The 72,089-nt window shown below is 44.9% G+C and overlaps 4 protein-coding genes and 3 pseudogenes across 5 annotated transcripts; 4 read left to right on the forward strand and 3 right to left on the reverse strand.

Annotated features, from left to right (window-relative positions):
- The first annotated feature begins 16,263 nt into the window (after positions 1-16,263).
- On the forward strand, positions 16,264-17,113 carry LOC125525288 (uncharacterized). Its single transcript, XM_048690286.2, has 2 exons — positions 16,264-16,517; positions 16,640-17,113. Exons 1-2 carry the CDS (start codon positions 16,376-16,378, stop codon positions 16,846-16,848), a joined length of 351 nt encoding a protein of 116 aa, XP_048546243.1. The 5' UTR covers positions 16,264-16,375; the 3' UTR covers positions 16,849-17,113.
- Positions 17,114-18,891: 1,778 nt separating this feature from the next.
- On the reverse strand, positions 18,892-21,397 carry LOC125525260 (nuclear pore complex protein NUP35). Its single transcript, XM_048690264.2, has 3 exons — positions 20,794-21,397; positions 20,285-20,396; positions 18,892-19,559 (listed from the first exon to the last, which is right to left on the reverse strand). The coding sequence occupies exons 1-3, from the start codon at positions 21,354-21,356 to the stop codon at positions 19,218-19,220; spliced, it is 1,017 nt and encodes a 338-aa protein (XP_048546221.2). The 5' UTR covers positions 21,357-21,397; the 3' UTR covers positions 18,892-19,217.
- Positions 21,398-21,781: 384 nt separating this feature from the next.
- On the reverse strand, positions 21,782-25,985 carry LOC125525270 (Peptidyl-tRNA hydrolase II (PTH2) family protein). Of its 2 annotated transcripts, XM_048690274.2 has the most exons (9): positions 25,849-25,985; positions 25,530-25,736; positions 24,850-24,910; positions 24,293-24,329; positions 23,525-23,602; positions 23,359-23,431; positions 22,730-22,769; positions 22,418-22,484; positions 21,782-22,192 (listed from the first exon to the last, which is right to left on the reverse strand). In XM_048690274.2, the coding sequence occupies exons 1-8, from the start codon at positions 25,894-25,896 to the stop codon at positions 22,435-22,437; spliced, it is 594 nt and encodes a 197-aa protein (XP_048546231.1). In that variant the 5' UTR covers positions 25,897-25,985; the 3' UTR covers positions 21,782-22,192; positions 22,418-22,434. The 2 variants fall into 2 exon arrangements, with proteins under 2 accessions (XP_048546231.1, XP_048546236.1); XM_048690279.2 differs by lacking the exon at positions 23,525-23,602.
- Positions 25,986-26,124: 139 nt separating this feature from the next.
- On the forward strand, positions 26,125-27,503 carry LOC147992196 (uncharacterized; annotated as a pseudogene).
- A 22,122-nt stretch (positions 27,504-49,625) lies between these two features.
- LOC147992197 (uncharacterized) lies at positions 49,626-50,993 on the forward strand. Its single transcript, XM_087538961.1, has one exon. It carries the CDS (start codon positions 49,626-49,628, stop codon positions 50,982-50,984), a length of 1,359 nt encoding a protein of 452 aa, XP_087395087.1. The 3' UTR covers positions 50,985-50,993.
- Positions 50,994-55,804: 4,811 nt separating this feature from the next.
- Positions 55,805-57,475, forward strand: LOC147992198 (uncharacterized; annotated as a pseudogene).
- Positions 57,476-69,611: 12,136 nt separating this feature from the next.
- Positions 69,612-70,161, reverse strand: LOC147992199 (uncharacterized; annotated as a pseudogene).
- Positions 70,162-72,089: the final 1,928 nt, after the last annotated feature.

Here is a 72,089-nt window from a genome sequence, read left to right on the forward strand (position 1 = left end):
GGAGGTGATGCAACACCTTTGGGCTTGTAGTTTGACTCGGATTCTGCTGCAACGTCAGATTGTTTCGTCCGTAACTCAACGCTCCGGATGAATTTGAAGGTGAATCCAATTGGGGTGGAAAAAGCACGAAATCTAGTTTCCAACAAAAAAAGAATCACCCAATTCGGAGTCCGTATGAAAAAGTTGTTGGCGTTTTGAGTCAGGTATGTTTGTGCAGTCCGAATCTGAATCCAGAACGTGAGAGACTTGGACTCTATCTTCTCTTGGCCCAAAAGTGACGTGAGAGGACTTTTTGAACACAACCTAAACTTCTCCTTTTCCCTTGTCTTCATATGTGGATTGTACAAATGTCCCATACACCTGCAATTAGACAAAACACAAAAGTGTGTGAAGTATTTTTGTTCTGGATAACATAAATAGATTATTGAATAGTTTGCATTAGAAATCACCTGACAAATATGCATGTATGCAATATTTTTGGTCGTATCCAAGGTAGTCATGTCCTCATCAGAGTGTTACTTGTTCTCCCGCAGCTATGCAACATCCGTGGATGAAAGGATCTTTAGCCATCATGGGCAAGCTCCGTAAGGAAATAATGGACCTAAAGCAGCGAGTTAATAAGCTTGAGGAAGAGAATCATATCCCGAGGGGCATCATCGCCAAGAATATCACGTCATCACCTCCAAAGAAAGATACATAAATACACGGGTATGGGCACTCCCCTTGGCAACTGCCAAGCTTGGGGGAGTGCCCCGGTGTCGTATCACCATCACACCTTTATCTTTACCGTTTTTCTAGTTCGATCCTTTTGGTAATATCTTGATCTAGTAGAATAAAGTTTCAGCACGATTTAGTTTTGAGTTTTGCTTTATGATCCATCTATGTAATTGAGTCCGTGAGCCATATATAATAAACATTAGTTTTAAGTCAAGGGCTTGATTATCTTGCTATGATCTTGAGGGAATAAAAATAAAAGAGAAGAGAAAGAATAAAAAGAAATAAAGAGATCGTATTGATCTTATGGAGAGAAACGACTTCACATATAATGAGTATGATGAATAAAAGTTGTTGAGAGTTGACAAACATAGTTTTGGTCATCGTTGCAATTAATAGGAAGTAATAAAGAAAGAGAGGGTTTCACATATAAATATACTATCTTGGACATCTTTTATGATTGCGAGCACTCATTAAAATATGACATGCTAAAGAGTTGATGTTGGACAAGGAAGACAATGTAATGGGTTATGTTTTCTTACATCTGAGATAAATTATATTGTCATGGATCATCCAACATGTTGAGCTTGCCTTTCCCTCTCATGCTAGCCAATGTCTTACATCTGCGAAGGGCCTATCTTTTATTTTTTTTCTTATACTTTATACAAGAGTCATGGTGATCTTCACCTTTCCTTTTTACATTTTATCCTTTGGCAAGCACTGCGTGTTGGAAAGATCCTGATATATATATATATCCAATTGGATGTAAGTTATCATGAACTATTACTGTTGACATTGCCCTTGAGGTAAAAGGTTGGGAGGCAAAACTATAAGCCCATATCTTTCTCTGTGTCCGATTCAAACTTCATACCCATAAGTATTGCACGAGTGTCAACAATTGTGAAAGATTAAATGATAGTTGAGTATGTGGACTTGCTGAAAAGCTCTTATATTAACTATTTCCGATGTTATGATAAATTGCAATTGCTTCAATGACTGAGATTATAGTTTGTTAGTTTTCAATGAAGTTTCCGATTCATACTTGAAATTGTGAATGAATTGTTACTTTAGCATAAGAAATCATATGGCAATATTTATATATTTTGGTGTTATAAGAATGATCATGATGCCCTCATGTCCGTATTCTATTTTATCGACACCTCTATCTCTAAACATGTGGACATATTTTACGATATCGGCTTTCGCTTGAGGACAAGCGAGGTCTATGCTTGGGAGAGTTGATACATCCATTTTGCATCATGCTTTTATATCGATATTTATTGCATTATAGAATTTTATTACACATTATGTCACAATAATTATGCCTATTCTCTCTTATTTTACAAGGTTTACATGAAGAGGGAGAATGCCGGCAGCTGGAATTCTAGGCTGGAAAATGAGCAAATATTAGAGACCTATTCTGCACAACTCCAAAAGTCCTGAAACTCCACGGGAGTCATTTTTAGAATATATAAAAAATATTAGGCGAAGGAAGCACGAGAGGGGGGCCACCCACCATCCACAAGGGTGGGGGTGTGCCCTACCCCTAGGCGCGCCCCCTGTCTCGTGGGCCCCCTGGCAGGCCTCCTGTGCCCATCTTTGGCTATATGAAGTCTTTCGCCCGAAAAAAAATCATAAGCAAGATCTCGGGACGAAACTCCAGCGCCACAAGGCGGAACCTTGGCGGAAGCAATCTAGGCCTCTGGCGGAGCTGTTCTGCTGGGGAAACATCATCCCTCCGGGAGGGAGAAATCATCACCATCATCATCACCATTGATCCTCTCATTGGGAGGGGGTCAATCTCCATCAACATCTTCTCCAGCACCATCTCATCTCAAACCCTAGTTCATCTCTTGTATCCAATCTTTGTCCCAAAACCTCAGATTGGTACCTGTGGGTTGCTAGTAGTGTCGATTACTCCTTGTAGTTGATGCTAGTTGGTTTATTTGGTGGAAGATCATATGTTCAAATCATTTATGCATATTAATACTCCTCTGATTATGAACATGAATATGATTTGTGCGTAGTTACGTTTATTCCTAAGGACATGGGAGAAGTCTTGCTATAAGTAGTCATGTGAATTTGGTATTCGTTTGATATTTTGATGAGATGTATGTTGTCTTTCCTCTAGTGGTGTCATGTGAACGTTGACTACATGATACTTCACCATTTTTTGGGCCTAGGGGAAGGCATTGGGAAGTAATAAGTAGATGATGGGTTGCTAGAGTGACAGAAGCTTAAACCCTAGTTTATGCGTTGCTTTGTAAGGGGCTATTTTGGATCCATATGTTTCATGCTATGGTTAGGTTTACCTTAATACTTCTTTTGTAGTTGCGGATGCTTGCAAGAGGGGTTAATCATAAGTGGGATGCTTGTCCAAGGAAGGGCAGTACCCAAGCACCGGTCCACCCACATATCAAATTGTTGGGGAACGTAGTAATTTCAAAAAATTTCCTACGCACACGCAAGATCATGGTGATGCATAGCAATGAGAGGAGAGAGTGTTGTCTACGTACCTTCGTAGACCGACAGCGGAATCGATATGACAACGCGGTTGATGTAGTCGTACGTCTTCACGGCCCGACCGATCAAGCACCGAAACTACGGCACCTCCGAGTTCTAGCACACGTTCAGCTCGATGACGATCCCCGGACTCCGATCCAGCAAAGTATCGGGGAAGAGTTTTGTCAGCACGACGGCGTGGTGACGATCTTGATGTTCTACTGACGCAGGGCTTCGCCTAAGCACCGCTACAATATTATCGAGGATTATGGTGGAGGGGGGCACCGCACACGGCTAAGAGAACGATCATGAAGATCAACTTGTGTGTCTAGAGGTGCCCACTTGCCCCCGTATATAAAGGAGCAAGGGGGGAGGAGGCCGGCCCTAGGAGGGGCGCGCCAGGGGAGTAGGATTCCTACTCCTAGTTGAAGTAGGTTTCCTCCTTTCCTAGTCCAACTAGGAGAAGGGGGGAAAGGGGGAAGAGGGGAAGGAAGGGAGAGAGGGGCCGCGCCCCAAACCCCTTGTCCAATTCGGACTGGGCTTGGGAGGGGCACGCGCCACCTCCTGGTCCTTCCCACTAAGGCCCATTAAGGCCCATTGCTTCTTCCTCGTATTCCCGTAACTCCCCGGTACCTCCGAAAATACCCGAATCACTCGGAACCTTTCCAATGTCCAAATATAGTCGTCCAATATATCGATCTTTACGTCTCGACCATTTCGAGACTCCTCGTCATGTCCCCGATCTCATCCGAGACTCCGAACTCCTCGGTACATCAAAACTTATAAACTCATAATATAACTATCATCGAAACCTTAAGCGTGCGGACCCTACGGGTTCGAGAACAATGTAGACATGACCGATACATGTTTCCGGTCAATAACCAATAGCAGAACCTGGATGCTCATATTGGCTCCCACATATTCTACGAAGATCTTTATCGGTCAGACCGCATAACAACATACGGTGTTCCCTTTGTCATCGGTATGTTACTTGCCCGAGATTCGATCGTCGGTATCTTAATACCTAGTTCAATCTCGTTACCGGCAAGTCTCTTTACTCGTTCCGTAATACATCATCTCACAACTAACTCATTAGTTGCAATGCTTGCAAGGCTTATGTGATGTGCATTACCGAGAGGGCCCAGAGATACCTCTCCGACAATCGGAGTGACAAATCCTAATCTCGAAATACGCCAACCCAACATGTACCTTTGGAGACACCTGTAGAGCTCCTTTATAATCACCCAGTTACGTTGTGACGTTTGGTAGCACACAAGGTGTTCCTCCGGCAAACGGGAGTTGCATAATCTCATAGTCATAGGAACATGTATAAGTCATGAAGAAAGCAATAGCAACATACTAAACGATCGGGTGCTAAGCTAATGGAATGGGTCATGTCAATCACATCATTCTTCTAATGATGTGATCCCGTTAATCAAATTACAACTCTTTTGTTCATGGTTAGGAAACATAACCATCTTCGATTAACGAGCTAATCAAGTAGAGGCATACTAGTGACACTCTGTTTGTCTATGTATTCACACATGTATTATGTTTCCGGTTAATACAATTCTAGCATGAATAATAAACATTTATCATGATATAAGGAAATAAATATAACTTTATTATTGCCTCTAGGGCATATTTCCTTCAGTCTCCCACTTGCACTGGAGTCAATAATCTAGTTCACATCACCATGTGATTCAACACTAATAGTTCACATCACCATGTGATTAACACCCATAGTTCACATCGTCATGTGACCTATACCCAAAGGGTTTACTAGAGTCAGTAATCTAGTTCACATCGTTTATGTGATTAACACCCAAAGAGTACTAAGGTGTGATCATGTTTTGCTTGTGAGATAATTTTAGTCAACGGGTCTGTCACATACAGATCCGTAAGTATTTTGCAAATTCTATATCTACAATGCTCTGCACGGAGCTACTCTAGGTAATTTCTCCCACTTTCAATATGTATCTAGATCGAGACTTAGAGTCATCCAGATCTGTGTCAAAACTTGCATCGACGTAACTTTTTACGACGAACCTTTTGTCACCTCCATAATTGAGAAATATTTCCTTATTCCACTAAGGATAATTTTGACCACTGTCCAGTGATCTACTCTTAGATCACTATTGTACTCCCTTGCTTAACATAGTGTAGGGTATACAATAGATCTGGTACACAGCATGGCATACTTTATAGAACCTATGGCTGAGGCATAGGGAATGACTTTCATTCTCTTTCTATCTTCTGCCGTGGTCGGGCTTTGAGTCTTACTCAATTTCACACCTTGTAACACAATCAAGAACTCTTTCTTTGACTGTTCCATTTTTGAACTACTTCAAAATATTGTCAAGGTATGTACTCATTGAAAAAACTTATCAAGCGTCTTGATCTATCTCTATAGATCTTGATGCTTAATATGTAAGCAGCTTCACCGAGGTCTTTCTTTGAAAAACTTCTTTCAAAACACTCCTTTATGCTTTGCAGAATAATTCTACATTATTTCCGATCAACAATATGTCATTCACATATACTTATCAGAAATGTTGTAGTGCTCTCACTCACTTTCTTGTAAATACAGGCTTCACCGCAAGTCTGTATAAAACTATATGCTTTGATCATCTCATCAAAGCGCATATTGCAACTCCGAGATGCTTGCACCAGTCCATAGATGGATCGCTGGAGCTTGCACATTTTGTTAGCACCTTTAGGATTGACAAAACCTTCTAGTTGTATCATATACAACTCTTCTTTAATAAATCCATTAAGGAATGCAGTTTTGTTTATCCATTTGCCGGATTTCATAAAATGAGGCAATTGCTAACATGATTCGGACAGACTTAAGCATAGATACGAGTGAGAAACTCTCATCGTAGTCAACACCTTGAACTTGTCGAAAACCTTTTTGCGACAATTCTAGCTTTGTAGATAGTAACACTACTATCAGCATCCATCTTCCTCTTGAAGATTCATTTAATCTCAATGGCTCGCCGATCATTGGGCAAGTCAATCAAAGTCCATACTTTGTTCTCATACATGGATCTCATCTCAGATTTCATGGCCTCAAGCCATTTTGCGGAATTTGGGCTCATCATCGCTTCCTCATAGTTCGTAGGCTCGTCATGGTCAAGTAACATGACCTCCAGAACTGGATTACCGTACCACTCTGGTGCGGATCTCACTCTGGTTTACCTACGAGGTTCGGTAGTAACTTGATCTGAAGTTACATGATCATCATCATTAGCTTCCTCACTAATCGATCTAGTAGTCACAGGAACAGATTTCTGTGATGAACTACTTTCCAATAAGGGAGCAGGTACAATTACCTCATCAAGTTCTACTTTCCTCCCACTCCTTTCGAGAGAAACTCCTTCTCTAGAAAGGATCCATTCTCAGCAATGAATAACTTGCCTTCGGATCTGTGATAGAAGGTGTACCCAACTGTCTCCTTTGGGTATCCTATGAAGACATATTTCTCCGATTTGGGTTTGAGCTTATAAGGATGAAACTTTTTCATATAAACATCACAACCCCAAACTTTAAGAAACGACAACTTTGGTTTCTTGCCAAACCACAGTTCAGATTGTGTCGTCTCAATGGACTTAGATGGTGACTTAGATGGTGCCCTTTTAAACGTGAATGCAGCTGTCTTTAATGCATAACCCCAAAACGATGCTGGTAAATCTGTAAGAAACATCATAGATTGCACTATATCCAATAAAGTATGGTTATGATGTTCGGACACACCATTATGCTGTGGTGTTCCAGGTGGCACGAATTTGTGAAACTATTCCACATAGTTTTAATTGAAGACCAAACTCGTAACTCAAATATTTGTCTCTGTGATCAGATCGTAGAAACCATATTTTTCTTTTTACGATGATTTTCCACTTCACTCTGAAATTCTTTGAACTTTTCAAATGTTTCAGACTTATGTTTCATCAAGTAGATATACCCATATCTGCTCAAATCATATGTGAAGGTCAGAAAATAACGATACCTGCCACGAGCTTCAACACTCATCGGATCGCATACATCAGTATGTATTATTTCCAATAAGTCCGTTGCTCGCTCCATTGTTCCGGAGAACAGAGTCTTTAGTCATCTTGCCCATAAGGCATGGTTCGCAAGCACCAAGTGATTCATAATCAAGTGATTCCAAAATCCCATCAGCATGGAGTTTCTTCATGCGCTTTACACCAATATGACCTAAACGGCAGTGCCACAAATAAGTTGCACTATCATTATTAACTTTGCATCTTTTGGTTTCAATATTATGAATATGTGTATCACTACGATCGAGATCCAATGAACTATTTTCATTGGGTGTGTAACCATATAAGGTTTTATTCATGTAAATAGAACAACAATTTATTCTCTTACTTAAATGAATAACCATATTACAATAAACATGATCAAATCATATTCATGCTCAATGCAAACACCAAATAACACTTATTTAGGTTCAACATTAATCCCAAAAGTATAGGGAGTGTGCGATGATGATCATATCAATCTTGGAACCACTTCCAACACACATCGTCACTTCACCCTTAACTAGTCTCTGTTTATTCTTCAACTCCCGTTTCGAGTTACTAATCTTAGCAACTGAACTAGTATCAAATACTGAGGGGTTGCTATAAACACTAGTAAAGTACACATCAATAACATGTATATCAAATATACTTATGTTCACTTTGCCATCCTTATTATCCGCCAATCACTTGGGGTAGTTCCGCTTCCAGTGACCAATCCCTTTGCAGTAGAAGCACTTAGTCTCAGGCTTAGGACCAGACTTGGGCTTCTTCACTTGAGCAGCAACTTGCTTGCTGTTCTTCTTGAAGTTCCCCTTCTTCCCTCTGCCCTTTTCTTGAAACTAGTGGTCTTGTCTACCATCAACACTTGATGTTTTTCTCGATTTCTACCTTCGTCAATTTCAGCATTACGAAGAGCTTGGGAATCGTTTCCGTTATCCCTTGCATATCATAGTTCATCACGAAGTTCTACTAACTTGGTGATGGTGACTAGAGAATTCTATCAATCACTATTTTATCTGAAAGATTAACTCCCACTTGATTCAAGCAATTGTAATACCCAGACAATCTGAGCACATGCTCACTAGTTGAGCGATTCTCCTCCATCTTTTAGCTATAGAACTTGTTGGAGACTTCATATCTCTCAACTCGGGTATTTGCTTGAAATATTAACTTCAACTCCTGGAACATCTCATATGGTCCATGACGTTCAAAACGTCTTTGAAGTCCTGATTCTAAGCCGTTAAGCATGGTGCACTAAACTATCAAGTAATCATCATATTGAGCTAGCCAAACGTTCATAACGTCTACATCTGCTCCTGCAATAGGTCTGTCACCTAGCGGTGCATCAAGGACATAATTCTTCTGTGCAGCAATGAGGATAAACCTCAGATCACGGATCCAATCCGCATCATTGCTACTAACATCTTTCAACACAATTTTCTCTAGGAACATATCAAAATAAACACAGGGAAGCAACAACGCGAGCTATTGATCTACAACATAGATATGCTAATACTACCAGGACTAAGTTCATGATAAATTAAAGTTCAATTAATCATATTACTTAAGAACTCCCACTTAGATAGACATCCCTCTAATCCTCTAAGTGATCACGTGATCCAAATCAACTAAACCATGTCCGATCATCACGTGAGATGGAGTAGTTTCATTGGTGAACATCACTATGTTGATCATATCTACTATATGATTCACGCTCGACCTTTCGGTCTCCGTGTTCCGAGGCCATATCTGTATATGCTTGGCTCGTCAAGTATAACCTGAGTATTCCGCGTGTGCAACTGTTTTGCACCCATTGTATTTGAACGTAGAGCCTATCACACCCGATCATCACGTGGTGTCTCAGCACGAAGAACTTTCACAATGGTGCATACTCAGGGAGAACACTTCTTGATAATTTAGTGAGAGATCATCTTAAAATGCTACCGTCAATCAAAGCAAGATAAGATGCATAAAAGATAAACATCACATGCAATCAATATAAGTGATATGATATGGCCATCATCATCTTGTGCTTGTGATCTCCATCTTCGAAGCACCGTCATGATCACCATCGTCACCAACACGACACCTTGATCATCATCGTAGCATCGTTGTCGTCTCACCAATCTTATGCTTCCACGACTACCGCTACCGCTTAGTGATAAAGTAAAGCATTACAGCGCAATTGCATTGCATACAATAAAGCGACAACCATATGGCTCCTGCCAGTTGCCGATAACTCGGTTACAAAACATGATCATCTCATACAATAAAATTTAGCATCATGTCTTGACCATATCACATCACAACATGCCCTGCAAAAACAAGTTAGATGTCCTCTACTTTGTTTGTTGCAAGTTTTACATGGCTGCTACGGGCTTAAGCAAGAACCAATCTTACCTACGCATCAAAACCACAACGATAGTTTGTCAAGTTGGTGCTGTTTTAACCTTCGCAAGGACCGGGCGTAGCCACACTCGGTTCAACTAAAGTTGGAGAAACTGACACCCGGCAGCCATCTGTGTGCAAAGCACGTCGGTAGAACCAGTCTCGCGTAAGCGTACGTGTAATGTCGGTCCGGGCCGCTTCATCCAACAATACCGCCGAACCAAAGTATGACATGCTGGTAAGCAGTATGACTTATATCGCCCACAACTCACTTGTGTTCTACTCGTGCATATAACATCAACACATAAAACCTATGCTCTGATACCACTGTTGGGGAGCGTAGTAATTTCAAAAAAATTCCTACGCACGCGCAAGATCATGGTGATGCATAGCAACGAGAGGGGAGAGTGTTGTCTACGTACCTTCATAGACCGACAGCGGAAGCGTTATGAACGCGGTTGATGTAGTCGTACGTCTTCATGGCCCGACCGATCAAGCACCGAAACTACGGCACCTCCGAGTTCTAGCACACGTCCAGCTCGATGACGATCCCCGGACTCTGATCCAGCAAAGTATCGGGGAAGAGTTCCGTCAGCACGACGGCGTGGTGACGATCTTGATGTTCTACTGGCGCAGGGCTTCGCCTAAGCACCGCTACAATATTATCGAGGATTATGGTGGAGGGGGGCACCGCACACGGCTAAGAGAACGATCATGAAGATCAACTTGTGTGTCTAGAGGTGCCACCTTACCCCCGTATATAAAGGAGCAAGGGGGGAGGAGGCCGGTCCTAGGAGGGGCGCGCCAGGGGAGTAGGATTCCTACTCCTAGTTGGAGTAGGTTTCCTCCTTTCCTAGTCCAACTAGGAGAAGGGGGGAAAGGGGGGAAGAGGGGAAGGAAGGGAGAGAGGGGCCGCGCCCCAAACCCCTTGTCCAATTTGGACTGGGCTTCGGAGGGGCGCGCGCCACCTCCTGGTCTTTCCCACTAAGGCCCATTAAGGCCCATTGCTTCTTCCTCGTATTCCCGTAACTCCCCGGTACCTCCGAAAATACCCAAATCACTCGGAACCTTTCCGATGTCCGAATATAGTCGTCCAATATATCGATCTTTACGTCTCGACCATTTCGAGACTCCTCTTCATGTCCCCAATCTCATCCGAGACTCCGAACTCCTTCGGTACATCAAAACTTATAAACTCATCATATAACTATCATCGAAACCTTAAGCGTGCGGACCCTACGGGTTCGAGAACAATGTAGACATGACCGAGACATGTTTCCAGTCAATAACCAATAGCGGAACCTGGATGCTCATATTGGCTCCCACATATTCTACGAAGATCTTTATCGGTCAGACCGCATAACAACATACGGTGTTCCCTTTGTCATCGGTATGTTACTTGCCCGAGATTCGATCGTCGGTATCTTAATACCTAGTTCAATCTCGTTACCGGCAAGTCTCTTTACTCGTTCCATAATACATCATCTCACAACTAACTCATTAGTTGCAATGCTTGCAAGGCTTATGTGATGTGCATTACCGAGAGGGCCCAGAGATACCTCTCCAACAATCGGAGTGACAAATCCTAATCTCGAAATACCCCAACCCAACATGTACCTTTGGAGACACATGTAGAGCTCCTTTATAATCACCCAGTTACGTTGTGATGTTTGGTAGCACACAAAGTATTCCTCCAGAAAACGGGAGTTGCATAATCTCATAGTCATAGGAACATGTATAAGTCATGAAGAAAGCAATAGCAACATACTAAATGATCGGGTGCTAAGCTAATGGAATGGGTCATGTCAATCACATCATTCTTCTAATGATGTGATCCCGTTAATCAAATAACAACTCTTTTGTTCATGGTTAGGAAACATAACCATCTTCGATTAACGAGCTAGTCAAGTAGAGGCATACTAATGACACTCTGTTTGTCTATGTATTCACACATGTATTATGTTTCCGGTTAATACAATTCTAGCATGAATAATAAACATTTATCATGATATAAGGAAATAAATAATAAATTTATTATTGCCTCTAGGGCATATTTCCTTCACAATTTATCAAAGTAACGAACGTGAATCATATGAGCATGATGAAAACTAGCTTGACGATAATTCCCATGTGTCCTCGGGAGCACTTTCCTTTATATAAGAGTTTGTCCAGGCTTGTCCTTTGCTACAAAAAGGATTGGGCCATCTTGCTGCACCTTATTTACTTTTATTACTTGTTACCCGTTATAAATTACCTTATCACAAAACTATCTGTTACCGATAATTTCAGTGCTTGCAGAGAATACCTTACTGAAAACTGTTTATCATTTCCTTCTGCTCCTCATTGGGTTTGACACTCTTACTTATCGAAAGGACTACGATAGATCCCCTATACTTGTGGGTCATCACTACCTTGGTGCTCGGAGATAGACTTCACAATTGTCATCAATTAAGGATAAATTTCATTGGCAAGGTAGTACCCCATGGTGTAGTTGTGCCCGTTGACGGCGTAGTTGCGTGCTGGAGTATCCCCATCACAGAGTCTTTAAACAATGGAGATTGCTAAAGCACGTTGATGTTTTTGTGAGATCCTGGTATTGCCAGAGAAAGAGTGTCAAATTCACAGGTCTTTTGATGCCAATGTTTCAAGTATGATAACGGACTATTTGGTGTGACCTTGGTTGCCCTGCAAAACCAACTGGACATTTCTTACATGGCAAATGATATAAAATCTACTGAATCAAGCATATTGGCAAAGAGAGTGGATTTTCTACCATGCACGGGACCTCCCGTGCATGCATCTGATACGTCTCCAATGTATCTATAATTTTTTATTGCTCCATGCTATATTATCTACTGTTTCAGACATTATTGGGCTTTATTATCCACTTTTATATTATTTTTGGGACTAACCTATTAACCGGAGGCCCAGCCTAGAATTGTTGTTTTTTGCCTATTTTAGGGTTTCGAAGAAAAGGAATATCAAACGGAGTCCAAACGGAATGAAACCTTCGGGAATGTGATTTTTGGAACGAACAAGACCCAGGAAACTTGGACCCTACGTCAAGCAACCAACAGGGAGGCCACGAGGTAGGGGGGCGCACCTACCCCCCCCCCCCCCAGGCGTGTCCTCCACCCTCGTGGGCCCCCTGTTGCTCCACCGACATACTCCTTCCTCCTATATATACCTACGTACCCCCAAACGATCAGAGACGGAGCTAAAACCCTAATTCCACCGCCGCAACCTTCTGTATCCATGAGATCCCATCTTGGGGCCTGTTCCAGAGCTCCGCCGGAGGGGGCATCCATCACGGAGGGCTTCTACATCAACACCATAGCCTCTCCGATGAAGTGTGAGTAGTTTACCTCAGACCTTCGGGTCCATAGTTATTAGCTAGATGGCTTCTTCTCTCTTTTTGGATCTCAATACAATGTTCTCCCCCTCTCTTGTGGAGATCTATTCGATGTAATCTTCTTTTTGCGATGTGTTTGTTGAGACCGATGAATTGTGGGTTTATGATCAAGATTATCTATGAACAATATTTGAATCTTCTCTGAATTCTTTTATGTATGATTGATTATCTTTGCAAGTCTCTTTGAATTATCAGTTTGGTTTGGCCTACTAGATTGATCTTTCTTGCAATGGGAGAAGTGCTTAGCTTTGGGTTCAATCTTGCGGTGTCCTTTCCCAGTGACAGTAGGGGCAGCAAGGCACGTATTGTATTGTTGCCATCGAGGATAACAAGATGGGGTTTTTATCATTTTGCATGAATTTATCCATCTACATATGTCATCTTGCTTAAGGCGTTACTCTGTTTTCATGAACTTAATACTCTAGATGCATGCTAGATAGCGGTCGATGAGTGGAGTAATAGTAGTAGATGCAGGCAGGAGTCGGTCTACTTGTCTCAGACGTGATGCCTATACACATGATCATACCTAGATATTCTCATAATCATGCTCAATTCTCTCAATTGCTCAACAGTAATTCGTTCACCCACCGTAAAATACTTATGCTCTTGAGAGAAGCCACTAGTGAAACTTATGGCCCCCGGGTCTATCTTCATCATATTAATCTTCAAATACTTAGTTATTTACTTTGCTTTTATTTTACTTTGCATCTTTATCACAAAAATACCAAAAAAATATTCTATCATATCTATCAGATCTCACTCTCGTAATTGACCGTGAAGGGATTGACAACCCCTTATTGCGTTGGTTGCGAGGAGTTATTTGTTTTGTGCAGGTACGGGGGACTCGCGCGTAGCCTCCTACTGGATTGATACCTTGGTTCTCAAAAATTGAGGGAAATACTTACGCTACTTTGCTGCATCATCCTTTCCTCTTCAAGGAAATCCAACGCAGTGCTCAAGAGGTAGCAGCATCCATCACACTTTTTTATTGTTGTGTGGGACCATTTCTATAGTGTTTTCTCTCATCTATCATACATTCTGTACTGACTAGGTTTCATTCAAATAAATAGATGCCTAATGCATGTTGAAATAAAAGTTTGTTTTGCATTCAGTTTGCACAATTGTGCTTTTTTGACAAGATCTTTAAAACAAGACCAATATTGAGTATATTTCCAGAAATTAATTTTTGACAACTAAATCACCATGCTTCAAACTTATTCCATACATATTTATTAATTCCATGTGAAAAAAATTAATAATGTGTTTCGCAAAAAAATATCTTATTGTTTCACTATGGCTCCCCATGTTCCGTTGCATTTCATAATGATACACTGTGTGCAAATGTGTATCAAACTGATTCTTAGTAATCTAAAAGTTTGTAAATATGAATATATTTTATTGTAACAAAACTTTGACCTTATCTAGTATTTAACAAAACATAGCATAGATATGTGTACTTTTGTAGTGTTTCATATGTTTCAGAATTTAAATTTTAAAATTTATTGAAATATTTTCAAAAGTGTTCTCATTTCAAAGGTCTAGTCATCAAAAACACAAATATGAAAGCATATCATAAATTGTACTTTTGGTTCAAAAGATAAATTAGATTTGAACCTAAAAATAAAATGAAAAAGCATGGGATGGTGGAGCATAGGTGAAACAGTGTACTTGCATGGGATGAGAGAAAGAACTAACTAACTACCATCGGTATAAATGCATGGCATCGGATCTCCAAGCAAACCAACGGTGCATGCATGCACGGTACCTCCCGTGCATGGGAGATTAGCTTTTCTCTACTGGCAAAGCATATTGCTTCTCCAGATGACAAAAGCTTTTCTATGTCGTTAACATTTGGTTCTCTCAAGTACCCGGTCCAAATACCCCTTTTGTCCGGGTGCCCGGGGTTGCGGCTGTGCAACGGCCATTTTCCCCACGGGTGTATAAATACCCCCTTCTTCCTCCTAACCCTAATATGTACCCAAGCTTTGTTCCACCATTTCCTAGCATCAAAAAGCTTGAGATCTCCTTCCCCAACCACCCAAACCCCACAATACTTTGGCGATAGGAGGACCCGATCTACACTTCCACCAAACTGTTTTGTGTTCCCCAACTTCTACATCAACATCAACTTGTTGCTCTTGGTGTTTGGGCACCTAGACAGAGGAGGTCACGGGAGCCACAATCCATTGTGGTGAAATTTCGTGGTGGTGTTGGGAGCCTCCAATTAAGTTATGGGAGAGCTCCAACCTTGTTTGTAAAGGTCTCAGTTGCCGCTTTCAAGGGCACCGCTAGTGGATTCAGGATACCTTGTATTGTGCGTGAGTGTGAGGAGAATAAGGTGGTCATAGGGACGTTTGGGGGAGCATTGTGCCTCCACACTTCTCCAACGGAGATGTACCTCCCCAAAAGGATGAAACTTCGGCAACACACTCTCGTCTCCATCGAGTTCAGGTGCGGTTATTTAGGTCCTTTACTTTGTGCTTGTTATTACCTTGTTGTTGTTGTTGTTGTTGTTGAGCTTGTCATATATGTTGGTCACCTAGTTGCATATCTAGACAACCTTATTATTTTGTTGAGCCTAAAGTTTGTCAAAAGAGTTAAAGTTCTGTTAGTCAGCTATTCACCCCCCTCCCCCTCCTTCAGACTTTTTAATTGATGTTTTGACGGGAACTCCGAGTGATTTATGGCCCGTGTAGGCGTTTAGGAATATTCTAGCCGCATCATAGGAAAAAAATTGAAAGAGAGAGAGTTGTGGTGAATTCGGTTATCATGATATTAACACACTCCCTTTAATTATTATTTTTGAATTTTTGCTTCCTTAAATTTGAACTTGCCTATTACGGTGTTTATTGTCCTTCGATCGTGCTTTGCTTCGACATTGCTATGCAGAATTAATGCTTATGTATCTTAATGTGACTTATGTTTGTAAGATCGGGTAGATTGTCTGGTAACCACATAGCACCGTGTTTTTTATTATACTCTTGTTGTGTTGATTTTTTTTTACTCAATAGCAAAAGAAAAAAAATAAAGAAAAAATATACACATCCTGGACCCAACGTGCACCGGTCATGTGTGGCAACGGACGATGAGATGGGTCTCATCGGTCAATGCCAGCAAACAGAGCAGCGGCAGAAGTCTCGAGAGACGAGAGGACAGCGCCCATTTCAAAATTCAAAATTCGAACCACCACCAGCCCACCACAACACCCCCACCTTATAAACCCCAACCTCCAATCCTCCGTCCACCATCCGCCGCCCCCTTCCTTCCTCCAATACAACAGAGAGATCGCGCCGCCGGGGGGAGAGAGAGAGCCATGAGGAGCGGCGGCGACGTCAGGTCCTTCTTCCGGCAGCAGAAGGCCCACTCCGGCGCGGCGGCCACCAAGCCCACCGGCGGCGTCTCCAAGAAGGCGGCGCACCACCACCAGAAGCAAGCGGCGACGCGCCCGACGCCAGGTACTCCGCCGTACGCCCAATCCCAACTCCGCCGATTCGTACGCCCTGCGCGGATTGACTGCTCGATCGATCGATCTGGTGTTTATTTGTTTTTTTTCAATCTGTTGTTGCTTCTGCGGCAGATCACGGCGGCGGCGCCGACGCGGGGAGGGAGGAGGCGGAGGACGCGGAGAGGAAGGCCAGGGAGTTCGACATGGACATGCGCTACGGGCCCTGCCTCGGCCTCACCCGCGCCCAGCGCTGGCAGCGCGCCGCCGCGCTGGGCCTCGCCCCGCCGCCGCACGCGCTCTGCTCCGACGACCAGCCGTGCCTCTGGGAGGGCCGCGTCTAGACTAGAGCATCGCCCCAGGGCCCCGTCGAGTCACCGATCCCCGCCGCTGTCTCCACCTGCCATTCCTCGTGGTTCTGCCTACTGCTTCTTATGTAGCCTTGTGGCTTCTTCAGTCTTCGTGTTGTCTTCAGTCGAGTTTCCTCTGTACTTTGGGTCGATCCTGCTGGGTGCGTGCGATGCCTTGTGATCCGACGCGATGATGTATTAATCTCAGTATAATCTTTGCTGCATCTTTTTTTAGCATAAGTACAGACACAAGCGCTCATATAGACGCGCATACACTCACCCCTATGAACGCACACACGCACACCCTATCCCTATGAGCATCTCTGAGAGACTGAGCCGGCATATCATCTTGAGATTTACGAAGTCACCGTAGGCGCCTCGTCGTCGACGGGAACGTCTCCTCCCACTGAAAGCGTATCGCCGAAAATTCTGAAATAAATTCGAAAGAAGTCCACATCACCCCCTGTGGTTTCAGAAACTGGCTAACCCACCCCCCAACTCTGAAACCAGTTAACTAATCCCTTGAGATATCTAATACCAGCCAAGGCACCCCCTAATCCCAATTAAAGTGGTATCTGCCGATGGTTTTGCTTGCGTGGCTGTACAGGATGGCCACGTCGGCTTGGTAGGGTGGGTCTGAGACTTAACTGCTCCTCCGGTTTGTTTGGGCATTGTCTCCCTTATTTCCTTTCGACGAGACGGCGGCGGGGCAAGACGGGATGATCGCCGCTTGAAGGTAGCAGCGCGACGACTCCAGGAGTCCAGGTTAGGCGCTCATCTCTTTCATGCCCAGCACACACGTACTTCTCTGTGCTAACTACACATTGAAACTTGCACACCTGCAAGGCTGCAACGACCCTTTCTGAATTTAGATGTCAGACGCCAACTATATAGTCCTCGATCAGTCCGGTGACTAGTACTAACGCACCATAGTTTCACTACATACATTAACTCAGCAAACACTACTCGGGTGAAACTAAATTCAGAAAGGGTCGTTGCAGCCTTGCAGGTGTGCAAGTTTTAATGCGTAGTCAACACAGAGAAGTACGTGTGTGCTGGGCATGAAAGAGATGAGCGCCTAACCTGGACTCCTGGAGTCGTTGCGCTGCTACCTTCAAGCGGCGATCATCCCGTCTTACCCCGACGCCGTCTCGTCGAAAGGAAATAAGGGAGACGATGCCCAAACAAACCGGAGGAGCAGTTAAGTCTCAGACCCACCCTACCAAACCGACGTGGCCATCCTGTACAGCCACGCAAGCAAAACCATCGGCAGATACGACTTTAATTGGGATTAGGGGGTGCCTTGGCTGGTATTAGGTATCTTAGGGGATTAGTTAACTAGTTTCAGAGTTGGGGGGGGGGGGGGGGGGGGTTTAGCCAGTTTCTAAAACCACAGGGGGTGATGTGGACTTCTTTCAATAAATTCAGGAATAATGCGAGCACCAGGATTTGAACCTTGATGGGCTAGGGATACCACTGTCCACCTAACCAACTCAACCACAGGTTGAGTAAATCTATCTATTCCCATTACAGTCGAGTTTTTTGAGCAATATTAGTTGGAAATGCACGCGGATGACCCTGATTGAAAATTAGACTGAACGTTCTATGACCACACTAGTAGATCCAATACGAACGCTCTCAAATCAAGTCAGAAGAAAAATGCAGTTTTCTGCCACACTCAATACGAACGACTCGGATTCGATTGAAATTATTAATGCTTCTGCAGGACAAGATATAAGATTTGGGGTGAAGCTTTTGGCTATCTATGTGGAGAGTTCATCTTGGCTGGGATGATAGATTGATAGGATCGGCTGAATTTATACACCATGTCTGTCAAACAACTGAGGTAGCTCATTCTTCAGCGAAATTTGCTTATGACAATAATGCTTCTTGTAATACAGGGTCAATGAACCCCCTGCATTCCTGGCGAATGCCATTGTAAACGATGTAACCACATTACCAATTCAATATAGTGGCTATGATGGCATTTCTTAAAAAAATACTGTCAAATATATCAGAGTTCATGTAGATTGCAGCGGACAAAATAAATACTAATTGAGATCTCAGTTTCGTCATTCATCCAGAGCCATTGCTCGTGACAGCACCCACAAGAACACAAAGTTACAACAGCCGCCCACATCTTAGCAGATCATAACATAAACGTGAAAATTTTGCACATTCATAACTGTTACATCACCAAAGAAAAGAAAAGGTCCACTTCTCCGGATTCTCTCGAATTTCGCTCCCGAACCCTTTGGCGGACAAACAAACTCACTTGCTACAGCATCAATCACCGTGACAGATCACACAACAGATGAGACATGCTAGGCTGGAGGTATATCATTGGTCCACAGGCTGGCGAACTAGATGCCGAATATCAAGTCCATCACATTGGTTACAATAGATTTCGCTGGCGCGGCGACACTGCCTGTTGTACGACGCCCTGCGTCTCTGATAACGTTTGTGGAAGACTTCGGATCATACGGGCGCGGCAAGGCTCCCAACTGGTTTGATGCTCCTGTGTTGCTCTTCAGGACAAGTGATTTCGAAGGAAGGGAGACCATGAAGCCTCCTTGGTTGATTCCAGCGAGCCTATCATCCAGCTGCTGCCGGTGCACTGGATCAATATGCTTTACTCCAATTATGACGCCACTGCATAGTTGGATACCATTCTTTTGAAGGGCTTTCCTTGCATCGTAAGAGTGCTGTGAAGACAATTGTCAGTTTAAGAGGGAAGGGCAGAGGAATTGATTGTCGCACCATAATGCAGAAACCTATCATGTGATGCACGGGCATAGTGGAACTGAGATAAACATTTGTAAAGAAAAGAGCTAGGTTCCGGACATCACAAATCACTTTAAATAAATCTTATCCCAGCAATCACAGGCCAGAGAAACCTATAAAAATCCACATCATGCATGAATGCACAAAGACAGATTATCCAGACTAGAACATGTGTTGTTGAAAAGCATACTCAACAGGCCAAAACCAGCTTCACTGTGTGTTTCATGTTCAAAAGATAGCCAAATCATACACCACAGCATTTACACACACGCATGGGGACCCAACTTGATGTGCACGTTGGTGTAGCTAAGAAATAGTGACACTTTCACGGAAACTGGAATAAAGAGAATGCAACCTTTAGGCTAAATCCATCTTAAAATAGGACAAAAAGGCATATCTGAGTGAAGCCATACAACATGTGAATTGAACAAGTAGACAATCATTAATTCCAAGATCATATAAGATGATGAATGGTGCCATGAAACCGAAACCGTTCAAGTATAAAGGAGCTTATACTCAAGTTTATGTCGAGTCACAGCTCATTAGGAACAAAGCAAATTAATACAACTGTTGGGAAAACATAAAAACAGGGGAACCGAAAGGTAGAACAGAAACCAGTAGCGACGGTAACTGAAGATATCGTTACCTGGTATAATATGTGGATCCAATTACCCTCTCTTGGGCCAGAGTGATGTCTCAATATAACACCACATTTTTCGAACTCTCGGAGAACGAGGTTGGTATCTCTAAGCGAGAATCTGTAGAAGGGAAAAATTAAACATCAATAAACCAATTCATCCTATATAAGGCACGCAACAAAAACGCTAAGTGACGGCTCCTGCTTTCTCGGGCAGGGTGTACAAACTTAACAAAAATGAAAGTGCACTAGCACTATAGAGTCCGGTATATCCAGTTGCTAGGACAAGCACTATGATCGATTTTGCTGTTGCTCATGGACATGGACAGGAGCAAGCACATGGCAGGGCCATGAACCTGCCATGAACCTACGCAAAGCAGCAAATTTTTCAGCTCCATGGCTACATGTCCAGCGGTCACCAAGATACTACTACTTGCAGAACTGAATCTACCATGCGCATGCCGCAGGCTACAGCTTCCTCAAAAGACAAGTAAAGAAGAGCATCATGGTTTCCTCACCCGAATACAGTGACCCACTCCTCGCCATCTGCCTTCCCTTCGCTGGCCGGAGCCGCGGGCTCCGTCCTGGCAGCCTCCGTCGCCGGGGTCACGGGCGACGGCGCCTCGGCGGCCACGGACGTGGCCGTCGGGGGAGGAGGAGTGCAGGGGCTGGAGGGCGGGGGCAGCGCGAGCAGCTCCTTGCGGGGCGGCTCGACGACCCCGTCCATGGGGGATCCGTGGGCGGAGGCCTTGCCGCGGGAGCGGTCCCATGAGGGCGAGCGGCTGCCTGCCCCGGCGCGGGGGGAGGGGGAGGAGGCGACGGGGAGGAGGTCGGAGGCGGTGGGGTCGGGCGAGAAGTCGGCGGCGGCGAAGCGGTCGTCGAGCGTGAAGAGGGGCGGGGGCGGCGGCGTGGCGGAGGGCGGGGCGGCGGCCGCGGGGGAGGCGAAGCGGGAGCCGCCGCTGCGGTGGGACGGGATGGGGGAGGCGAGGTCGCGGAAGAAGGGCGACTGGCGCGCCGCGCGGCCGCCCCGGCGCGCGGCGGCGGGGGTCCGGGAGGAGGAGGGGGACGGGGAGGAGGCCATGTGGGCGCGGCGCGGGCGGCGCGGGGGTTGAGGGTTTGGAGCTGGACTCGGCCGGGCGGGCGGGCGGGCTGGGTGGGTGTCCGTTGCCGAGCGGGTCGATCGGGTGGATGCCTGCCCGCCCGTGGTGGCGGTATGCTTTTATTGGGCCGCGCCCGTCCCGTTGCTTGCGAGGCTGGCAAAGGGCGAGGTCCGGCCCGAATCCATCCGAGTTAATTTCGAGATCCTGCCAGAATACTTCATGCTCACGATTTTTTTTCCTTTTTAGCTTCATGCTCACGACTTCTCTCGAAAAAAGGAAGAAAAAAAAACTAGATGTTCACGAGGAAGGAAAGGAGAAGATCAAAGTTTACATACACATTTGGGGCGGAGAATGCAACACAAAACGGTCCAGGAATCCTGCCGTGTAGCGGAGATGCCACGAGTGCTTGAGAAGACAGGGCTACCATATTACCATGGAAGAGGATAAACACATGTTTGAGGTTTCCTCTTGGGCGCACACACACACACGCACACGGTGCAAGCGATCCATTACTTTTACTTGGGGGGAGAAGATAACCTACAGTTTGGGATTACAAATGCTTGTCCCGTGTCGCGGAAAGGGAACCAAAAAAACAAAAGCAAAGCTGTGTTGCACTATCATCATCATCATCATCATCATCAAGAGGTAACCGAAAAAGTATTCGCGGGCGGTGGCATTTCAAACCAAGCACTAGAGTCTGCAGAGCTGGGTCAGAAGAATCAAGCGATGCATGAGGTGTGGGTACAGCAAATGGATTCTGGCCTTCAACTGCGAGCCAACAAACATAGTCTTCCAGGATGGGACTACAGTGGATGTTCTGCAGTCAGATGAAGAGAAAAAACCAAAGTTAGCAGACTAGTTATCAGAAGCAATACCAAAGATGCAACTCGCATCGCCAGCACTCTGGCTGCTGCCTGGTCCTGTAGGGACTCTAAAACTTGGTGAATATTCATGAATCACGAGCTTTCAGAATTCATAATATAAAAGGTCCTAAATGTTTGCAAGGGGAAAAGCATCAGGAAGAAGTGAGGAATAGACTAACCATGCCCGAGATGCGGCTTACAGTAGGCGCAATTTCCCGGTAACTGAATCTATGTCTGCTTTCCTCCCTGCACCACAACAATATCATGCTATATTATGCTCTGCCATTCTGCCAAATAGAAAAGTATTGCCAGGCTTCACGGGGTATCGGTTTGATAACTACTATCACTCTATCAGTAGCACATACTCCATAAAGAATCTGAGGACCATACTCTTGTAACAGAATTAGCACAAGGTGAGAAATTTTGGACTCGTGAAAAAGATCTGAGTAGCTAAGAGAATAAAACAGCATACTTCTGATTGAGAAACTAACCTGGCCCTACTGCAAGAACTGTCTTAGACCCAGCCACTACCTACAAAGAGAATCAGAATTGGTAACCATCACTTGATCAGGGTAAATGAGATTAGAATCAAGAATGATAGTAGGTAATGATCAGGGTAAATGGGATCACAATCATTCGATATATACAATAGATAACTGCCATATTAGTTTTTTACTTTACTTAAGCAATAACTGCTACTCCATCTCAACTATTTATTTGTTACTTTAATACTTTGCTGTAGCATCTCTCATCTCAACTATTTGTTTGTTTTGCGTTGAAAGAGAGATGCTACAGCATAAGTATTAAAAAGAATCAATCTATGAATTTGAATCGTTGGCTATAACATAAGCATCAATATGAACACCCGGAAGGATAAGTCTGGCTCAAAATTGATCAACAAAGTGCATTATGTCAGTAAGAAATTTACCCTAATCACAATTAGTCAAGAGTTATTGAGATTCAGACATTCATTATCACTTTGATACGTTGAATGGTCAGAAGGACGTTTCGCAATTGATCACAGAGGGCTATTTTTACAGGCAGTAGATAAGCAACTTGTCCTCCCAAAGAAACACCAGCACAGATGAAACATATTCGTAGGCAAAAGCATAAAACAAACCTGTGTGCGGCCTGCATCTGCAACAACAAAAGTTGGGATACCTCGGTATTCTGCAGTTTCCTTTATCCTGTTCCTGATAATACACAAGTGGGAAAAGAAAGTGCTACATCATAATCCAGCAAATACTGTTCAAAGAAATACAAACCCTGGAAGAGATATGGCATACATTTCCTGTTGATTCTTGCATGTCAGAACAATCTTAGCTTGTCCAAACTGCTCCCATTGTCTCAAAATAACCCGGTTGCTACAAAGGGATATATCAGATGAATCATTAATGATTCTGGACAAACAGCTCCTTGACACTGACACCTCTAATCTTGCCAGAGCTTTAGGAGTCTAGTACAATTTGAACTTCAAGGACACTATGATCGTTCTTTGCTTTCATAAGAAAGTATATGACATAGTCCTGATAAAGAAGAGCACTAATTAAAGGCCATTCTATTGTGATTAATCAATCACTCCGCTTTTCAGTCCACTTAGGCATCCTTTACTTAAGAAAAAACTTTAACTTGTCTCTACTGCATCACTTGTTCTTAAAAAAGGCCCGCTTTCACTGAAAACATAACCAAAAACAAAACTGAGACTTTCTTTAAAGATTATGCTCTGGGGACTCGTCTGATGGATGATAGAATACTTAGGCTAGCATTTATAACTCGAAGTTAAATATAATAGCCACCCATGCAACATACTTCGATTTACGAGCCTTTGATGCTAAATCAAGTGTGACACTGAATCCCGTGCAAAAATACAGACAACAAACTCGCATAGTACTAATATAATGAATAAATTTCAACTTCATTCAATATGTACCAGAATTTCTAACAAGGTCAAACCAACCCTACTTGTCCCTAGGCAGGCTAAAAGTCTGTGGGAAATATCTACATCCTTTAATTAGAACTACCTAATGAAGCAAGATGGCAAACTGCATTAGCACCTTGCCAACAGATCGGCGTACAAGCCAGTTGCTGCATCTGCAAAATAAATTGCAATGAATTAAAAGCATAACCGATGTACATTGGCTACAAATTGTACTGAGTAGTGAGTACACCAAAAAATAACACAGCTATCTACAGAATTCTTTATTTACTTTAGTACACAGATGTCAAGAGAGGTCGGCGTAGACTGAATTTGACATGGGAGGAGTCCGTAAAGAGAGATCTGAAGGATTGGAGTATCACCAAAGAACTAGCTATGGACAGGGGTGTGTGGAAGCTTGCTATCCATGTGCCCGAACCATGAGTTGGTCGTGAGATCTTATGGGTTTCACCTCTAGCCTACCCCAACTTGTTTGGGACTAAAGGCTTTGTTGTTGTTGTACACAGACGGCTTAAACTAGAGTTGTTCTGGCTAGAAGTTGGTTGTTGCAGAATTGGACAAGCAATCAGTTTTATTTGAGCAAAGTACTACAGTCTTCTGGTTGGGATAAGTCAAACAGAACAGATGTACCAAGATACAAATGCTCACACTAAGAGCCCGGGAAATGGAACTTACGGGCACATTGAGACGCTATTTTCCCAGCCCCCATCTTAAGATCCTGACGCACTACTAAAACCTGCAAACAGCAGTGTCGAAACTCAGTGCAAGTTCAGACATAAAATCATGGTATTCCAACAGAAAACCAAGAGTAATTGTAAACACAGCCTAAGTGATCAGTATTACCCACTCCTGTAAATATGTTAATCGGCCATAAAGTCATGTTTACATCATCACCATTCATCATCATCCTTACATGTAAGACCATCTGAAATTTTTGGTAGAACCTATATCCTGTACTAGTCATTCACTGACTCTAACTTGACAAATTTAAATGCGCGAGTACTACTCCCCCACAAACAACTCCCAGTTCTGCCTGAGGCAAAGCTCAGCCGAGAGCCAAGGCAGAGCAAATGGTGTGACATGGAGCATGACAATTATGTTTCAACATGATGAGATAATCTAGTTTGTTGATCAGTAGCAATGGGCAGGTGCTTAGCTAGTACTGTATGTCCTCACCTACGAATTCATGTAGAAAAATAACAAAACACGTGACAGCTGAGTGCTAGGTCGTAACCCTTGGAGTTAATCAATCAGATACGGAATTGTGGACTGTACACGGTCGTTTCAGATCAACGGGTGGGATAAAATCATGTGGATGTCGCACTGTCAGTATAGCAAGGCGAGGTTCATCTTACCATCTTGAGCTCTTCGCCTGGGGCTGGGGCGGCGGAGGAACCGGCGGCCGCCCGCTTGGAGCCCCGTGGCGCCGGGGCAGACGGGAGGCTAAACCTCGGCCTCCAGGAGGAGGAGAGGTCGAGGAGGAGGCCGAGGAGGAACCCGATGGCCAGGCCCGGGAGGAAGTTGGCCGGGCGGATGCCCGCCGCGAGCCACGGCTCCTCGTCCTGCCAAGGGGGAAACAGAAAAGAGGGTTAGGGTTCAGGAGCGGAGTCGCGGGGGCTGGTGGCAGAATCAGCGGGGGCGGACGCCGCAGTCCGGTGGGTGCGTGGCGCTCACCTTCCTCTTGCCGCCGTGGTTGGGGTTTCGCCGCGGCGGAGCAGCCATGGATTGGACTTGGAGGAGGCAGAGCGGAGAGGCAGTGCTGTGTTGAACTGAACTGTTTTTTTAGGGGGGGTTGATAACGTCGTCGTGTTACTCGATACGTGGGCCAGCAGTTTACTATTGTGTAATGGGCCGGCCCATCCCACACGCCGTGGGCGAGCGCCCGGTCCGTCCGCCTCCGCCTCGCAGGAGGCGAGACATAAACGTGCCCGATTACTCCCTCGTCTCTCTCTATCCGTCGCAGACTCGCAGCCGGAAAATTGCCCCGATCTTTATTTCACGCTCCTCGGCGGCGAAGCTCCTGTCGCCAGAGACACGGACGAACACGTCGCGCAGAGCAAGGCCAAGCCCCACGCCGGCTTGTGCTTCGCCCCCATGAACGCCGATCGAACAGACGAGGAGAAGATGGAGGCCCTCTCCCTCGCCGTTCGGAGCGGGACAAAGGCCGGCATGGAGGTCGAGCAGATCCTCTCCCTCGCCACAAACTATGTGAACAACAACGCCGATTTGGCCTGCCACGTCCTCGTGCAGAGCGGGATACCAGCCGACGCTGTCCTCTCGGCGGCCATGAAAACGGGGCTAATGGCCAGAGAGAAGGTGTACGCTACCCTGCTGGAGCAGCTACTCGCCTCCTTCGCTAATCCATTGGAGGACACCCAGCTGAGGGAGTGGGAGTGCCCCCCCAGACCCCACTATTCTCTCACCGAGAAGAGGAGCGGTCCAAGACAGGACCCCAAATGCCCCTTCTTTCTCATCAATGCGAAGGTATCGGCCAAGACGGCGCGGATATCGTGGTCGATGAAGAAGTATCCCCGCTTCCCCCGGGAGCGAGCGATGCACGATGCTTTACGTGTCGCACGCCTGGGCACAGGAACTCAGGGATTTCATGTAGAGCAGGCAGGGGAAGGCGGGCAGCCAGGTGCCCTCTCCTACTTCATCGATGCCACATATAGCGGGTGCCGCGCCCCAAGGAGGGCATCTTCGAGGAAGGCTCCTCCGTGCCCCTCAGGGAGGTCGCCGTCATCAAGAGGTTGCCCAGCGGTGATGGGATTTCTGTCATGTCCTATGTTCATGGGCTTGGTGTTAAGCTTGACGATATCCTCTTCGTGCTGCACGTCCCGTCTGCCGCCATGCCCCTGAGATTTACCGAGCAGTCATTTTATGTCTCTGAAAACTTCGAGGAGATTCCACTGTACGCCCCGGCTGGTCTTGATTTCATAGACATCAATGTCCCCGTCAAGAATCTGATCATGAAACTTTACCAGCTGTATTTACAAGAGGAGCAAGAGAAAAATAGTAAGCGTGAGAAACATGATCATCGGGGGAGTGAAGAGCTGGTGTGCCAGCAAGAGGAGGAGCTCATGCTCCAAAGACATGAGCAAGAGGGGGAGAAGCTGGAGCGCCTGCGGAGGAGAAGGGAGGAGAGCAAGAAACATAGAGATCTACGCAAGGAAATGAAGGAAGCGGTTCATCGGATCAAGGATACAGCAAGGACTTCAGAAGAAGAAGAAGAGCAGCATGATGAGGAGTATGACCCAATGCTTTTGCCGTTCCTGTTTCAGGAAGAATGTGGTTTGGTGAAACCATTCAAAAGAGCTGTGCCAAAGTGAGAAGAGGCACGACAGATAGCTTGTATAGCTCTTAAGTTGCAGGCTTCGCATGATTGATGATTTAGTTATGTAAATTATGGCTTGTATTGTACTGCATTGGATTATTGGATGCATTGGGGAAACTACATGCTGATTTACATTTTTTTGTGAGAGACTTCCAATCTATTCATCTTCAATCATGACAGTACAAAGAATAATAGAGGTAATAAAAATTACAACCATGTCCATGGACCATCTAGCGACGTCTACAAGCACTGGAGCGAGCCGAAGGCGCCGTCGTCATCGCCTCTCCCTCATCAGAGTCGGGCAAACCTTGTTGTAGTAGACAGTCAGGAAGTCGTCGTGTTAAGGCTCCATAGAACCAGCACACCAGAGTATCAACCATCGCCGATGAAGAAAGTCATAGATCAGAAGAACCAAACCTATAAACGCCTAAACGAAGACGAACGAAGAACGGATCCAAATAGATCCACCGAAGACCAACACCGACCGAATCCCGCAAAATCCGACGGAGACAAACCTTCACATGCCCTCCGACGATGCTAGACGCATCATCGGGATGGGGATAGAACGTGGGAGACATTATTCCAACTAAGGGACGTCGCCGCCGCCACACAGCCCCAACCAAGGCGCTGACTCTAAGAGCATCTCCAGCCGCGCCCCCAACAAGGCCCCCCAGGCGACTTTTCGGCCGCCGGCGTCGAAAAATCGGCCCAGTCGCGCCCCCAAGGGCCCATTTTTCACCGGCTCGGGCCGAAATTGGCGCCGGCGTACCCAACCCGAATCCGGCGCGCTGGGGGACGCTCGGGGGCGCCGTGCGAATCGTTTTTGGCGCGAAAGAGCAGCGGGCCCTCCTTGCCAGCAACTCGTCTCTCTTCCCGCCGCTTCGTCATCCTCATCGCCTCGTTTCCCGCGGCGAATCAATGCCAAAGCTGCCGCGCGCTGCCGCGTCGGCCAGCCTCCTCCATTGATGCCTCAACGGCGGCGCAGTGAAGACCGGACGACGCGCGTCCCCTCGCCCGCCACGTGCACGCGGCGGCCACGCATACGCGCGGCGCCTCCGCCTATATAAGCCGACCCCCAGCGCGCCGGTGGCACGCACAGACTCCACCGCTGACGCGCCATTTCTCCCCCTTCCTCCCTCTCCTCTCGCCGTCTCCGTTCAAAGCATGGCCGAGCGCTTCCCAGGCGACGATGCGGCGGCGAACGGGTTCGGCCGCCGCCACCTTCACGAGGACGAAGCTCGGCTCCTCTTTGAGGCCGAGTACCCGGTCCCGCCGGACATGCTGGTGCCCGGGACGTGGAGAATCAGCGTCGGCGGGGTCCCGGTGCCACCACCGCCCACCGGGGCGGCCTGGGTGCGGAGATCGCGCGTATCCGCGCCTCCCTGCCGCGGGCGGCGAGGGAGGGGCCACGCTATGCCCCAACAGCCCGCTCTGGGAGCCATACTTCCGCCGCCGCCACGCCGAGCAGCTCGAGGCCTCCAACGGCATCATGCCCTCCGGAAGGCTCAACTCTGAGGGGCGGCACCGATGGTGGGGCGTGCCCGGCCGCACACTGGAGGCCGTCTTCGAGTACATCGAGGGCGGCAACACGCCGAGGCTGGAGTACCCCGCTCCCCGTCCTTCTCTCGCCAACGTGGGAGCTCGTGGACGCCGAGGCGCATGGACCCCGGGGCGTCCTCCTCCTTGTCCGGCTCTCCCTGCCTCCGCCCCATCAAGCCGGAGCCCCAGGACACGCCTGTCAGCCGGCGCACCCGCAGCTCCGGCGTCCGCATCGGCGACTCCACCCCCGCCTCTGGCCACCTCGTCCTTGTCGCGCCCAATCCGGAGCCCGACCTTCCCCCGGAGTACGAGGAGATAACCCGGCGCGGCTTCTCCGACGAGGACGCCCTACAGTGGGCGCGCGACGACTACCTCTGCGACGAGATGGTCCGGCAGCGCCGGGCCTTGGAGTAGATAGCCGCCCGCAAACGTGGCGCGAGGACGAGCACGGCGTCGTGATCCTCGACAGCGACGACGACGAGGACGCCCCTGGACCGTCCAACCTGCCGCGCCAACCGGGGGAGGGTTGCAGCAGGGACGGCGGCCGCGGCGGAGGTGACGACGACGACGGCGGTGATTACACGCGGTTCTACAGCCTCCTCGGCATGTAGAACTGTAAGGGCGGCGGGCGGCGAGGAGCGGCGAGGGAGACGGCGAGGAGCAGACTAGTAGCGTTTTTTTCTTTTTTGTAAAATATTTTAAATATGAACGAACTCGCCGAAGTTTGGTTGAATTTGCGTCGTGTTTGTGCCGGAACTTACACTTTCAAAAAAACGTGGGCGCCGCGACTGGGGGGCATCACGCCCCAGCACGCGGTTAGCGCCGGTGCGCTCCCAGGGGGCGATTTATAGCGCCTCCTGGGGGCCCAACGGCTGGAGATGCTCTAACAAGAACGAGAACGGGTCCCTCCCGCCAGTGGGGGGGGGGGGGGGGCGAGATCCTCCGCACCTCCCTGGCCTAGATGCCATCAGAGATGGGATGGACCGGCGGCGGCGGCAACGGGAGGACAAGAGCTTTTCTTGTGGAAGAGGAAAGAGATCTCTAAGAATACGTGTCCACTGATTTACATATTAGATAGTAAAAACTATCTGGATTGCACCCAAATTAGAAATTATCGTATTTACTATAGAGAAACGTCTAACAGCTCCCGGGTGCTCCCACACCCTCATGAATAATAAATTCATATAAAATTGAAAACAATCAAAAAAATCTGAAACTTTTAGGGATCAAAGATTATCAAAGGTTTAATGTTCCTGCAAAGTTTCAGCAACAAATAACCTTCGTGGAGCCCTCACAAAAAAAATCACTGCTCAAAAATGTACATAAACTTTGAAACATGATTTTGTTTTTTTATTTGAGTACTCTTCGAATGTTATTTTTAGCTAAGACTTTGCAAGATCATCAAAAGTTTCATGATATTCGATGTCCCAAAGTTTCAGATTTTTTTGATTTTTTTTGAATTTGTTTTGAATTTACTGTTCATAGAGGGTGTAGGGCACCCGGGTGCTGAAAATCCTATCTCTTATTATACATTTATTATAATGTTAGGCTCTGTTTGGAGCTTTTAATGAAAAAAAAACCACAACTTTTGAAGTTACTAAGACTACTTTCTTTCTGTAAAAACTTGCAAAACAATGGAGTGTTTTACACCGGCAGTATTTAGCAGATAACTTAGAGACATGCTATTAATGTTGATTACATTTTAAAAAGGAACGGTATGCATGTTGAACACCCAAGTCAAAGTGTGTTGTTTGCTCATCTTCTTATGCATCTTAATACTTTGCACAGATAGTTCGCTTATTGATATGTATCTATACATCTGTAAGATGTTTTCTTTTTGTAGTACAAGCACCTCCCTTCTTCCTGCTGGTAAATCCCTTGTTTGCTCCTACCACTAAAATTACAATTTGTTGGCATGTTTCACAATCGTTTAGGAGTGCTAAACATCTCTTGTCCAAGACCGCTGGTGCAAGCATGGCAGACCAATGCTTCAGTCGTGTCCAGCCCAGATCAACCAGACGTAGATGGAATTGACGAGGAGGGCGATTTTTAAATACTCCAAAAAGAACCACAGAATTTAGAATACCATGGCTTGCACAGTGAAAATGTGCCTTAAGCTGGTATTTCTTGTAAGCAAATACCTCAAATTATTTTAAACTATGTCTTTTCAGGAATCATAATATGTTAGAAAACTTCAAAAATACTTTGCATCCTAGCAAGAATGTAGTTGCTTATTGTGAGCTTGTGATCTGTGCCTTTTTGACTGTTTCTTGGCTGATTTTTTTTTCAGTTTGGAGTCCGTAGTAATTATGAGTTACATTTAAATCCTGGGTTGTAAGTAATTTAAATATGCTTGATGCTGTGTGTTGAAATATATTGCCCACCTCCCTCCATCAGTTCGAACTTTTGAATGAGTTGGCTGGAGCATGAATTCAATATGGTTTCCGAGCTAAGAGGTCTTGAGTTCAAGACCCTGCAAACGCAGTATTAAATAAAACGATTCTACGGCCTACATCGATCCCACGTCTAAGGATTAAAATAGCCTAGACGTGATGGGGAGTGTTGAAATATATTGCCCACCTTTCTCCATCAGTTTGAATTTTTGGATGGGTTGGTTGAAGCATGAATTCAATACCATGGGCAGATATGATCTGCTGAACCTCGCTGGAGGTGGAAGTGAGGCAAGGGGGGCGAGGGAACCATCCCCGGCCTCGGTGTATTTGATCATAAAGGTGCATTGTTAATCTCACTCTTAACTTATTTGATATTTAGTTCATCCTTACATAAGTTTAATAACTTACTATTTGGGTAGCTGGGGCTTATCCACTGTCCTATCTATTGTTTTTTCACTTGAGAATGAATTTATATTTGGTAGATGCAATGTTAAAGATGTTTGTTCGCAATCAGTGAATCCCATGCTAAACATTAGAAATTACACCAAGTTGACATTAAAAAATATATATACTGTAAGAGTTGAAACTGTAGTGCTCCATGTGTTTAGCCCCTTGCTTTGAATCAAACGTCATGCATCAAATCACCTCATTTTTTCAATAAAGAGCGACTTTATTATCTCAAAATGTAGCATCAAGCGGATAGAAAGCATTATAAGTAACACCCGGCCTCTGCATGACTAAGATACACATAGCCAAATCCAGAAGTCTGACAAAAATGCATGAAATAAAAATCGACAAATCGGCAACAGTAGAGTCCTTTAGACCAACACTATGCCTATGTCGAACGGGGTGGTGTATCGATCTGTAGGTTATGCTGCCACCCATGTTGGGAAAAAACCTCCATAGCCACCCGCTCCAATCGCGTACACACCACCATGAACAGCGGTTGGTACTTCGGCCGTTGTAGTATAGCCCACGTACGTAGCGAGTGCGTATACCAGAAAATAACCTATAGAGAAGAAGCATTTTTTTTCATTAAAAACCAAATCATTTCTAGATAGACAGAGCGACCAAATTAAGGCATACACTCCCACCCTAATTAGCGTTTTGAACCTATTTGTAATGGGTCTGTCTAGAACACATTTAGATGTGACATAATTATGTCACATCTAACCTAATATCCATAATTCTGTGGTCTATTTTTTTTGTTCCAGATTTTTTCCTTGTTGTTGTGTTATTTGTGGAAGCTTATATGTGACATCCTTAGAAAACATCTAGATGTAAATTAGTCAAACTGATTTGTAATACCGTCCAATCAATGACCAAAAATATTAGCTGAGTGATAAGTTGTAACTCTTCAGGAGTCAATCAATCAGATAATGAATTGTGTACTGTACAAAATCGTCTCGGATTAGCGGATGAGATAAAATCATGTCACACCGATAGCATAACACAACGCGATTCGGCTTACCATCTTGAGCTCGGCCGCCCGCCTGCTTGGAGCCCGATGGCGCCGGGGCGGACGGGCCCGGCAGGAGGCTGAACCTCGGCCTCCAGGAGGAGGAGAGGTCGAGGAGGAGGCTGGGGAGGAACCCAATGGCGAGGCCCGGGAGGAAGTTGGCCGGACGCAGCCCCCCACGAGCCACGGCTCCTCGTCCTGCGAAGGGGGCGAAGGAGAGAGGGTTAGGGTTCATGAGCGGAGCCGCGGGGACTGGTGGCAGTGGCAGCGGGGGCGGAGGCCGGAGTCCGGTGAGTGCGTGGTTCTCACCTTCCTCCTGCCGCCGTGGTTGGGGTTTCGCTGCGGCGGAGCAGCGATGGATTGGGAGCAGAGGGGAGAGGCAGTGTTGTGTTGAACTGAACTTTTTCTTTTTGAAATTAGTATTTTCAAAATGTTCGGATTTTGTGATTAGATCCGAACGAACTGGATCCCATTCCAATCGATCGCTCGTTCGACCGGCGAAGCCGCACCGACGCACAACACCCACTAAACCAACTCGGCAATGTCACGTTATTTATTTGACAGCTCTAATTCTTCCTTTAATAGTATACAACATTTCTTTTTCTTTTCCCAACCGGCACCTGATTGTCCCCTTCAATTACATGCATGGTATTTTTTTTCTCACTAAACTATTCACTTAGTGCATGGTATTTTCAATGGCTGCTAGGAATCAATGACATGCACGATTTTGTTGCTATTTTTGTAACTGAGACTTTATATCCACATGAACTTTGACCTAAAGTTGTTGGAAAATACTGCGGTAAATTATGTATGAATAACATGGTATATATGCACCGCCGACCTGATAGTTTACGTACAAACACCATAGTAAAATTTTGACCGGCATAAAAAATTGTTGAAAACATACCCTATAACGCCCTCGATGCGGCTATATCTCCCACGTGTCGAAGCACGACTTAGAGGCATAACCGCATTGAAAGCAATGTCGCAAGTGAGGTAATCTTCACACAACCCATGTAATACATAAGGGAACGAGATACATAGTTGGCTTACAATCGCCACTTCACACAATTACATGAATAAAACATTACAACATCCAAATACAATCAAGGTCCGACTACGGAACCAATATAAAAGAAGAACCCCAAAAGCGACAAAGGTCCCCGATCGACCCCAACTGGGCTCCACTACTGATCAACTGGAAACGGAACAACACTACGAACAAAGTCTTCATCGAGCTCCTCCTTGAGCTTGGTTGCGTCATCTGCACGGTTCAACGGCACCTGCAAGCTGGTTTTGGAAGTATCTGTGAGTCACGGGGACTCAGCAATCTCACACCCTCGCGATCAAGACTATTTAAGCTTATGGGTAAGGTAAAGGTATGAGGTGGAGCTGCAGCAAGCGACTAGCATATATGGTGGTTAACATATTCGCAAAAGAGAGCGAGAAGAGAAGGCAAAGCACGGTCGAGAATCTAAGATCAAGAAGTGATCCTAGAACAACCTACATCAAGCATAACTCCAACACCGTGTTCACTTCCCGAACTCCGCCGGAAAGAGACCATCACGGTAACACACGCTGTTGATTCATTTTAAATTAAGTTAAGGTTTAAGTTATCTACAACCGGACATTAACAAATTCCCATCTGTCCATAACCGCGGGCACGGCTTTCGAAAGTTCAAATCCTGCAGGGGTGTCCCAACTTAGCCCATCACAAGCTCTCACGGTCAACGAAGGAATAGACCTCCTCCCGAGACATTTCGATCAGACTCGGTATCCTGGTACAACAAGACATTTCGACAGGGTAAAACTAAACCAGCAACACCGCCCGAATGTGCCGACAAATCCCGATAGGAGCTGCACATATCTCTTTCTCAAGGCACACTCAGATGAGCCAGACGTCGGGTAGGCCAGCCCAGAGTTGCCCCTGGTAGCCCCGGACATCGCTCGGTTGGACCAACACTCAGAGGAGCACTGGCCCGGGGGGGTAAAATAAAGATGACCCTCAGGAGCGCGACTCCCAAGGGAAAGAAAAGGCTAGGTGGCGAATGGTAAAACCAATGTTGGGCATTGCTGGAAGAGCTTTACTTAAGGCGAACTGTCAAGGGGTTCCCATTATAGCCCAACCGCGTAAGGAACGCAAAATCCGGGAACATAACACCGATATGATGGAAACTAGGGCGGCAAGAGTGGAACAAAACACCAGGCATAAGGCCGAGCCTTCCACCCTTTACCAAGTATATAGATGCATTAATTAAATAAGATATATTGTGATATCCCAACAAGTCAACATGTTCCAACAAGGAACAACATCTCCACGTTCCAACAAGGAACGAACTCCAATCTTCACCTGCAACTAACAACGCTATAAGAGGGGCTGAGCAAAGTGGTAACATAGCCAATCAACGGTTTGCTAGGACAAGGTGGGTTAGAGACTTGGTTGAACAAAGTAGGAGGCATGATAAACAAGTGGTAGGTATCGCAGCATAGGCATAGCAAAAGAGCGAGCATCTAAGCAAGCAAAGATAGAAGTGATTTCGAGGGTATGATCATCTTGCCTGAAATCCACAGGGAAGAAGAACGAGTCCATGAAGAAGACAAACGGACGTAGACGAACGATTCCTCACAAACACGACGTTATCGGAACCCACCCGAAGAAGCAACACCGGAAAGAAGCAAATAACATAGTAAACAAACATCACATAAGCATGGCATGATGCACAACCAAGTATGATGCATGTCCGGTTTAAATATGCATGGCATGGCAAAGTGCACAAACAACCCTACAAAATTAAGTGGAGCTCAATATGCAATGAGTTGCATATTGACGGAACACCACATCAATGATTTAGTTCGATCTCGTTTATGTACCCAACAATGTTAAATGTTGTTAAACATGGCAAGAGGGTGAAGCAAATGAAAACTACCCATCTAGTCAAGTTTAAATGAGGCCGGGAACAACAAACAACAAATCCGGAAACTCCTCATGTGCATATATTAGGTTTGGTCCTGTTCTGCCCTAAACCAAATTTTAGAGTTATTAAACATGCAAAGTGATGCCACCATGTTAAACTAGGCAAAATTCTACCCCATTTACATATAAAGTTTATTAAAATCCGAGCTACGGTTATTTAGTTATGAATTGAATCATTTTAGCATGGCATGGGAGCAAATTTAAACAAACAACATTTTAAACATTTTAACATGGATGAAAGTTGCATATTATTAAACTAGACAAAATTCTGAGCAAGTTTCATATATAAATCATTTTAATATGATGCATGGTTATTAAGTTATTATATGCATGAACATGGAGGGTTTTTCTGCAAATCTGTAATACTCTGGATAAATAGATAATTCGTCCAACGAAGGGAAAAAATGTATCGGGCCGAATCTGAGCAAACGGGCCAATAGGAGCAGGCGCTGGGGGGCAGCTCACCCATGGGCTATGGCCTGGTTTGGTGGGGAGGAGGCCGGCCGGGCAGGTGCTGGGCCAGCTGCGCAGTGGACTAGGGAGGCGCTGGGCTACGGTCAACGCGAACGAGCGGGCTCCTTCTGGATAGAAGCAGAGCCATGGCAATGGCGGCGGCTGGCGAACTTGGTGGCGGGGACGGAGGAACGGGGCTCCGATGAGCCGAGGCGAGGCCGGGAACGGATCAAGTACCCTGGATCCAGCGGGGCCAGGCCGGATCCGATGAAGACGAAGTCAGCGGTGGAGCTACCTACAGTGCCTGCGAGAGAGAGGGAGACTGACCGGGTGAGGGGAAGAGAGGGAAGAAAAGGGAGCACGGGGAACAAGGTGCGGATGACCTGGGAGGAGGCGATCGTCCTCAGCGGCACGAGGTTTGACTCCGGCGAGGTTGCAGCTCAGAGGTGGCGACACGGGCGGGGTTCTGCGAGCGGATCTGGCAGGAGGAGGCGGCGAGGCTCCAGGCGGCGGTGCGATGCGGTCGTCTCAGGCCCAGATCGGCACGGGGCGGGCCGCAGATGGGCCAGGCGGGCCGCGGTGAAGTGGGGCACTGGGGAGGCGATGTGGAGGCCTGCGAGTGGCTGCGGGAGGCAGGGTAGGCGACGTGGCAGCGCCCGGTTGGCCAGGGCGATGCCTCAGGTGGCGGCACGGCCTTTGGCAACGCCCCAAGTGGCGACGGGGAGGTGGCTGCGCGCGGAAATCGAGGAGAAGGTGGCTGGCGGCTGCGGGGATTCCGAGGGGAAGGCTAGAAGTAGGTGGAGCGGTTTAGGGTTCCAAAAATGGAAGGGGAAGGTCTATATATAGACAAGGGGGCTAGGTTAGGGGGATTTTAGTCCGTTCCGGAGCCGTTCGATCTCGATCGGATGACCCGGAGCAGAGGGGGGTTAGATAGGTGGGCTAGTGGGCTGTGAAGAGAGGTTGGGCTGAGATGAGAGGAGAGGAGTGCAGCCCGGCAACTGTTTCCGGAGACCGAAAACGTCCGACGTTTGCCCGGCTATAATGCCGCTATAGTTAGTCGTTGGGGCGTCAAACGAACTCCGAATGCGATGAAACTTGGCAGGCGACCTACTAACAACATAACAACACCACATGCCAATTTTCATCCCATTCCGAGAACATTTTACGGCCACTTATAAAATAATATTTCGGACATGCCGCGGGCGCGTGCAAGTGTGTCTGGGCTCAGAACGGACAACGGACGGAACAAGGAGACCGGGACTGATGCAAGTTTTGAAAACATGATGATTCAATGCACATGATGACATGACAAGATGCAACACGCAAGCGAATGACAACGCAACGACAGCGAATAACTGGATGACACCTGGCACATCGGTCTCGGGGCGTTACATACCCGTGATAACTTATTTGTAAATAGCACGGCAACATATATATCACTGACCTGATAACTTAGATACAAACATTGTGGTAACCTTTTACCTAGGGAAAAAGTTGAAGGAAATATGCCCTAGAGGCAATAATAAAGTTATTATTTATTTCCTTATTTCATGATAAATATTTATTATTCATGCTATAATTGTATTAACCGGAAACATAATACATGTGTGAATACATAGACAAACAGAGTGTCACTAGTATGCCTCTACTTGACTAGCTCATTAATCAAAGATGGTTATGTTTTCTAACCATGGACAAAGAGTTGTTATTTGATTAACGAGGTCACATCATTAGTTGAATGATCTGATTGACATGACCCATTCCATTAGCTTAGCACCCGATCGTTTAGTATGTTGCTATTGCTTTCTTCATGACTTATACATGTTCCTATGACTATGAGATTATGCAACTCCCGTTTGCCGAAGGAACACCTTGTGTGCTACCAAACGTCACAACGTAACTGGGTGATTATAAAGGAGCTCTACAGGTGTCTCCAATGGTAGATGTTGGGTTGGCGTATTTCGAGATTAGGATTTGTCACTCCGATTGTCGGAGAGGTATCTCTGGGCCCTCTCGGTAATGCACATCACATAAGCCTTGCAAGCATTGCAGCCAATGAGTTAGTTGCGAGATGATGTATTACGGAACGAGTAAAGAGACTTGCCGGTAACGAGATTGAACTAGGTATTGGATACCGACGATCGAATCTCAGGCAAGTAACATACCGATGACAAAGGGAACAACGTATGTTGTTATGCGGTCTGATCGATAAAGATCTTCGTAGAATATGTAGGAGCCAATATGGGCATCCAGGTCCCGCTATTGGTTATTGACCGGAGATGTGTCTCAGTCATGTCTGCATTATTCTCGAACCGTAGGGTCCGCACACTTAACGTTACGATGACAGTTATTATGAGTTTATGCATTTTTGATGTACCGAAGTTAGTTCGGAGTCCCGGATGTGATCACGGACATGACGAGGAGTCTCGAAATGGTCGAGACATAAAGATTGATATATTGGAAGCCTATGTTTGAATATCGGAAGTGTTCCGGGTGAAATCGGGATTTTACCGGAGTACCGGGAGGTTACCGGAACCCCCCGGGAGCTATATGGGCCTTAGTGGGCTTTAGTGGAAAGGAGAAAGGGGCAGCCCAAGGTGGCCGCGCGCCTCCCCCCTCCCTAGTCCTATTAGGACTAGGAGAGGTGGCCGGCCCCCCTCTCTCTCTTTCCCCCCCTCAAGGAATCCTATTCCAACTAGGATTGGGGGGGGGGGGGGAATCCTACTCCCAGAGGGAGTAGGACTCTCCTGGCGCGCCCTCCTTGGCCGGCCAGCCCCTCCCCCTTGTCTCCTTTATATACGGAGGCAGGGGGCACCTCTAGACACACAACTTGATCATTGAGATCGTTCCTTAGCCGTGTGCGGTGCCCCCTGCCACCATATTCCACGTCGATCATATCGTTGTAGTGCTTAGGCGAAGCCCTGCGTCGGTAGAACATCAAGATCGTCACCACGCCGTCGTGCTGACGGAACTCTTCCCCGACGCTTTGCTGGATCGGAGCCCGGGGATCGTCATCGAGCTGTACGTGTGCTAAGAACTCGGAGGTGCCGGAGTAACGGTGCTTGGATCGGTCGGATCGGGAAGAAGACGTACGACTACTTCCTCTATGTTGTGTCAACACTTCCGTTGCGATCTACAAGGGTACGTAGATCATACTCTCCCCTATCCTTGCTATGCATCACCATGATCTTGCGTGTGCGTAGGAAATTTTTTGAAATTACTGCGTTCCCCAACAGTGGCATCCGAGCCTAGGTTTTATGGTTTGATGTTATATGCACGAGTAGAACACAAGTGATTTGTGGGCGATATAAGTCATACTGCCTACCAGCATGTCATACTTTGGTTCGGCGGTATTGTTGGACGAGACGACCCGGACCAACATTACGCGTACGCTTACGCGAGACCGGTTCCCCCGACGTGCTTTGCACATAGGTGGCTTGCGGGCGACTGTCTCTCCAACTTTAGTTGAACCGAGTGTGGCTACGCCCGGTCCTTGCGAAGGTTAAAACGGAGTCTATTTGACAAACTATCGTTGTGGTTTTGATGCGTAGGTGAGATTGGTTCTTGCTTAAGCCCGTAGCAGCCACGTAAAACTTGCAACAACAAAGTAGAGGACGTCTAACTTGTTTTTGCAGGGCATGTTGTGATGTGATATGGTCAAGGCATGATGCTGAATTTTATTGTATGAGATGATCATGTTTTGTAACCAAGTTATCGGCAACTGGCAGGAGCCATATGGTTGTCGCTTTATTGTATGCAATGCAATCGCGATGTAATGCTTTACTTTATCACTAAGCGGTAGCGATAGTCGTGGAAGCATAAGATTGGCGAGACGACAACGATGCTACGATGGAGATCAAGGTGTCGCGCCGGTGACGATGGTGATCATGATGATGCTTCGGAGATGGAGATCACAAGCACAAGATGATGATGGCCATATCATATCACTTATATTGATTGCATGTGATGTTTATCTTTTTATGCATCTTATCTTGCTTTGATTGACGGTAGCATTATAAGATGATCTCTCACTAAATTATCAAGAAGTGTTCTCCCTGAGTATGCACCGTTGCCAAAGTTCGTCGTGCCCAGACACCACGTGATGATCGGGTGTGATAAGCTCTACGTCCATCTAGAACGGGTGCAAGCCAGTTTTTGCACACGCAGAATACTCAGGTTAAACTTGACGAGCCTAGCATATGCAGATATGGCCTCGGAACACGGAGACCGAAAGGTCGAGCATGAATCATATAGTAGATATGATCAACATAACGATGTTCACCATTGAAAACTACTCCATCTCACGTGATGATCGGTTATGGTTTAGTTGATTTGGATCACGTGATCACTTAGAGGATTAGAGGGATGTCTATCTAAGTGGGAGTTCTTAAGTAATATGATTAATTGAACTTAAGTTTATCATGAACTTAGTCCTGGTAGTATTTTGCAAATCATGTTGTAGATCAATAGCTCGCGTTGTTGCTTCCCTATGTTTATTTTGATATGTTCCTAGAGAAAATTGTGTTGAAAGATGTTAGTAGCAATGATGCGGATTGGATCCGTGATCTGAGGTTTATCCTCATTGCTGCACAGAAGAATTATGTCCTTGATGCACCGCTAGGTGACAGACTTATTGCAGGAGCAGATGCAGACGTTATGAACGTTTGGCTAGCTCAATATGATAACTACTTGATAGTTTAGTGCATCATGCTTAACGGCTTAGAATCGGGACTTCAAAGACGTTTTGAACGTCATGGAACATATGAGATGTTCCAGGAGTTGAAGTTAATATTTCAAGCAAATATCCGAGTTGAGAGATATGAAGTCTCCAACAAATTCTATAGCTAAAAGATGGAGGAGAATCGCTCAACTAGTGAGCATGTGCTCAGATTGTCTGGGCACTACAATCGCTTGAATCAAGTGGAAGTTAATCTTCCAGATAAGATAGTGATTGACAGAATTCTCTAGTCACCATCACCAAGTTAGTAGAACTTCGTGATGAACTATAATATGCAAGGGATAATGGAAACAATTCCCAAGCTCTTCGTGATGCTGAAATCGACGAAGGTAGAAATCAAGAAAAACATCAAGTGTTGATGGTTAACAAGACCACTAGTTTCAAGAAAATGGCAAAGGGAAGAAGGGGAACTTCAAGAAGAACGGCAAGCAAGTTGCTGCTCAAGTGAAGAAGCCCAAGTCTGGTCCTAAGCCTGAGACTAAGTGCTTCTACTGCAAAGGGACTGGTCACTAGAAGCGGAACTACCCCAAGTGATTGGCGGATAAGAAGGATGGCAAAGTGAACATAAGTATATTTGATATACATCTTATTGATGTGTACTTTACTAGTGTTTATAGCAACCTCTAAGTATTTGATACTAATTCAGTTGCTAAGATTAGTAATTCGAAACGGGAGTTGCAGAATAAACAGAAACTAGTTAAGGGTGAAGTGACGATGTGTGTTGGAAATGGTTCCAAGATTGATATGATCATCATCACACACTCCCTATAATTTCGGGATTAGTGTTGAACCTAAATAAGTGTTATTTAGTGTTTGCGTTGAGCATGAATATGATTTGATCATGTTTATTGTAATACGGTTATTCATTTAAAGTAAGAGAATAAATTGTTGTTCTGTTTACATGAATAAAACCTTATATGGTTACACACCTAATGAAAATAGTTCGTTGGATCTCGATCATAGTGATACACACAATCATAATATTGAAACCAAAGGATGCAAAGTTAATAATGATAGTGCAATTTATTTGTAGCAGTGCCGTTTAGGTCATATTGGTGTAAAGCGCATGAAGAAATTCCATGCTGATGGGCTTTTGGAATCACTTGATTATGAATCAGTTGATGACTTGCGAACCATGCCTCATGGGCAAGATGACTAAAACTCTGTTCTTCAGAACAATGGAGTGAGCAACAGATTTGTTGGAAATCATACATACTGATGTATGTGGTCCGATGAATATTGAGGCTCGCGACAGGTATCATTATTTTCTGATCTTCACAGATGATTTGAGCAGATATGAGTATATCTACTTGATGAAACATAAGTCTGAAACATTTGAAAAGTTCAAAGAATTTCAGAGTGAAGTGAAAAATCATCGTAACAAGAAAATAAAGTTTCTATGATCTGATCGTAGAGAAGAGTATTTGAGTTACGAGTTTGGCCTTCAGTTAAAAACAATGTGAAATAGTTTCACTACTCATGCCACCTGGAACACCACAATGTAATGGTGTGTCCAAACGTCATAACCGTACTTTATTAGATATGGTGCGATCTATGATGTCTCTTACCGATCTACCACTATCGTTTTGGGGTTATGCATTAGAGACAGCTGCATTCACGTTAAATAGGGCACCATCTAAATCCGTTGAGACGACACCGTATGAACTATGGTTTGGCAAGAAACCTAAGCTGTCGTTTCTTAAAGTTTGAGGTTGCAATGCTTATGTGAAAAAGTTTCAACCTGATAAGCTCAAACCCAAATCGGAGAAGTGCGTCTTCATAGGATACCCAAAAAGAAAATGTTGGGTACACCTTCTATCACAGATCCAAAGGCAAGACATTCGTTGCTAAGAGTGGATCCTTTCTAGAGAAGGAGTTTCTCTCGAAAGAAGTGAGTGGGAGGAAAGTAGAACTTAATGAGGTAACTGTACCTGCTCCCTTATTGGAAAGTAGTACATCACAGAAAACTGTTTCTGCGACACCTATACCAATTAGTGAGGGAGCTAATGATGATGATCATGAAACTTCAGGACAAGATACTACTGAACCTCGTAGATCAACCAGAGCGAGATCTGCACCAGAGTGGTACGGTAATCCTGTTCTGGAAATCATGCTGTTAGATCATGATGAACCTACGAACTATGAAAAAGCGATGGTGAGCCCAGATTCCGCAAAATGGCTTGAAGCCATGAATCTGAGATGGGATCCATGTATGAGAACAAAGTATGGACTTTGGTTGACTTGCCCGATGATCGGCAAGCAATTGAAAATAAATGGATCTTCGAAAAGAAGACTGACGCTAATGGTAATGTTACTGTCTACAAAGCTCGACTTGTCGCAAAAGGTTTTCGACAAGTTCAAGGGGTTGACTATGATGAGACCTTCTCACCCGTAGCAATGCTTAAGTCTGTCAGAATCATGTTAGCAATTGCCGCATTTTATGATTATGAAATTTGGCAGATGGATGTCAAAACTGCATTCCTGAATGGATTTCTGGAAGAAGAATTGTATATGATGCAACCGGAAGGTTTTGTCGATCCAAAGGGAGCTAACAAAGTGTGCAAGCTCCAGCGATTCATTTATGGACTGGTGCAAGCCTCTCGGAGTTGGAATATACGTTTTGATAAGTTGATCAAAGCATATAGTTTTATACAGACTTGCGATGAAGCCTGTATTTACAAGAAAGTGAGTGGGAGCACTACAACATTTCTGATAAGTACATGTGAATGACATATTATTGATCGGAAATAATGTAGAATTATTCTGTAAAGCATAAAGGAGTGTTTGAAAGGAGTTTTTCAAAGAAAGACTTCGGTGAAGCTGCTTACATATTGAGCTCCAAGATCTATAGAGATAGATCAAGACGCTTGATAAGTTTTTTCAATGAGTACATACCTTGACAAGATTTTGAAGTAATTCAAAATGGAACAGTCAAAGAAGGAGTTCTTGCCTGTATTACAAGGTGTGATGTTGAGTAAGACTCAAAGCCCGACCACGACAGAAGATAGAAAGAGAATGAAAGTCATTCCCTATGCCATGGCCATAGGTTCTATAAAGTATGTCATGCTGTATACCAGATCTATTGTATACCCTGCACTGATTTGGCAAGGGAGTACAATAGTGATCTAGGAGTAGATCACTGGATAGCGGTCAGAATTATCCTTAGTGAAATAAGGATATGTTTCTCGATTATGGACGTGACAAAAAGGTTCGTCGTAAAAGGTTACGCCGATGCAAGTTTTGACACTAATCTAGATGACTCTAAGTCTCGGTCTAGATACATATTGAAAGTGGGAGCAATTAGTTAGAGTAGCTCCATGCAGAGCATTGTTGACATAGAAATTTGCAAAATACACGTGGATCTGAATGTGGCAGACCCGTTGACTAAGATTATCTCACAAGCAAAACATGATCACACCTTAGTACTCTTTGGGTGTTAATCACATAGCGATGTGAACTAGATTACTGAATCTAGTAAACCCTTTGGGTATTGGTCACATGGCGATGTGAACTATGGGTGTTAATCACATGATGATGTGAACTATCGATGTTAATCACATGGTGATGTGATCTAGTTTATTGACTCTAGTGCAAGTGGGAGACTGAAGGAAATATGCCCTAGAGGCAATAATAAAGTTATTATTTATTTCCTTATTTCATGATAAATATTTATTATTCATGCTATAATTGTATTAACCGGAAACATAATACATGTGTGAATACATAGACAAACAGAGTGTCACTAGTATGCCTCTACTTGACTAGCTCGTTAATCAAAGATGGTTATGTTTCCTAACAATGGACAAAGAGTTGTTATTTGATTAACGAGGTCACATCATTAGTTGAATGATCTGATTGACATGACCCATTCCATTAGCTTAGCACCCAATCGTTTAGTATGTTGCTATTGCTTTCTTCATGACTTATACATGTTCCTATGACTATGAGATTATGCAACTCCCGTTTGCCGTAGGAACACTTTGTGTGCTACCAAACGTCACAACGTAACTGGGTGATTATAAAGGAGCTCTACAGGTGTCTCCAATGGTAGATGTTGGGTTGGCGTATTTCGAGATTAGGATTTGTCACTCCGATTGTCGGAGAGGTATCTCTGGGCCCTCTCGGTAATGCACATCACATAAGCCTTGCAAGCATTGCAGCCAATGAGTTAGTTGCGAGATGATGTATTACGGAACGAGTAAAGAGACTTGCCGGTAACGAGATTGAACTAGGTATTGGATACCGACGATCGAATCTCGGGCAAGTAACATACCGATGACAAAGGGAACAACGTATGTTGTTATGCGGTCTGACCGATAAAGATCTTCGTAGAATATGTAGGAGCCAATATGGGCATCCAGGTCCCGCTATTGGTTATTGACCGGAGATGTGTCTCAGTCATGTCTGCATTATTCTCGAACCGTAGGGTCCGCACGCTTAACGTTACAATGACAGTTATTATGAGTTTATGCATTTTTGATGTACCGAAGTTAGTTCGGAGTCCCGGATGTGATCACGGACATGACGAGGAGTCTCGAAATGGTCGAGACATAAAGATTGATATATTGGAAGCCTATGTTTGAATATCGGAAGTGTTCCGGGTGAAATCGGGATTTTACCGGAGTACCGGGAGGTTACCGGAACCCCCCGGGAGCTATATGGGCCTTAGTGGGCTTTAGTGGAAAGGAGAAAGGGGCAGCCCAAGGTGGCCGCGCGCCTCCCCCCTCCCTAGTCCTAGGACTAGGAGAGGTGGCCGGCCCCCCTCTCTCTCTTTCCCCCCCTCAAGGAATCCTATTCCAACTAGGATTGGGGGGGGGGATCCTACTCCCAGAGGGAGTAGGACTCTCCTGGCGCGCCCTCCTTGGCCGGCCAGCCCCTCCCCCTTGTCTCCTTTATATACGGAGGCAGGGGGCACCTCTAGACACACAACTTGATCATTGAGATCGTTCCTTAGCCGTGTGCGGTGCCCCCTGCCACCATATTCCACGTCGATCATATCGTTGTAGTGCTTAGGCGAAGCCCTGCGTCGGTAGAACATCAAGATCGTCACCACGCCGTCGTGCTGACGGAACTCTTCCCCGACGCTTTGCTGGATCGGAGCCCGGGGATCGTCATCGAGCTGTACGTGTGCTAAGAACTCGGAGGTGCCGGAGTAACGGTGCTTGGATCGGTCGGATCGGGAAGAAGACGTACGACTACTTCCTCTACGTTGTGTCAACGCTTCCGTTGCGATCTACAAGGGTACGTAGATCATACTCTCCCCTATCCTTGCTATGCATCACCATGATCTTGCGTGTGCGTAGGAAATTTTTTGAAATTACTGCGTTCCCCAACAAAAGTTGTGCCCGATAACTTATGTATAAATATGATGATAATATACACACCGCAGACCTAATAACTTAGGTACAAACACCGCGGTAACTTTGATAGGGGGAGTTATTCGAAACATACCGCAGGTAACTCTTGTGTAAAATAGCATGGTAATATACATACTGCAGACCTGATAACTTAGGTACAAACACCACGGTAATATGAGCAAGTGGAGGGGTTAGTTCCTCATCTGGTTGATGGAGGAGTATCCATTCTACAGTATGCTAACGACACTATCTTATTTATGGATCACGACATTGCTAAGGCACGTAATATGAAACTTATTTTATGCCTATTCGAACAGTTGTCTGGCTTAAAGATAAACTTCCACAAAAGTGAACCGTTCTGCTTTGGGAAGGCCAAAGACGAACAAGATACATATAGACAATTGTTTGGATGTGAATTGGGTTCTTTATCTTTTAGTTATTTGGGCGTACCGATCCATCACTGTAAGTTATCTAATAAAGAATGGAAATGTATCGAAGATCGAATAGAGAAAAAGCTGAGCTACTGGAAGGGTAAGCTCATGTCTTATGGAGGTCGGCTAATGCTGATTAACTCAGTACTGACTAGTATGTCGATGTTCCTACTATCGTTCTTCGAAATTCCAAAAGGGGTACGGAAACGACTTGATTTCTTCAGATCTCGATTCTTCTGGCAGTCAGATGAGGCCAAGAGGAAATACCGTCTCGCGCGATGGGACATTCTTTGTCGACCAAAAGACCAGGGCGGGCTCTATATTGAGAACTTAGAGATCAAGAACAAATTCCTTATGAGCAAATGGCTCTATCAGTTAGAGACTGAGCCGGAGGGCATGTAGGCACAGATTTTGCGTAATAAGTACCGACAGTCGAAAACACTAGCTCAGGTTACCATGAGACCAACCGACTCACCATTCTGGAAAGGGCTCATGAGAGTGAAGGACTTGTTCTTTCGTAGGGTCAAATTCCTAGTTGGCAATGGGATGTCAACAAGGTTTTGGGAGGATACATGGTTAGGAGACACGCCCTTGGCCATCCAGTATCCCACCCTGTATAACATAGTGCAACGTAAGGAGGATTACGTTGGCACCGTTCTACATACGAGTCCTTTGAATACCCAGTTCAGACGAGTGTTAGTTGGTGAGCGTTGGAGTGCATGGATGCACTTTGCTCGGAGATTGATAGATGTTCAACTCTCCGACCAACCAGATTCGACGCAATGGAAACTAGCTAGGAATGGAGTTTTTATGGTAAAATCTTTTATATGGATCTGGTTAATTCTAGCCCAATCTCGAGATCGTTGCATATTTGAAAGTTTAAGGTTCCTTTGCGCATTAAAATCTTTATGTGATTTGTCCACAAATAAGTAATTCTTACAAAGGACAACTTAATCAAAAGGAGATAGGTAGGTAGTCCACGATGTTGTTTTTGTGATCATGATGAAACAATACAACATTTATTTCTTGAGTGCCCACTCGCCAAATTATTGTGGAGATCGATTCATATAGCCTTTCATCACTCCTCCAGTTGACATTACAACATTGTTTGGAACGTGGTTAACTGGGGTTGAACATACTACGCAGCCCGTATTCGGATCAGAATATGTGCGCTTTTGTGGGCTATATGGAATTGCAGGAACAATTTGATATTTAACAGACAAAACAATTTATCTTTCTTGCAGGTCATCTTCAGAGCTACTGCTTGGATCCGTACGTGGTCCTTACTCACTCATATGGAATCCAGGGAGCCGTTGGTTACTGGGTGAAACCACTGGGAGATGGTAGCACGGGCTTTATTCAACCGGTTCGGATGGCGGTCGCATAACAGGATAGGAGTCTATGGAGCTTATCCTTCTTTTTGCCATTCCGGTTATGTTTGTCAGCATGAACTTTCTTTCTGTTTTCTTTTCGCTTCACTTGTGAGCTGTAATACTTTGACGACTTTGTGTTACTTTGTGAACTTTTAATAAGATGGCTGCATGCATCATTATGATGCAGAGGCCGGGGGTATACCTCCATTTCCAAAAAAAAAAACACCACGGTAACTTTTTACTTGAGAAAAAAGTTATTGAATACACCGCCTATAATTTCTGTATAAATAGCATGGTAATGTAAACTTCGCAGACCTGATAACTTAGGTACAAACACCGCGGGAACTTTGATGGGGGGAGTTGTTGGAAACATACCGCGGGTAACTCTTGTGTAAAATAGCATGGTAATATACATACTGCAGACTTGATAACTTAGGTACAAACACCGTCGTAACTTTTCACTTGGGGAAAAATTATTGAATACACCGCCGATAATTTTTGTATAAATAGCATGGTAATGTAAATTTCGCAGACCTGATAACTTATGTATAAATACCGTGGTAACTTTTACCTTGGGAAAACAATTTATTAAATACAGTCCCCCATTTTTTTGTATAAGTATCTTGGGAAAAGGTTGTAGGAACAATTTTTCATGTCCCGGTAACTTTAGTGCAAACATCATGATAACTTATGTCGCACAGATGTGATAACTTACGTAGTCCGGACGTGATAACTTTTGATCCAAAAAAAAAGTCGTCAGAACATATCAACATGGGATCTAGTTTCGAAGGTCTCATTGCGATAAATCTTTTATATAAAAACGGTTTTTCAATCGGACCAACGGTTTAAGCTACAAAATATTTTAACGTTTCAAAACCAAGGGAATATATGATGACATTAGCTTTCTGTCTTTTTCTGTATGCATGCAATTAGTTGCTCTAATAAGACCAGCTCATGCACCTAATTAAGAGAGAAAAGTAAGAAGATGCCGTATTTGCATGGATTAGTATATAGAGTAGCACCGTTTGGATCTATTGCTAAAATACGAACGTTTGGAAAATAGTACAGTCCCTTTTCTTTTTAGGGGTATGTGTTGAACTGAACTGACAAATGTTGATTTTTTTTAGAAATAACTGACAAATGTTGATAGCGTCGTCGTGTTTTTTTGAGAGGCACTCGATACATGGGCCGGCAGTGCTGCTATTGTGTGATAGGCCGGCCCATCCCACGCGACGTGGGCGAGCGCCCGGTCCGCCTCCGACTCGCAGGAGGCGACATGTAAACGTATCCGAATATCCCTCGTCTCATTATCCGTCGCAGACCCGCAGCCGGAAAATTCCCCCGATCTTTTATTTCACGCTCCTCGGCGGCGAAGCTCCTGTCGCCATAAAGCCAGAGACATGGACGAACACGTCGCGCAGATCTGCCCGCCGGCCGAGGTTGTTTTCCCCCTCGCCGGCTTGTGCTTTCCTGCCATCAACGCTGATCGAACAGACGAGGAGAAGATGGAGGCCCTCTCTCTCGCCGTTCGGAGCGGGACAAAGGCCGGCATGGAGGTGGAACAGATCCTCTCCCTCGCCACAGACCACGCCAACAACAACGCCGATCTGGCCTGCCACGTCCTCGCGCAGAGCGGGATCCCAGCCGACGCGGTCCTCTCGGCGGCCATGAAAACAGGGCTGAAGGCCCGAGAGGAGGTCTACGCCACCCTGCTGGAGCAGCTACTCGCCTCCTTCGCCGAACCACAGGAGGACACCCAGCTGACAGAGTGGGGGTGGCCCCCCAAGCCCCAGTATTCCCTCACCGAGAAGAGGAGCGGCCCAAGAGTAGACCCCAAGCAACCCTTCTTCCTCATCAACATGAAGGCGTCGGCGAAGACGGCGCAGATATCGTGGCCGATGAAGAAGTACCCCCGCTACCCCCGGGACCGAGCGAGACACAATCCTCTGCGCGTCGCACGGCTGGGCACAGGACCCGAGGGATTTCGCGTAGAGCAGGCGGGGCAGGGCGGGCAGCCGGGCGCCCTCTCCTCCTTCATCGACGTCACGTACAGCGGGTGGCCGCGCCCTAAGGAGGGCATCTTTGTGGAAGGCTCCTCCGTGCCTCTCAGGGAGGTCGCCGTCATCAAGAGGTTGCCCGCCGGTGATGGGATTTCTGTCATGTCCTATGTTGATAGACTTGGTATTAAGCTCGATGATATCCTCTTTGTGTTGCACGTCCCGTCTGCTGCCATGCCCCTGAGATTCACCGAGCAGTCATTTTATGTCTCTGAAAACTTTGAGGAGATTCCATTGTATGCCCCAACTGGTCTTGATTTCATTGACATCAATGCCCCCGTCAAGAATCTGATCAAGAAACTTTACCAGCTGTATTTACAAGAGGAGCAAGAGAAAAAGATTAAGCGTGAGAAACACGATCATCAGGGGAGTGAGGAGCTGGTGTGCAGCCCAGAGGAGTTCATGCTCCAAATACATGAGACTGAGGAGGAGAAACTAGAGCGCCTGCGGAGGAGAAGGGAGGAGAGCAAGAAACATAGAGATCTGCGCAAGGAAATGAAGGAAGCGGTTCATCGGATCAAGGATGCAGCAAGGACTTCAGAAGATGAAGCGCAGCATGAGGAGGAGTATGACCCAATGCTTCTGCCGTTCCTGTTTCAGGAAGAATGTGGTCGGGTGAAACCATTGGAAGAGCTGTGCCAAAGTGAGAAGAGGCACGACGGATCGCTTGTGGAAATTATGGAGCAGGAAGTTAGCTCTTAAGTTGCAGGCTTCGCATGATTGATGATTTAGTTGTGTAAATTATGGCTTGTATTGTACTGCGTAGGATTATTGGATGCATTGGGGAAATTACATGCTGATTTACATGTATATGTTAGATAGTAAAAACTATCTGGATTACACCCAAATTAGAAATTACCGTATTTGTTATAATGTTAGGCTCTGTTTGGAGTTTTTAATGCAAAAAAAGAAAACAAAAACACAGCTTTTGAAGTTACTAATAAGACTACTTTCTTTTTGCAGTAACTTGCAAAAGCATTGAGTGTTTTACACCGGCAGTATTTTGCAGATAACTTAGGCATGCTATTTAATGCTGAAAACATTTTAAAAAATGAACGATATGCATGTGGAACACCAAAGTCAAAGTGTGATGTTTGCTCAGATGTTTATGCATGCTAATACTTTGCACATATAGTTTGCTTATTGATATGTATCTATACACCTGTAATTTTCTTTTTGTAGTACTGGCACCTGTCTTTTTCCTGATGGTAAATCCCTTTACAATATGTTGGCATGTTCCACAATCATTTTGGAGTGCTAAACATCTCTTGTCCAAGACAGCTGGTACAAGCATGGCAGACCAATGCTTCAGTCGTGTCCAGCCTAGATCAACCAGACGTAGATGGAATTGAAAGGGTAACAAGCATTGTTTTCTTGGTAAAAACAGAGGCAAGGAGGTGGATTTTAAATACTCCAAAAAGAACCACAGAATTGTGAATACCATGGCTTATAGAGTCAAAGTGTACCGTTAAACTGGTATTTCTTGTATCTAAAAACCTCAAATTATTTTAGCTTTTTCAGGAATCATGGTATGTCAGAAAACCTCAAAAATACTTTGCATCCTAGCAGGAAAGTACTACCTCTGTACCGAAATACTTATAGTTGGGGGAAACTAGTACCGAACTACAAGTATTTCGGTACAGAGGGAGTAGTTGCTTATTGTGAGCTTGTGATTTGTGCCTTTTTCTCACAGTTTCTTGGTTGATTTTTTTCCCAGTTTACAGTCTAGTAACGAGTTACATTTAAGCCCTGGATTGTCAATGATTCAAATGTGCTTGATGCTGTCGGTGGGTTGTAAGTGATTCAAATGTGCTTGATGTTGTCGGCAGATATGATCTACTGGACCTCGGTGGAGGTGGAGGTGAGGCAAGGGGGGTTAGAGAACCATCGCCCGCTTTGGTATATTGATCATTAAGGTGCATTGTTAATCTCGCTCTAACTTGTGATTTGAAGTTAGCCCTCACATAAGTTTAACAGTTTTGCTAAAGCACATCTAGATGTGCCATAAGTATTGTACATCTAAGTCATATGTCATTGATCTTACATTGAGATTCGTGTGAATATTTTTTCCTTTTTCTTTTTCTTTTTCTCTTTATGCTTGATTCATTCACTTAGATGTGCAATAACTAGAGCACATCTAGATGTGCCCTAGACACACCCTAAGTTTAATAACTTACTATTTTGGTCGCTGGGGCTTATCCACTGCATTATCTATTGTCTTTCCACGTGAGAGTGAATTTATATTTAATATACACAGTGTTAAAGATATTTGCTTGCAATCAATGAATCCCATGTTACACATTAGTAATTACACCAACTTGACATTGTAATACATGTTGTATTGTGGACTTGCAGCTGTTTGGGAGTACACTGGTACTCCCTCCGTAAAGAAATATAAGAGCGTTTAGATCACTAAAGTAGTGATCTAAACGCTCTTTTATTTCTTTACAGAGGGAGTACTAAATAGTCAATGCCGTGAGAATCATTTCATGTCGTGTGTGTTATGATTTGGTCAATTTTACATTGAGCCTGTTTGACCTATAAAGCTATATCAGTACACCATGATACAGGCATTGCTACATCTGTCTCATTTCTTTGTTTATTGGATTTTGGTATTTTAGTTCGTTCCATTTGTGTTTTTGTGTTTATAATGATTAATTTTTTGGAATGCCAACACTGAGTTGTTTTTACTACTTTCTGTTGATGTTTCACTGTCCTGTTTCCTCTCTGTAAATTCATATTGCAACAGGCTATTGTTTATTCTTATTCCATAATATAAGGGGCCACTGCTTTTGGGGGAAATGAACTGTGGTTAAAATACTAGAAATAGCATTATCGCACACAAAGAGATTTACTTGTTACCAGATAGTTGCTTATGATGTCCAGGCACTTGAAAATATTTGACATTTGATTCGTTTCTGTGGAAATTGGCAACGAGAAGATATATTTATAAGACAGAATTAGGTTGTGGTCTTTCAAACTAGTACTCCGTATTTGGGAAGAGTATGCAAACGGATAGATGGGGGATTAGTGTAGCATGGATGCTATTTCTAAGGATTGCAAATATGTAGAACATAGCTAAATGACACAAAATACTTGCAAACTTGTTTGAGAATGGCCTTGTTGCTCCTGATTATGTCTTGCGTTCCAACAATCAATAAGAGACCTGAATACTCTTCAGTCTGCCACAGAGAAACGGGAAAGCGTGTCAGATATTCTTGCTGCCTGCATAATTTGTATTCCTTCTGATGATGCTCGAGTAAGTGCAGGTATTTTTGATTTATCCCATACATAGAGTGATTTACTCCTTGGCCTACTCAACCCGCTTGTTTGCTAGTCATTAATTGACCATGCCCTCGTCTCGTGTGGTCGTGATATACTCCCTCAGTTCCTAAATATAAGTCTTTGTAAAGATTCCACTATGAACAGTATATTGTAAGAGTTCAAACTGCAGTGTTCCAGTGTTCAGCCCCTTGCTTTGACAGCGGACCGTACTTGTGTTACTTTGCAGAAATTGCCGCTGCCGTTAGGGTGTGTTGGAACTGCATTTCCTTGATTTTTCAGTAATCATCATTGTCATCATTTTGCTTATGCTGTTTTGATTTTTTCCCTAGGGAGCACAGTCGGTGTATGGGATCTCATCCTCTGGCTATGGACAATGCTTGTTGACTCAGCCTTGCATTTTACTCAGCTTAATGCCCTTGCTTCCAGGGGCCATAGTGATTTCTGATGTTTGTTGGTTTGTCGCCCTTGTGAGGTTCCTAGTGTGACGTTTCCATAATGCTTTCAGCGTTGGAACAACCTGTTGGCAATCTATCTAGAGGTTAGCTGAGCTGATATGTTGAATTAAACACTTTGACGGCCGAGTCAGAGGATATGATTCTGTTGGTGTAGTAGTAATGCTTTAGCACTCTATATGCTCAGCATTTTTTACTTTTCTTTGAGAAAATCTATATGCTCAACTTGTGCCTCCTCCCCTTGGGAACGTAGCTGGTGCACCGGGCCATTTGATGCTACTGGTGCACCAGACGCATTAGCACATTTTAAAATGTTTCAAAAAATCCGAAAAAAAATCTAACACGTTGGCATAACATCAATATATGTTTTCACAAAATTTCGTACCAAAATTCAAAACATTGCTCAAGATACAAATATGAGAATTTGATATTATAGTGTGATAATGGGCCAAATCTAAAGCCCAACTTGTGTTATGGTGATGTTAGTCATGTTTATCTGTATGTAGTGTCGAATTAGTCATGTTTATATCTCAAGCTATGTTTTGAATTTTATGACAACACACATTAATGTTTATGATGACGTGCTAGATTTTTTTTCAATTTTTTAGAAACATTTGAAAATGTCCTAAGAAAGTTTGGTGCACCGGTAGCACCAAATGGCCCGGTGCACCAAATACGTTCTCTCCTCCCCCGCCCATAAGGCCAGAACGACGTTGTAAAGCTAATCCCTGCCCACTGGGCCGTCGAGGGTTGTGCACCGTGTGGCCGTCGTTTTATTTTCTCGAACCCAATTTCATCCGCTCAAAAACGAGTGAATTGCAAAAAATCACCACATTTGAAGTTGAAGCATCCAATTGCCACCACATTTGTTGCGCGTCCCAAAAATCCACCATTTGACTTGTAAATTTTCTCAATAAATACAAATGACCGGTTTGCCGCAGTTAACACGATTTCTGACTAGGCTGGCCCACCCGTCAGGTGCCACGTGGGCGAGGCCAGACGGCGAGTGGGTTGACGGCCGTTAGGGCACGCGCGTGGTCAAAGCGCTCGCGGCTCTGACTGCCTGGCCCATTCTCCCCTCTTTCCCCCGTCACTCTCTCTGTCCTGCGATGGCGGCGGCGGCTAAACCTAGCGGCGGCGGCGGCGGCGAGTCAGCAGGCGGCGGAGGGACTGGAGGCGATGGTGATGGGTTCTCGGAGGTGGACAACTGGTTCGGAAGCAGTAGCTTGCCGACGCAGCGGGCTCCTTCACCGGAGCGATCCCCTTCGCCCCCCTCGCCACCGGAGTGGGACATTGAGCGCCGTGCGGCGGCGGCCCTAGCACGCAAGATCAGGGCTTCAGGCGTTGGAGAAGGCCATCAGTGGGCTTCAGGGTTCGGTGGCGTGTGGTAAGATTTCTTCCCCCTCCACCCCTCTCTTCATTGGATTCACTGGAAATTTTAGGGTTGTTAGATTGCATATAAACCTATCATGTTACAGTAGGGCTGTTAGATTTTAGGAAATTTTAGGGTTGTTAGATTTTAGGAGATTTTAGGGCAGTTTGATTTTAGGGCTTTGTTTACTGAAGATTATTGTTTGTTTACTCAAGTGTTGTAGCTGATATAGTTAATATCTTTTCTGTATAACATGTTTCAGTAGTAAATATAGCTCTGGGTTTATAGTTTTATGCATGAATGCTTTGTTTACTCCTTATTGACAGTGAAGATAGTGCTAATATCTTGTCTGAATAACATGTTACATTATTAAAACAGAATCAATCAAGCACTAATTCTCCTCAATTTTATGTAGTTTGGATGATGAGATATGGGAAATAAGGTACCATTTTCAAGGGAGAGACAACTTGGAGAGGACCATTTCTTTGTCAGAAATTACTTTTATGAACATGTTAGCACTACTAGAGACTGAAGAGGGATATACTGAAGCTGACTACATGTTCTATATGAAAGAAGAAGGAAAGGGGGCAGCAGGAATGCAGGTTATTGACAGTGAAGATAGTGTGGAAGAGATGCTAGACTATTATGCTGAGCAGCAGGTGCTCAACATAACTGTAATTAAGGCTAATGAGCCTAATCCAGGAGAGTTTTATAGGTAAAATATTATGGAGGAACAAGTGCCTATAAGTAATGTGGGGGATTCCAACATTATTTCTATAGATGAGGCAGGAGTATTGTTCCCTATTGCTGTTGAAGATACAATTGAAGAGTTGTATGTTGTGCCTATTGCTGTTGTAGAGCCAGGTCAAGAGTCTGCATATATTAACACACAACAGAGCATGAATTTGAAGAAAGCAAAGGGCAAAGAGAAAGTACAGGAAGATGTTGGCCCCTCTGATGATGAAGTGTTTGTTGATTTGAACTGCTGTGAGAAGGAAGATGAAATCATTGAGGAGGAAGAGCATGACATAGGTAATGAGGAGGAAGATGAAATCATTGAGAAGCTGAAGCAGAAAAGGAAACAAAGAGAGGATCCTATGCATCACTTTGAAGGAGACACAGAAGTGGAAGAGATGTGTCCAGAGGCAGAGGACTCAGACACAGAACCTGAGACACCTCTTCCTCAAACATTCAAGAAAGTAGGCAAAGCAGGCCCCACTACAAGATCACACCATGAAGCTGACATTGAGGTAATTCCTGATTTCATTCCATCTGATGATTCTGCTTGTTTCCCTAGGGACCATGGCATTAGTGATTCAGATGATGAGTCAGGTCTACCACTCCCTTGTGGAAGGAAGAGTCAAGCCAAGAGGGCCAGGACTAGGATCTGGTATGATGAGAGCAAGCCAGATGCTCATGACCAACTTTGTTTGAGTATGTGCTTCACTGATGTGTATCAGTTTAGAAGAGCACTTAGGAATTTTCATATCAGAATCCTTAGAAATTTCCAGTACCATAGGAACTGCAAGGATAGGATCATTGTGCATTGCACAGAAAGGGAGAATGGGTGTCCTTTTTTCATGACTGCATCCACAATTGCTCATGAGAAGACATTCTGCATCAAGAAGATGCAGTTGTTGCACACTTGTGGTGCACATGGAGAAAAAACCAAAGTGACAGTTGACTGGATGGCCAAAACATGTGAGCAGCAACTGAGAGATAATCCAAGGGCTGGTGTTGATGCAATTTTAAAAAGAACAAAGACTAAGTATGGGCTGGAAGTGCCAAAGACCAAGGCCTACAGGGCAAGGTCATTGGCCATTGAAGTGGTGGAAGGTGACATGAAGGGACAATACACAAGGCTTAAGGATTATCTTCAAGCTGTGCTTGATACCAACCCTGGGAGCAGATGCATTGTGACTACCAGAGAGCTTGAGCTCCATCCTAGCCCAAATCCTAGGTTCCACTACATGTTCTACTGTCTGAATGCTTCAAAAGAAGGTTTCTTGAATGGGTGTAGGCCCTTTATAGGTATTATATGTATTCCAAATTACTCCAATTCATTGCCCATATCTTGTACTTAATAATGCACTGATTTCACTACCCAATGCTTTAATACAGGTTTAGATGGTTGCTTTATCAAGCTTTCTACTGGGCAACAGATACTTGCAGCCACTGGTAGGGATGGGAATAACAACATATTCCCTATTGCAATTGGTATTGTTGATAAGGAGGACAAGGAAAGTTGGACTTGGTTTCTTAGCCAATTAAGAGCTTGCATTGGAGAGGGGAACAAGTGGGGCACATACACAATCATCTCTGATAGACAGAAGGTATATTTTTCATTTCACAATTGAATAAGCAATTTCTAGAAATAATAATTTGTTATACTTGCTGCAATTGTGAAGTAATATGATTAATAATTTGTAATACTTGCTGCAATTATGAAGTTATATGATTAATAATCTATATAATGACTTAAAACAGGGGCTGTTGAATGCAATTCAAGCTGTGTTCCCACACTCACCTCAAAGATATTGTCTTAGACATATCTATGCAAATTTCCAGTCAGCTGGCTTCAGAAGTGAGGAGTTGAAGAAGCATATGGACAATGCTGCATATTCATACACCAAGAATGGTTTTGAGGTTGCAATGAATGAACTGAGAAAGGAGGATAAAGATGCTTGGAAGTGGCTTTGTGATATCCCTAAAGAGACTTGGGCAAGGCATGCTATGGATCACACATGCAAGACAGACCTAGTAGTCAACAATCTTAGTGAAGTATTTAACAAGATGATACTAGATGTGAGGAACAAGCCAATAAGGAGCTGTGTAGATGGATTCAGAACTAAGTTGATGGTTAAGTACCAAGCAGTTAGAGAGAAGACAGAGAAGAGTAAGTGGGAGATAACACCCACTTATATGGAGAAGTTGGAGGAGTCAAAGAAGTACTCAAGGCAATGCACTGCATACATGGCAGGTCCTGGTATTTGGCAAGTCACTAGTGGGGAGTCTACCTGTTGGGGAACGTAGCAGAAATTCAAAATTTTCCTACGTGTCACCAAGATCTATCTATGGAGAAACCAGCAATGAGGGGAAGAAGAGTGCATATACATACCCTTGTAGATCGCTAAGCGGAAGCATTCAAGAGAACGGGGTTGAAGGAGTCGTACTCGTCGTGATCCAAATCACCGGAGATCCTAGTGCCGAACGGACGGCACCTCCGCGTTCAACACACGTACAGCCCGGTGACGTCTCCCATGCCTTGATCCAGCAAGGAGAGAGGGAGAGGTTGAGGAAGACTCCATCCAGCAGCAGCACAACGACGTGGTGGTGGTGGAGGAGCGTGGTAATCCTGCAGGGCTTCGCCAAGCACCGCGGGAGAGAAGAAGGACTTGGGAGACGGGGAGGGCTGCGCCAGAACATTGGTGCGGCTGCCCTCCCACCCCCCACATATATATAGGGGCAAGGGAGAGGGGGGGCGCAGCCTTGGCCCTTCCTCCAAGGAAGGGTGCGGCCAGGGAGGAGTCCATCCTCCCCAAGGCACCTAGGAGGTGCCTTCCCCCTTTAGGACTCTTCCTTTCCTTATCTCTTGGCGCATGGGCCTCTTGGGGCTGGTGCCCTTGGCCCATATAGGCCAAGGCGCACACCCCTACAGCCCATGTGGCCCCTCGGGGCAGGTGGACCCCCTTGGTGGACCCCCGGAACCCCTTCGGTGGTCCCGGTACAATACCGATAAAACCCGAAACTTTTCCGGTGACCAAAACAGGACTTCCTATATATAAATCTTTACCTCCGGACCATTCCGGAACTCCTCGTGACGTCCGGGATCTCATCGGGACTCTGAACAACATTCGGTAACCACATACAAACTTCCTTTATAACCCTAGCGTCATCGAACCTTAAGTGTGTAGACCCTACGGGTTCGGGAACCATGCAGACATGACCGAGACGTTCTCCGGTCAATAACTAACAGCGGGATCTGGATACCCATGTTGGCTCCCACATGCTCCACGATGATCTCATCGGATGAACCACGATGTCAAGGACTTTAATCAATCCCGTATACAATTCCCTTTGTCTAGCGGTACGATACTTGCCCGAGATTCGATCGTCGGTATCCCGATACCTTGTTCAATCTCGTTACCGGCAAGTCTCTTTACTCGTTCCGTAACACATCATCCCGTGATCAACTTCTTGATCACATTATGCACATTATGATGATGTCCTACCGAGTGGGCCCAGAGATACCTCTTCGTCACACGGAGTAACAAATCCCAGTCTCGATTCGTGCCAACCCAACAGACACTTTCGGAGATACCCGTAGTGCACCTTTATAGTCACCCAGTTACGTTGTGACGTTTGGCACACCCAAAGTATTCCTACGGTATCCGGGAGTTGCACAATCTCATGGTCTAAGGAAATGATACTTGACATTAGAAAAGCTTTAGCATACGAACTACATGATCTTGTGCTAGGCTTAGGATTGGGTCTTGTCCATCACATCATTCTCCTAATGATGTGATCCCGTTATCAACGACATCCAATGTCCATGGCTAGGAAACCGTAACCATCTATTGATCAACGAGCTAGTCAACTAGAGGCTTACTAGGGACATGGTGTTGTCTATGTATCCACACATGTATCTGAGTTTCCTATCAATACAATTCTAGCATGGATAATAAACGATTATCATGAACAAGGAAATATAATAATAATCAATTTATTATTGCCTCTAGGGCATATTTCCAACAGTCTCCCACTTGCACTAGAGTCAATAATCCAGTTCACATCGATATGTGATTAACACTCAAGGTCACATCCCCATGTGACTAACACCCAAAGAGTTCTGGGTTTGATGATGTTATGCTTGTGAGAGAGGTTATAGTCAACGGTTCTGAATCTTTCAGATCCGTATGTACTTCGCAAATTTCTATGTCATCTTGTAGATGCAACTACTATGCTACATTTGGAGCTATTCCAAATAATTGTTCTACTATACGAATCCAGTTTACTACTCAGAATAATCTGGATTAGTGTCAAAGTTTGCATCGGTGTAACCCTTTACGACGAACTCTTTTACCACCTCCATAATCGAGAAAAATTCCTTAGTCCACTAGTCACTAAGGATAACTTTGACCGCTGTCCTGTGATCCATTCTTGGATCACTCTTGTACCCCTTGACTGACTCATGGCAAGGCACATTTCAGGTGCGGTACACAGCATAGCATACTGTAGAGCCTATGTCTTAAGCATAGGGGACGACCTTCGTCCTTTCTCTCTATTCTGCCGTGGTCGAGCTTTAAGTCTTAACTTCATACCTTACAACTCAGGCAAGAACTCCTTCTTTGACTGATCCATCTTGAACACCTTCAAGATCATGTCAAGGTATGTGCTCATTTGAAAGTACCATTAAGCGTTTTGATCTATCCTTATAGATCTTGATGCTCAATGTTCAAGTAGCTTAATCCAGACTTTCCATTGAAAAACACTTTTCAAATAACTCTGCATGCTTTCCAGAAATTCTACATCATTTCTGATCAACAATATGTTAACAACATATACTCATCGGAAATTCTACAGTGCTCCCACTCACTTCTCTGGAAATACAAGTTTCTCATAAACTTTGTATAAATCCAAAATCTTTGATCATCATCAAAGCATACATTCCAACTCCGAGATGCTTACTCCAGTCCTCAGAAGGATTGTTGGAGCTTTGCATACCTATTAGCATCTTTCAGGATTGACAAAACCTTCCGGTTGTATCACATACAACCTTTCCTCAAGAAAATCGTCAAGGAAACAATGTTTTGACATCCTATCTGCAAGATTTCATAAATAATGCAGTGACCGCTAATATAATTCCAACAGACTCTTAGCATCGCTACGAGTGATAAAGTCTCATTGTAGTCAACTCCTTGAACTTGTCAGAAAACATCTTAACGACAAGTCGAGCTTTCTTAATGGTGACATTTACCATCATTGTCCGTCTTCCTTTTAAAATCCATCTGAACTCAACAGCCTTATGACCATCGAGCCGTTCCGCCAAAGTCTACACTTTGTTTTCATACATGGATCCTCTCTCGGATTTTAGGGCCTCGAGCCATTTATCGGAATCCGGGCCCACCATCACTTCTCCATAGCTCGTAGGTTCATTGTTGTCTAGCAACATGACTTCCAAGACAGGATTACGTACCACTCTGAAGTAGTACGCATCCTTGTCATCCTACGAGGTTTGGTAGTGACTTGATCTGAAGTTTCATGATCACTATCATAAGCTTCCACTTCAATTGGTGTAGGTGCCACAGGAACAACTTCCTGTGCCCTGCCACACACTAGTTGAAGAGACGGTTCAGTAACCTCATCAAGTCTCCACCATCCTCCCACTCAATTCTTTCGAGAGAAACTTTTCCTCGAGAAAGGAATCGATTCTAGAAACAATCCCTTATTGCTTTCGAATCTGAGACAGGAGGTATACCCAACTGTTTTGGGTGTCCTATGAAGATGCATTTATCCGCTTTGGGTTCGAGCTTATCAGCCTGAAACTTTTTCACATAAGCATCGTAGCCCCAAACTTTTAAGAAATGACAGCTTAGGTTTTCTCTAAACCATAGTTCATATGGTGTCATCTCATCGGAATTACATGGTGCCCTATTTAAAGTGAATGTGGTTGTCTCTAATGCCTAACCCATAAACTATCGTGGTAATTCGATAAGAGACATCATGGTATGCATCATATCCAATAGGGTGCAGTTATGATGTTCGGACACACCATCACACTATGGTGTTCCAGGCTGTATTAGTTGTGAAACAATTTTCACAATGTCTCAATTCTGTGCCAAACTTGTAATTCAGATATTCATCTCTATGATCATATCATAGATATTTTATCCTCTTGTCACGACGATCTTTCAACTTCACCCTGAAATTACTTGAACCTTTCAATAATTCAGACTCGTGATTCATCAAGTAAATATACTCAACATCTACTCAAATCATCTGTGAAGTAAGAACATAACAATATCCACTACACGCCTCAGCACTCATTGGACTGCACACATCAAAATGTATTACTTCCAACAAGTTGCTTTCTAGTTCCATTTTACTGAAAACGAGGCTTTCAGTCATCTTGCCCATGTGGTATGATTTGCATGTCTCAAGTGATTCAAAACCAAGTGAGTCCAAACGATCCATTTGCATGGAGTTTCTTCATGCATATACACCAATAGACATGGTTTGCATGTCTCAAACTTTTCAAAAATGAGTGAGTCCAAAGATCCATCAACATGGAGCTTCTTCATGCGTTTTGTACCGATATGACTTACGTGGTAGTGCCACAAGTAGGTGGTACTACCATTACTTATATTTTGGCATGAATATGTGTATCACTACGATCGAGATTTCAATAAATCATTCATTTTAGGTGCAAGACCATTGAAGGTATTATTCAAATAAACAGAGTAACCATTATTCTCCTTAAATGAATAACCGTATTGCGATAGACATAATCCAATCATGTCTATGCTCAACGCAAACACCAATCTCGATGGTAGAGGGAGCGTACGATATTTGATCAACCTTGGAAATACTTCCAACACATATCGTCATCTCACCTTTAGCTAGTCTCCGTTTATTCCGTAGCTTTTATTTCGAGTTACTAACACTTAGCAACCGAACCGGTATCTAATGCCCTGGTGCTACTAGGAGTACTAGTAAAGTACACATCAACACAATGTATATCCAATATACTTCTACCGACCTTGCCAGCCTTCTAATCTACCAAGTATCTAGGGTAATTCTGCTCCAGTGGTTGTTCCCCTTATTACAGAAGAACTTAGTCTCGGGTTTGGGTTCAACCTTGGGTCTCTTCACTAGAGCAGCAGCTGGATTGCCGTTTCATGAAGTATCCCTTCTTGCCCTTGCCCTTCTTGAAACTAGTGGTTTCACCAACCATCAACAATTGATGCTCCTTCTTGATTTCTACTTTGGTGTCAAACATCGCGAATATCTCAAGGATCATCATATATGTCCCTGATATATTATAGTTCATCACGAAGCTATAGCAGCTTGGTGGTAATGACTTCGGAGAAACATCACTATCTCATCTGGAAGATCAACTCCCACTCGATTCAAATGATTGTTGTACTCACACAATCTGAGCACAAGCTCAACAATTGAGCTTTTCTCTCTTAGTTTGCAGGCTAAGAAAATCGTCGGAGGCCTTATACCTCTTGACGTGGGCACGAGCCTGAAATCCCAATTTCAGCCCTCAAAACATCTCATATGTTTCGCGACGTTTCAAAAACTTCTTCGGTGCCTCAACTCTTAAACCGTTTAACTGAACTATCACGTAGTTATCAAAATGTGTATGTCAGATGTTCGCAACATCCACAGACGACGTTCGAGGTTCAGCACACTGAGCGGTGCATTAAGGACATAAGCCTTCTATGAAGCAATGAGGACAATCCTCAGTTTACGGACCTAGTCCGCATAATTGCTACTATCAACTTTCAACTAAATTTTCTCTAGGAACATATCTAAACAGTAGAACTAAAGCGTGTGCTACGACATAATTTGCGAAGACCTTTCGACTATGTTCAGGATAATTAAGTTCATCTTATGAACTCCCACTCAGCTAGACATCCCTCTAGTCATCTAAGTGATTACATGATCCGAGTCAACTAGGCCGTGTCCGATCATCACGTGAGACGGACTAGTCACCATCGGTGAACATCTTCATGTTGATCGTATCTACCATACGACTCATGCTCGACCTTTCGGTCTTCTGTGTTCCGAGGCCATGTCTGTACATGCTAGGCTCGTCAAGTCAACCTAAGTGTTTCGCGTGTGTTCCGAGGCCATGTCTGTACATGCTAGGCTCGTCAACACCCGTTGTATTCGAACGTAAGAATCTATACACCCGATCATCACGTGGTGCTTCGAAACAATGAACTGTCGCAACGGTGCACAGTTAGGGGGAACACTTTCTTGAAATTTTAATGAGGGATCATCTTATTTACTACTGTCGTTCTAAGCAAATAAGATGTATAAACATGATAAACATCACATGCAATCAAATAGTGACATGATATGGCCAATATCATATTGCTCCTTTTGATCTCCATCTTCGGGGCTCCATGATCATCATCGTCACCGGCATGACACCATGATCTCCATCATCATGATCTCCATCATTGTGTCTCCATGAAGTTGTCTCGCCAACTATTACTTCTACTACTACAGCTAACGGTTAGCAATAAAGTAAAGTAATTACATGACGTTTATGTTGACACGCAGGTAATAAATAAATTAAGACAACTCCTATGGCTCCTTCCGGTTGTCATACTCATCGACATGCAAGTCGTGATTCCTATTACAAGAACATGATCATCTCATACATCACATATATCATTCATCACATCCTTTGGCCATATCACATCACATAGCATACCCTTCAAAAAAACAAGTTAGACGTCCTCTAATTGTTGTTTGCATGTTTTACGTGGCTGCTATGGGTTTCTAGCAAGAGCGTTTCTTACCTACGCAAAGACCACAATGTGATATGCCAATTGCTATTTACCCTTCATAAGGACCCTTTTCATCGAATCCGATCCGACTAAAGTGGGAGAGACAGACACCCGCCAGCCACCTTATGCAACTAGTGCATGCCAGTCGGTGGAACCGGTCTCACGTAAGCGTACGTGTAAGGTTGGTCCGGGCCGCTTCATCCCACAATGCCGCCGAATCAAGATTGGACTAGTAACGGTAAGCATATTGAACAAAATCAACGCCCACAACTACTTTGTGTTCTACTCGTGCATAGAATCTACGCAATAGACCTAGCTCATGATGCCACTGTTGGGGAACGTAGCAGAAATTCAAAATTTTCCTACGTGTCACCAAGATCTATCTATGGAGAAACCAGCAACGAGGGGAAGAAGAGTGCATCTACGTACCCTTGTAGATCGCTAAGCGGAAGCGTTCAAGAGAACGGGGTTGAAGGAGTCGTACTCGTCGTGATCCAAATCACCGGAGATCCTAGTGCCGAACGGACGGCACCTCCGCATTCAACACACGTACAGCCCGGTGACGTCTCCCATGCCTTGATCCAGCAAGGAGAGAGGGAGAGGTTGAGGAAGACTCCATCCAGCAGCAGCACAACGGCGTGGTGGTGGTGGAGGAGCGTGGTAATCCTGCAGGGCTTCGCCAAGCACCGCGGGAGAGGAGAAGGACTTGGGAGAGGGGGAGGGCTGCGCCAGAACATTGGTGCGGCTGCCCTCCCACCCCCCACATATATATAGGGGCAAGGGAGAGGGGGGCGCAGCCTTGGCCCTTCCTCCAAGGAAGGGTGCGGCCAGGGAGGAGTCCATCCTCCCCAAGGCACCTAGGAGGTGCCTTCCCCCTTTAGGACTCTTCCTTTCCTTATCTCTTGGCGCATGGGCCTCTTGGGGCTGGTGCCCTTGGCCCATATAGGCCAAGGCGCACACCCCTACAGCCCATGTGGCCCCCCGGGGCAGGTGGACCCCCTTGGTGGACCCCCGGAACCCCTTCGGTGGTCCCGGTACAATACCGATAAAACCCGAAACTTTTCCGGTGACCAAAACAGGACTTCCTATATATAAATCTTTACCTCCGGACCATTCCAGAACTCCTCGTGACGTCCGGGATCTCATCCGGGACTCCGAACAACATTCGGTAACCACATACAAACTTCCTTTATAACCCTAGCGTCATCGAACCTTAAGTGTGTAGACCCTACGGGTTCGGGAACCATGCAGACATGACCGAGACGTTCTCCGGTCAATAACCAACAGCGGGATCTAGATACCCATGTTGGCTCCCACATGCTCCACGATGATCTCATCGGATGAACCACGATGTCAAGGACTTTAATCAATCCCGTATACAATTCCCTTTGTCTAGCGGTACGATACTTGCCCGAGATTCGATCGTCGGTATCCCGATACCTTGTTCAATCTCGTTACCGGCAAGTCTCTTTACTCGTTCCGTAACACATCATCACGTGATCAACTTCTTGATCACATTGTGCACATTATGATGATGTCCTACCGAGTGGGCCCAGAGATACCTCTTCGTCACATGGAGTGACAAATCCCAGTCTCGATTCGTGCCAACCCAACAGACACTTTCGGAGATACCCGTAGTGCACCTTTATAGTCACCCAGTTACGTTGTGACGTTTGGCACACCCAAAGTATTCCTACGGTATCCGGGAGTTGCACAATCTCATGGTCTAAGGAAATGATACTTGACATTAGAAAAGCTTTAGCATACGAACTACATGATCTTGTGCTAGGCTTAGGATTGGGTCTTGTCCATCACATCATTCTCCTAATGATGTGATCCCATTATCAACGACATCCAATGTCCATGGCTAGGAAACCGTAACCATCTATTGATCAACGAGCTAGTCAACTAGAGGCTTACTAGGGACATGGTGTTGTCTATGTATCCACACATGTATCTGAGTTTCCTATCAATACAATTCTAGCATGGATAATAAACGATTATCATGAACAAGGAAATATAATAATAATCAATTTATTATTGCCTCTAGGGCATATTTCCAACACTACCTACTGTGTGAACCTTGATAAGTGGACCTATGACTGCAAGAAATGGGACCTATGTGGTTGGCCATGTAACCATGCAGTTTCTGCCATTACAAGAGTGAAGGGACAGCCAGAAGACTATGTGCATGAGTTCTTCAAAAAACCATTGTATAAGGAAACATACAAGCACATCATCTACCCTGTACCAAGGCCTGACTGTTGGCCTAGGACACCAACTGTTGACATAGATCCACCAGTGTTCAAAGAGAAGAAGGGCAGGAAGCAAACAGCTAGGAGGAAGGGGCAATTTGAGGTCCCAACAAAGAAGGATACATCAAGGATGGCAACTGTCACCTGCAGCAATTGCAATATGCAGAAACATAGGTACACCTACTGCCCTCAGCCCCTGAAGCCTCATCTTCAGGCAAGAAAGGACAAGCACAAGGTATGGAATATGCACACTATTGTCATTGTTTTAATCATTTGATTCATCCTAATTGTTGGGCTATGATGTGTGCTTTCTTAGACAACCAGAACTCACTACCATGGAGCTAGGGGAAGTTCTACTGCTACTGCATAGCCTGCAACCAGTGCACCACCTGCTGCATCTACTAGGGTTAGAAGAACAACTGCTACTGGTCATTCCCAGCCTGCTACATCTACCAGGGGAAGAAAATCATCTGCTACTAGTCATTCCCAACCTGCTACATCTACCAAGGGAAGAAAATCAACTGCTGCTTCTACTGGTCCTGCCCAGCCTGCTACTTCTACAAGGCCAAGAAGAACAACTGCTGCTTCTAGAAGGGCAAGCATCACCAGTGATGCTTCTACTACTCCTTCTCAGGCTGCCACAAGAGCTTCAGGTTCAAGCAATGCAGCCAGCAGGAGAGGTGGAAGGCCCTACATGGCACCTAGGGCTGCAACTACAATAGAGGGAGCAACAGTAGGGTCTAAAAGGAAGAGGTTCCAGAGCACCAGGATCAGGGGTTACTTTTATGCCAGTGGCAACTAGTCAGTGCACAATTTGGCTGTTGTCTTTTGAACCGCCTGCCTTAAGTATTTCTAAATTTCAGAAACTATGCCTGAGAACTGCTATGTGTGAACTGCTATGTGTAATCAGTATTTAGCCTGAGAACTACTATGTGTGAACTATGCTTGAGAACTTGTTTGTGTTACCATGCTAAGTTTGAGAACTTGTATGGATGATAACTCTTATGGTTGAGAACATGTTTGTTTCATCAACAATTTACTTGTTTGATTTTATGCTTTTTGCTATTCTATGAGATTTTGGCATTTGATGGTTAGTTTGGAGTGGTGGTTTTGTCGAGCCCGAGCCACCCTAAAGCCTAAATGATAGGTTGAGTGGCTTTGTCGAGCCAAAGCCACCTTGAAGACTAAATGGTGGTTTCGGTGGTTTTGTCGAGCCCAAGGCACTCTAAAGCCTAGATTATAGGTTTAGGGTGGTTTTGTTGAGCCCGAGCCACCCTAAAGCCTGAATGATAGGTTTAGGGTGGCTTTGTCAAGCCCAAGCCACCCTAAAGCCTAAATGAGCCTAAATGATAGGTTTAGGGTGTTTTTGTCGAGCCCAAGCCACCTTGAAGATTTAATGGTGGTTTGGGTGGTTTTGTCGAGCCCAAGCCACCATACAACCTAAATGATAGGTTTAGGGTGGCTTTGTCGAGCCCAAGCCACCCTAAAGCCTAAATGATTGTTTTAGTTGGCTTGGGTTAAAATTCAGTTTAGTTAAAATTCAGAGCCAATTAAGGAGGACAAGGAAAGTTGGACTTGGTTTCTTAGCCAATTAAAAGCCTACCTAACACCATTAATCTATTTCCTACCTACCAGCCACCATTTCTACTATATAAGGCACCCCCCAATTGCCACACACAACATTGAAACCCAAACACAATCACTTCTCTTCCCCCCAGCCGCCAGAGCAAACCCTTTGAGAGATGGATCTTGGAGAGGTTGTCGATGAAGAAGAACAGGTGCCCAGGGCCAGGCGTAGAGAGGCAAGAAGGAGGGAGAGAAGGCAACTAGCTCAGCGGATCCTTGCAGCACGCAACCGCAAAGACATGGACCAGTTCGTGGAGGCATTCCCAGTTGGCTCCAACCCTACTGATGATGATATCATCTACTGGGCAAGGAGGAGGGCCAATTTCCATCCTTTTCAGGTTACTAGGATGAGGTGGAGTAGGATTCTGTACCTAGATGAATGATATGTTAAGTTTCACTGCTCCTAGATCTATCTTGCTATCTATCTACGTATCAAATCAGTTGATGAGTGCAATGTAATAAATCCTAGATGGTGAGTGCACTATGCATATTTTTGGATTATTAGGATTCTGTACCCTATAGGTTAAATGCATATCTTTGTGCTTTATGTGATCAACAATTTACATCATGTAAGCATTTGCCCAATTTGGCCATGCCTAGTTGGTCTTGACCATTCACCATGTAGTCCAAAGAAGCAGATTCATAATAGCATAGCTCTTACTATAGAAAGCTAACAACATTACATAACTGGGGTAGTTTTGCAGCTAGTCATTAAATACATTACATAAATTAACTGGAGGTAGTTTTGCAGATAAACATCACAGTCATTACATAACTAGGGGATTCCCAAAATATACAACCCCAAGGCCAGCTATATTGTTCCAAGGCCACATATTAGCTTAACATAACTGAGGTGATGAACAACATTGTTCACTCATCAAGGATTGACTTGATCTTGGCAAGCTTGTCCTTGTTGCCATGACCAGCTTTCATAAGATCACCCACCAGAAACTCCAGCTTCTTCTTCTCCTCTATCAGCCAGTCCCTCTCTTTCTTCATCTCATCCCTCTCCTTCCTTGTGTTCCTAATGATCTCCCCCTGAGACCTAAGAATGCACTTCATCTCCTTCAGCTCCTGAGCCAGCTTCTCCATCTGCTTCATCTTGCCAAAGTCAGCACTATCCTTCTCCTTACTGATAGCTAGCTTCTCCATGTCCTTGTCCACATCCATCTGCTTCTACTTGAACTCTTCATCACTCATGACCCTGTTGTTCTGATCTGCCCAATCAAACATCTTGGTGACTTCCTCAACCAGCTGACTGTACTGATCCCCAAGTGTATCCAACTGCTTGTTCACCTTGTCCAACTCTTTCTTATACTTAGCATGGTCAATCACTCTGCCACAATTCTCCTCATGAAACATCTCCCATATCTTCTCCAAACATCTTTGCAGAATAGAAGGCCATGGGGCATCAACCCACTGAGCAACTCCACAGTCAATACCATCCTGCATCAAGTATTAGAAAATAAAGATGCTAACTTCAAAAATAAAATAGATGAGATATCCAGTGATTCAGTCATACTTGCAGATACAATAGACATTCAGGAAACTTCAAGTTCAAATCAATGTCCTAAACATGTTTCATTTACTCAATTTACTGACACAAACTGATGCTTGCAAAATCACTGTTAAAAACATGTTTCATCAACTACAGACAGTTCAAAATGACTGAATTTACTGAATTTACTACAGACTAACTACCACTAACACAATTAACTGAATTTACTGACAGCAACTATAGACAGTCCAAATTTACTACATACTAACTACCAAATTTACTGCAAACAGTGCAAATTTACTGCATACAAACTAACATTTGATTGTTGCAACTGCAGATAGTCCAAATTAACTGAATTTACTACAGACTAACTACCATTAACACAATTAACTGAATCTGCAGACTAACTACCACTGAATTTACTGACCTGAGGAACAGCACATCCATAGAACCTCCTCCCAGTGTCCCTTCCTTCAAATGCAACATATTTCATGCATGGGGCCAAGTGCAGTCTACATGTGATGCTTGCATCTACAACTCTACCACAGAAGGATGCATCTATAGTGGTGCCAGGGTTCGCCTGCATTGTAGCACACTAGTGAACCGCAGAAAAGATAGGAACTGCTCCAAACATGGTCTCAAATCGAAGAACACTTGAACCCTAACCCTAACCCTAGGTGCAAAGCAGATATCTTACCCAGTGCTGCTCCAGATCCATGCCGAGCAGCTCCTCCTCATCGCTGCTCTCCTCTCCATCCTTCCACGACGGCATCTTCTACGGCGGGGAGGGAACCGTGCCTCCGGCGGCGGCGAAGAACTCCGGCGGCGGCAATAGGGGACAGAGCAGAGGAGTGAGAGTGAGAGAGTGTGCGAGTGGAGTGGAGTGTGAGCAGCGGGGAGTGGGGGCGCTGTTTTGTACCGCGTGCCCTAACGGCCGTCAACCCACTCGCCGTCTGGCCTCGCCCACGTGGCACCTGACGGGTGGGCCAGCCTAGTCAGAAGTCGTGTTAACTGCGGCAAACCGGTCATTTGTTTTTATTGAGAAAATTTACAAGTCAAGTGGTGGATTTTTGGGACGTGCAACAAATGTGGTGGCAATTGGATGCTTCAACTTCAAATGTGGTGGTTTTTTGCAATTCACTCGCTCAAAAACACACAAAAAAGAGAGAGCTTGTTATTGAGAAATTGTACGCATGTATTGCCTCAGTTCTAAGTCTTTTTAGATATTTCAATATAGACTACATACAAAGCAAAATGAGTAAATCTATTATGTTCTAAACTATGTTTATATACATCTGTATGTAGTATATATTGAAAACTCTAAAAAGACTTTGTATTTAGGAACGGAAAGACTAGATTCCATTCTATGTGGACGTGAAAGCGTCAGTGTTACCATTGAGAAAGAAGGCGCCAAAGCATGAAGCACCGAAAGTTGACGTCCGGCGTTTGCCCGTTTCGTCGCGCCCTGCTGCGTAAACTCCGAGCGCCAGGCGTACCAGCGCAAGCCGGCTATCATGCCATGCGTGGTAACGGACAGGCCATGTTCCCGCTGTTGGCCGGGGCTCCACATTCGGGCAGGCACTCCCGTCGTGCAGAAAAATAAGCTCGGCGCGTGGCACGGCACGGCTGCTGAACGTCATATGCCCACAGTGCCATGCTACCGATTGATCATCCCGGCCGCTGGTTCATGTCTTCTGCTTTGCTTTCGGACGTGTAAACCACTCGTCGCCGTACGTATCCATCGGTGCAAAAAGAGATGGCAAAAAAAGAGAAAGCGGCGCTTGCACGAGAT

Source organism: Triticum urartu, chromosome 1A, assembly GCF_056163025.1.
Source record: "Triticum urartu cultivar PI428250 chromosome 1A, HENAU_Tu73, whole genome shotgun sequence".
Lineage (NCBI taxonomy): Eukaryota > Viridiplantae > Streptophyta > Magnoliopsida > Poales > Poaceae > Triticum > Triticum urartu.

Coding starts and splice junctions, on each gene's coding strand:
- LOC125525260 (XM_048690264.2), bottom strand. CDS start 21,356: ATGGCCTCCTCCCCGTCCCCCTCCTCCTCCCGGACCCCCGCCGCCGCG. Junction 20,397..20,793: donor GAGTGGGTCACTGTATTCGG/GTGAGGAAACCA, acceptor TCCCTTCTACAG/ATTCTCGCTTAGAGATACCA. Junction 19,560..20,284: donor GGATCCACATATTATACCAG/GTAACGATATCT, acceptor TTGTCTTCACAG/CACTCTTACGATGCAAGGAA.
- LOC125525270 (XM_048690274.2), bottom strand. CDS start 25,896: ATGGCTGCTCCGCCGCGGCGAAACCCCAACCACGGCGGCAAGAGGAAG. Junction 24,911..25,529: donor CAGGCGAAGAGCTCAAGATG/GTAAGATGAACC, acceptor TGCTGTTTGCAG/GTTTTAGTAGTGCGTCAGGA. Junction 23,603..24,292: donor TACGCCGATCTGTTGGCAAG/GTGCTAATGCAG, acceptor ATCCCTTTGTAG/CAACCGGGTTATTTTGAGAC.
- LOC125525288 (XM_048690286.2), top strand. CDS start 16,376: ATGAGGAGCGGCGGCGACGTCAGGTCCTTCTTCCGGCAGCAGAAGGCC. Junction 16,518..16,639: donor GGCGACGCGCCCGACGCCAG/GTACTCCGCCGT, acceptor CTTCTGCGGCAG/ATCACGGCGGCGGCGCCGAC.
- LOC147992197 (XM_087538961.1), top strand. CDS start 49,626: ATGGACGAACACGTCGCGCAGATCTGCCCGCCGGCCGAGGTTGTTTTC.